This window comes from Oncorhynchus mykiss, chromosome 21, assembly GCF_057628025.1.
Source record: "Oncorhynchus mykiss isolate SJ-2025 chromosome 21, ASM5762802v1, whole genome shotgun sequence".
Lineage (NCBI taxonomy): Eukaryota > Metazoa > Chordata > Actinopteri > Salmoniformes > Salmonidae > Oncorhynchus > Oncorhynchus mykiss.
Window position 1 is genome coordinate 9,469,583 of NC_143042.1, and position 72,089 is coordinate 9,541,671.

Genomic DNA, 72,089 nt, shown 5'->3' on the forward strand with positions numbered 1-72,089 from the left:
TAACAGTGACTCCAGTAGTTTCAGCTCCTTGTCCATTATATTTACCACTACATGACTTAAATTACCACTATTGAATCCACTGCATAGATGTAGACTGTGTGTTTATTTACCCATCCAGTGTGTTCTGATGGCTGGGTGTTTAAAGACTGGTCCAAAGAACCCTTCTCTATCCACACCCCTGATACTTCACCCCACCCCCTCCTGCCTCTTTCTCATAGCTAAAGGTAGGAACACTAGTTCTGAAGACACACCTGGGAATGCATTTGCCAAACCCTTTCCCCCTAACCCAGTCTGAAGTAGCATGTTGTATTTAGCAGCCTTTGGAAATGGTCATCCAATCCCCAACCAAGCCTACATCTCAAATCAAATCAAATGTGTTGGTCGTGTACACATATTTAGCAGATGTTAATGTGGGTTTAGCGAAATGCTTGTGACACCAAGCCAGTGTTGTACCATATTGGACCCCTTATCTACGAGCATTAAATATCAGATACCAGATTGATGATATAGGCTCGGTACCTGATATCATCAATGAACAGATTTGAAACAGATGCTCCTTTAGCTCAGTGCATGGGGTTGTGGGCTAGCTTGTGCATTGCATTCCATTTAAGCACATTTTGACTGACACGGCTCACAGCCTTCCTCCTTGCCAGCTCTTCAAGCCTGGCCATGATTAGAGCAGCCCAGGCAGATTCCACACCTCCCAGAAAGTGCTGACTATGGGTCACAGCATCTCACAGCACGTACGGCTTCATAAGGGATTAATGCAACTCACATATGAATGATGCTGTTGATTTAGCTAGCGTCATTAACACTGGAGTCTGTTCCAAGTCTGGTTTCTGCTGACATTGGAGAAATCACTGGTTCAATAGGCAGAATGAATGAAGACTGTGGAATATGTCTCTGTTGTCTTCATCATACAAAATGTATTAGCGAGGTTTAAAACAAAAATGTATGTTAGCAATCATTGTAAAATGCAAAAAGCAGTAAGTGCAAAAACAAAATGATTGACTTAAAATGTGGATTATCTTTCAAACAACATACATGATTAGATAGAATACAAGTTGCGTTAATAAAAATGCAGGCATTCCTTGAACGTGATTCAATGTAATCAAACAGTGTGCGGTTCTTGCAGAGCAATGGCCTCTGGAGGACTAGACAGGAGGAATGCATAAAACATGGCCAACCGATGTTCTGTAGTAGGAGCACAAACTAATATTTATCACATGTGGCCCGAGTTCCCAAAAGCTCGCAGGACGCTTCGCTGTACAGCGCCAAAGCACTCTCTTGTCTCTCTGGTTCACCGAATCCGTCCTCCCATGGTTACACCTCTCCTACTACCTCCAACCCAGATGTTGTGAATCCCTCAAAACAACCCACATTCCTCTTCCTATCCCTCCTGAAGAGGAAATAGGCCACTGATTAATGTCTTGTTGTTGGACCGTCGACCACAGGGATGCTTGTTACTGTCGAGCACGGTCTGGGAGGCGAGGTCTTCTATTCATTCCAGTCTCCTATCTGGTTTTGGCCTATTATTGGAGAAATGTGATGAGGACCAGTAATGACTACTGTAACTGTATAACAGGCATAACTGTGTTCTTCTGTAGATCTATAGTGAAAGGTCATGATCACATGCTGTAGGCTATAGGTTGAGCAAACATTGATACAGGTCATGTTTATTTTTGTAAACTTAAGACTTCATTTTGGTAACCATGACATCTCATTATGAGACACAGGGAAAATATCGATATGTCTGAAAGCACTTTTTGTTACAGAGTTTGGCACTCTGAAGCTCTGGCGATACTATAAACTCATTTTATAATTCCAAATGGTTCTGGGAGTGTTGAGTCTGCCTCTTTGGCAGAGAGACTGCTGTCTGGCTACTGGCTCTGTTTCGACCCAGCAAATCAAAAACAGACTCGACTTGAGAGCAGATTGTGCACCCAACACATTTGTACTCATACTATAGTAAAGGAGTGTTACAGAGTAATGACTACTTAAGATGAGACATTTTTATTTGCATTATAGTGTAGCGTGTTTCGAGACAAAGTGAAGTGTCCATAGAATTATGGAACAACATTGTATCAGTCACACATATACACAGTTACAGTACTAACAAGCGTTAATGCTGCTTTCCAAGCATAAAGCAACAAGATATCCAATAAAGCTTACTGTACTTACTGACTTATTAATCTGTTATTACATATGTTATTCCACTACAGCTAGAGAGGTATAAAGCCTGTGTAATATCTGCAAGACTGGGAGCTTAGCAGTGGTTCCCATGGAAAGTTAGCGTGGGGGGGGTCATTGGTAGAGGGAATGGCCAACAGCGCCATATCCGATAAACACTTTTAGAGGCCTTCCTATTGTCCGCAGAGACAAAAGGTTGGCAGTAGAATGGCCTTACTGAAGAGCTCAGTGACTTTCAACGTGGCACCGTCATAGGATGCCAACAAGTCAGTCGTCATAATTTCTGCCCCGGGCAACTGTAAGTGCTGTTATTATGAAGTGGAAACGTCCAGGAGCAACAACTGCTCAGCCGCAAAGTGGTAGGTCACAAGCTCACAGAACGGGACCGCCAAGTGCTGAAGCGTGTAGCGCGTAAAAATCGTCTGTCCTCAGTTGCAACACTCACTACCAAGCAGTGGAAAAACCTTCTCTGGAGTGATGAATCATGCTTCACCCTCTGGCAGTCCGACAGACAAATCTGGGTTTGGCAGATGCCAGGATAACTCTACCTGCCCGAATGCGTAGTGTCAACTTGAAAGTTTGGTGTAGGAGAAATAATGGTCTGGGGCTAATTTTCATGGTTTGGCCTAGGCTCTTAGTTCCAGTGAAGGGAAATCTTAATGCTACAGCATACAATGACATTCTAGATGATTCTGTGCTTCCAACTTTGTGGCAACAGTTTGGGAAGGCCCATGCCCCTGTACACAAAGCAAGGTCCATCCAGAAATGGTTTGACAAGATCGGTGTGGAAGAACTTGACTGGCCTGCACAAAGCCCTGACGTCAACCCCATCAAACACCTTTGGAATGAATTGGAACGCAGACTGCGAGCCAGGCCTAATCACCCAACATCAGTGTGCGACCTTACTAATGCTCTTGTGGCTGAATGGAAGCAAGTCCCCACAGCAATGTTCCAACATCTAGTGGAAAGCATTCCCAGAGGAGTGAAGGCTGTTATAGCAGCAAAGGGGGGACCAACTCCATATTAATGCCCATTATTTATTTTTACAGATTGCCTGTAAAAGAAAGGCTGATTAAAAAACGAACTTGTTTATAGTGGTCGGAAGTTGCCAGTAGTATGTCCCAAGAGGTTTGTGCGGAGCTGAGAGATCCGGGAATTGATTGATTGCTTTCTTCTGAGATGTTTCTTTGAGCGAGTGCTTTAATCAGATCCATTGTGAGTTTTAATGGGTGTTCTATCCCTACATCATAAACTCCTGCGATTGCAACACAGCAGATGTCATATATATGTATGAATATAAGTGTACAACTTTTGCACCCGTTGTCAAACTGAGAAAGCTTTTCTGACTTTGTGGTTGTGTTATTTCGTGGAAATCATTAATTTCCTGGTTGCTAAAATTCTACATTATTCCCTCAATTTCAGTTTTTGTGAGAAAAGAAGCACTGAGCTGTGTTGGGAATCATTGTACCATCTAAATTGCTGTGAAATATATTTTTGCCCACTCTGGTCTACCAAAACTGCTGTTTGAAGTTGGTGGTGCACCAGCTTCAAACAGCTGTAAAAACAATATTTTTTGTTATTGAAAAGATATTTCACAGTGATTTAGATTTAGACAAAGATTCCCTACACTATTCAAATTGACAGAACAGTTCACTAGATAACACAGTCACAAAGTCAGAACGGCTTTCACAGTTTGACAACAGATGCTGCTTCTGCGGGAGAAATCAACAGGCAAATATCACAGCCAATCACAACACTGGTGGGTAAGTAATACTGTGAAACACTATCATTGCACTGCTAGCGCCAGATATATTATTGACATTTTCTGAAATTACAATGTAAAAATTCTAATAAATCCTGTGTAACACCTTTAATTGAGGCATGAGCTATTTGTAAGCTAGCTCAAGGAGAGGTGCATTTAAAGTAATACTTCCCCAAATTCATTCCCTCACAAACAATGCCTCAGCTAGCACCTCTCTAGCCAAGCAGCTGTGTTATCCTCCTCGTTTTTCTCCTCGTTATTAGAGGGTGTGGGGTAAGCTTGGCCAATCGAGAAGTAGTGTTCCCCCCTCGTTCACTTCGAAAGCCTGTTGCCATGGCGAGTTGAAGTTCCGTCGTACATTGAATGGGCAAGTTAATACCACAACAGCACTCGCTCGAAGCGAGTGTTTCCGTTGCCTGCGTGTTTCAACGCTGTGTGGGGCCAGAGATTGAGAGAGGAGAGGCAGAATGCCAGGCTGGTCTCTCTGAAAGGCCCTTTGTGTAAAAACCTAATGCACAACTGACAAACACTTTCCTTGCGTATGAATACAGATTGTGAATCTATACTTGAAGTTAAGTGGCTAGTAAGTCAAGGTAACAGTGGCCTCCATTTCACAGTGATATTTATTATTGAAGCTTTTTTGTGGTCAAGTCCATCGTTCTATATTCATGTATGTGAACATACAAGAATATTTAAATGATGTTTATTCAAGACGTACTGTAGACGACGTCAGCATGTCTTCCATTCTCTATTGTTACTTAGTTGTCGATACAATTCATCTCTCACCAAGATAACAACACCATCCATTTTACAAGGATATTCATCAATGAAACTTTCGCTGGGTCAAGTTCCCGGGTCTGTCGTTATGTGTGTATGAACATCCAGGACAATTAATGCGTTTTAATGGGAACGGCATGGCCTTCAAAACCTAGACATTCCAGTGAACAGCTTTCACTAGGCCACTAATGACATAGCTGGTGCGTTTTATTTCACCATAATGGTTTATCAGACTGTGAATTCGGCACTCTCGCCTCCTCGTCCGTGAAAAGTAGCCATCGATGCCAGCAGTTAGTGCACTGCCAGGGACAGTGTGTGTGTGTGTGCTTATGCTTGTCTGTGTGTGTACACGACTCAGGAGGTTTACTCTAGTTACAAACCCAATGGGACGGGATTCCTCCGGGGTGATTAGCATACAAATGCTGTGCCGCGCAGCGCCACTCCGATTGGCCCGAAAAAAGGTCACTTCCCACAGTACTTTTGGCTCGGAACTTGATTGTTCTCTTTTTTCGATGGACTGCCGTTGCTGTTACAGCTCCTGCCATTAGCTTGCAGAGTCCGTCTTTTGTCCCTCTCTTCCCCGGTGAGTTTCTGAAGTCTGTTTAGCCCGTCACAGTAGACTTTCTCTGGGTCTAGAGATGAGTCTGACAGAGCTCCTCTGCACTACTCCTGTTATAATGCTTAACAAGTCCAAGATGGGATTTCTGAAAGAAGCTTCTGTTGCACTCACAATTGTAAGTCGCTCTGCATAAGAGCTTTTGCTGAATGACTAAAATGTCAAATGTAAATGTGTCACCCAGATGCAGTCATTCAAAGACTACCACTCTTTACTGGCAGTGTAAACCTGGCCACATCAGGCGTTTCTTTTATTCACTCTGAATGAAACGTCATGTCACTCCCGTTAGCTACTGAGAGCCTGTTACGTAGTTGACCACGAAATGTCAGAGGTCACTAAGCCTCAGCCAATCCCCGGAAGGGCCCTTGTTCTGTAAAGACATGCAACAGATTATCGTAATGTCAGTTAATCATCGTTGCGCTGTCAGTGCTGTAACCATACCATCTGAGAAACACAGCATCCACATTCATCATACCCCAAACACCCTATAAAGTTCTGCTGAAAGAGGACATATCTTACTTCCTGTGTGATATGTATCCCTTATCACAGTTATATCACACCCATTTAGTGATTTTTGAGGTGTGATATGGGTCTGTGTTTCACCGCAGGTCCTTCAGGGCACGCAGGTGTCCGGATATCAAGCTAACTGGGTCTAAATAACATAATTGACGCCCAAAAGAGGCTGGGTTGGTATGCTTCACACATGTCCTCACATACCTGAATTAATAACGAATGATTCATAACTTGATTTGAAGACACGCCAGACTCAGGAAGCATGCCATCCAGGACTAATGTACACAACCACCAATCTTGGAACTGTTACTGATGGGCTAAAGTAGATGTATTCACAAAGATCCAGACTACTGTCAGGTTTGGAGTGATGGTGGGTGTCATTGACAAGTATTAATTTAAATGATTCACTTAAAGATCAAAGCGATTAATTAAAACAATTGTTACAGAGAAAAAGTTCCTGTTTCGACAGGTAGTCTTCACAAAGCCAATCCTTCTACCCTGTTTTAATAACCCATCCAGCCTCCATTTTGAACTCCACCTCATTCTTGCCTAAGATTGTTTCCCACCATCAGACAGTAGCCTCTCAAGAGACATCACAATCATCTTTAATAGATATTATTTTAATAGTATCTTGTCATATTTCTTCTGTGGTAAATGTTTTGACCCAGAGAGGGTAACCATGTTGCAGTGAGTCAGTTTCCAGCCCTGCTTTGTTCTAATCAAGAGGGCTGGGATGAGGATTGAGACTGAAGGGAGTCTGGGCTTGAGGAAGGCAACAGCCTCGCAGTGTCATGGCAAGCTGGCGTGGAAACAGTGTAATTTTATACGGGAAGAGGGTGGGACAGGGACAAAGAAGGGAAGAAGCGGGAAAAAGACGAGGGAGGGAGGGAGGGTAACGAGGGAGAGATTGAGAGACAGAAAGATAATAGGAAGGGGAAGGGAGAAATGTGAGAGATGGAGGGAGAATGCTGAGTAATGGAAAGAGAGGTGGAGACTGTGTTCATTTAGCCCTGAGTGCTTTTCCAAACCCTTTAGAGCTATGTTTAGGCCTATCTGTGTGCTGTGGAGCGAGGACAAGCCGACCTCGGGCAAAACCGTAGCTGCCTGGTCTCACACACACACACACACACACACACACACACACACACACACACACACACAGAAAGTAGATAATGGAACATTGAAGTTGACACCTGAGAGGATTAGGGATCTCTACTGTCCAACCAAACGTCCCCATTCCTCTCCACTCCACGCCCCTTTTCACACAAGGTATGATCTCAGTGTTTGTATTCGTGGCCCTCTACCCCGAGGCTTCATCCAAGACCTCCACACAGTGCCAAAGACCCACCCTTCTTTTTCTCTGTCTGACTCCCTTGTCCCCTCCTCCCCCTAGATATGATTACATGCATAGAGAAAGAATTAATAGAACTGGAGTCCCCATTCAAGTCAATGATTCCTCTGTTCTATTCATTCTATTTCTATGCATTTAATCCTATCCAATAGGCGAAATCCAGAAAGATCACTTTTGAAAAACTGGCCCTGTATTTCAGTTGAACCTTTCCTGACCCTACAAAAAAGTAAGAAACTCGACCAGAATCTGAATCAAAGACTGTACAATGACAACCATTTAACAAGTCGTTTAACTCAACAAGTAAAAATACCTTTTCAATGTTACCTGCTTTTGTATTTTGAGAATGGGTGTTTTTAGGGTTCAGTTTGTTGGGTTGGTTTCTGAGTGATTTAAGACAGTCGTACTGATACCTTGGTCATGACCAATGTCTATGTGGGTGGTCCTTCGTTCCTTAGCTTGGAGAAGGATAACTGAGATGGGATGTGGTTTGAATGCTGTACTTCCCATTAGAGACAAAGTCTTACTAGCTAAAGTTCAGCCATTTTACCAGATCCCTTTGATCTGAGCCGTGGGAGTGGGAGTGGGAGTGGGAGTGAGAGAGAGAGAGAGAGAGAGAGAGAGTGAGAGAGAGAGAGAGAGAGAGAGAGAGAGAGAGAGAGAGAGAGAGAGAGAGAGAGAGAGAGAGAGAGAGAGAGAGAGAGAGAGAGAGAGAGAGAATCTGATGCTAGCATACTTTGGGTGGAGGCTGAATGCAGGAAGGGCACAGCAGTCCTTTGTAGATGTTCCTAGTTCTATCATTCATCAGATCTGCTCTTTCTACCCTCTACACAATCATTCATCAACAACCATATGCCCACACTCTGAGATCTCTGCAGCATGTGTTGTTGAAATAATTCAACGTTCTTGAGATAATTCATGGCTGTTGATACAGTGTACTTCTCAGAGTGGGAGTCTGGATACGTCACCATTTATGCTTTATGGAGCTAGTAGAATTCATTGACTCTGGTAATCGTTGGTCTATATACCATGAACCCTATGGCTTTAGATCAGTAGCTAGCATGAACTTTGCAATGCTTTGCCTGTCCCCAGGCATTAAAGGGGCAATACACAGTTGAAACAATAAGGCTATATAGTGTTTGTTTACATTGACTTTGTTTACAAACATTTGAGTTAAACAAGCTTATATTTTGGGTTCTGATGAGGTACAACAGTTGAACTAAGGTCAATGAGGCCTTTCTAAGTTATGTTCTTCAAGAATCAATAGGTGCATATCATTCATTTATAAGTCCTTGTTAAATGTACAGTATGCCTCCTTCAATGCATCCTTCTAGCTTTTCCCCGCCACACAGCGTCCATGACTGGACGGGTGGAAGCAATGTTTCCTCCAATTATCTTTAACTGATCCAGTTCCATCATTTCTGTCATGGGTGAATAGGAGTGGAAGGTAGGAGTCAGGTGCAGAGAGCAGAGGGTTCAAGAAAAACAAGCTATTTATTCCGGCACAAACGGTCATGCCCAAACACAGGGCAGAAAACACTGACCAACCCAAAACACAGGGTAAACCGGTCCGGAGCACAAAACCACAGCCAACACTAAACGTGAACACAAAATAATCCTGCACAAACTAGAGCGGGCCTAACAAGCTTAAATAGGCTAGAAAATAAAGAAAACACAAATAGGAACAGGTGCAACTAATAAGACTAAACTAACAGAAAAGGAAAAAGGGATCGGTGGCGACTAGTAGGCCGGTGACGACGACCGCCGAGCACCGTCCGAACAGGCAGGAGAGACACATGAAATGAGGGGTTAATACGATAATAAGTAGGAAGTTGTAACATATAACACACCTCGACTTTAAATGGCCCCACACACTGCGGCCCCAGCTTCCGGCAGAGGGGCAGGTTTTGGGTCGAGAGCCAGACCCGGTCCCCCGGTGCGAACACGGGTGGCTCACTGCGGTGCTGGTCAACGCTCTTCTTCTGTCATCCACCAGCCAGTCTCAACAATTCCTGGACGGCTCTCCAGGTGTTCCTTGAGCGCTGCACCCATTGCTCCACCGCAGGAGCTTCGGTCTGGCTCTGATGCCATGGGGCCAGGACCGGCTGGTAGCCCAACACACACTGGAAGGGAGACATGTTAGTCGAGGAGTGGCGAAGGGAGTTCTGAGTGAGCTCTGCCCATGGAATATACCTCGCCCACTCACCAGGCCGTTCCCGGCAATACAAACGCAGAAACCTACCCACATCCTGGTTTACTCGCTCCACCTGCCCATTACTCTCAGGGTGGAAACCTGAGGTCAAGCTGACCGAGACCCCCAGCCTCTCCATAAACGCCCTCCAAACTCTGGACGTGAACTGGGGACCCCGATCAGAAACGATGTCCTCAGGCACCCCGTAGTGCCGGAAGACATGGGTAAACAGAGCCTCCGCAGTCTGCAGGGCCGTAGGAAGACCGGGCAACGGGATGAGACGGCAGGACTTAGAAAACCGATCCACAACAACCAGGATCATAGTACTTCCCTGGGACGGGGGAAGGTCTGTGAGGAAGTCCACCAACAAGTGTGACCACGGCTGTTGCGGAACGGGGAGGGGCTGTAACTTCCCTCTAGGCAGGTGTCGGGGAGCCTTGCTCTGAGCACACACCGAGCAGGAGGAGGCATAAAACCTCACATCCTTTGCCAACGTGGGCCACCAGTATCTCCCTCTAAGACTCCGCACTGTCCTCTCGATGCCAGGATGACCCGAGGAGGGTAGAGTATGGGCCCAACGAATTAACCTATCACGGACACCCCGCGGCACGAACTGAGCCCCTGCTGGACACTGAGGGGGTGCAAGCTCCAACCGTGATGCCCTCTCAATCTCCGCGTCCACCTCCCATACCACCGGTGCCATGAGACATGAAGGAGGTCGGCTCGATGGACCGCTCCTCGGTATCATATAGGCGGGACAGTGCGTCGGCCTTCGTGTTTTGGGAGCCTGGCCGGTATGAGATGGTGAAACGGAACCGGGTAAAGAACATGGCCCATCTAGCCTGATGCGGATTCAGTCTCCTCGCTGCCCGGATATACTCGAGATTACGTCAGTCCAGATGAGGAAAGGGTGCTTAGCCCCCTCAAGCCAATGTCTCCACACCTTCAGAGCCTATGACTACGTCATAGTAACGCTCCGCCGGACCGAGCTTCTTCTGAAAAAAAGCGCACGGGTGGAGCTTTGGTGGCGCGCCCGAGCGCTTTGACAGCACGGCTCCTACCCCAGCCTCGGACGAGTCCATCTCCACTATGAATGCTAAAGAGGGGTCCGGATGCGCCAACACGGGCGCTTTGGTGAACAGCTCCTACAGACGACTGAAAGCTCTGCCCGCCTCTGCTGACCAGCGCCAGCGCGCCGGTCCTCCCTTCAGCAGTGAGGTAATGGGAGCAGCCACCTGACCAAAACCCCAGATAAACCTCCGGTAGTAATTGGCAAACCCTAAAAACCGAACTCGGTCACACTCTATCACCACCCCAGAGGTGGAAATGCGATAACCCAGGAAGGAAATGGCTTGTTTGGAGAACATACATTTCTCAGCCTTGACGTAATGGCCAGATGTAGTACTAAATACGGTCTTCCACTCATCTCCCCCCCAGATACGCACCAGGTTATACGCACTCCTAAGATCCAGTTTAGTGAAGAAACGCGCCCAGTGAAATGATTCCACCGCCGTGGCGATGAGAGGTAGTGGGTGACTAAACCCCACTGGGATTTAATGTAGACCTCTATAATCAATGCACAGACACAGACCTCCCTCCTTCTTCACAAAAAAAGAAGCTTGAGGAGACGGGTGATGTGGAGGGCCGAATGTACCCCTGTCCCAGAGATTCAGTGATGTATGTCTCCATAGCCACTGTCTCCTCCTGGGACAACGGGTACACGTGACTCCTAGGAAGTGCAGCTTTCTCTAGGAGGTTTATCTCGCAGTCCCCTCGTCGATGGGGTGGTAATTGGGTCGCCTTCTTCTTACAGAAGCGATAGCCAAATTGGCATATTCAGAGGGAATGCGCACAGTGGAAACCTGGTCTGGACTCTCCACTGTAGTCGCACCTACGGAAATTCCTATACACCTGCCTGAACACTCCTCTGACCATCCTCGAAGAGCCCCCTGTCTCCATGAAATCACCGGGTTGTGATGAGCTAGCCAGGGAATCCCCAGCACCACTGGAAACGCAGGTGACTCGATAAGGAAGAGACTAATCCGCTCCCTATGATCCCCCTCCGTGGCCTCCCTGACCAGCCCTGACCCTAATGGTCGGCTATCTAAGGAGTGCACGGGGAAAGGTTGGTCTAACAACACCAGGGGAATCCCTAGCCTTAGCGCAATCCACGAAGTTCCCAGCTGCGCCTGAATCGACTAGCGCCTTATGCTGTAGAGAGGGAGAGAACCCAGGAAAAGAAGTTAGAAAAAATATATGACCGACAGGAAGCTCTGGGTGAGTCTGGTGCTGACTCACCTGGGTGAACGAGTAGGGCTCCGCCTGCCCTCCCGACTCCCAGACGAGCACCTCCAGCCCCGATCGGCAGTGTGTCCTCGCCGACCACAACTGGTGCAGGAGGAAACTCCTCCTCCGGTCCCCCTCGATGCAGCCCCACCTAACTCCATGGGGATTGGAGCAGGAGGGCCTGGAGGTGGAATCGACAGGGCCCGTTCTGGACGCCTGCGTGCAACTAATAAGACTAAACTAACAGAAAAGGAAAAAGGGATCGGTGGCGACTAGTAGGCCGGTGAAGACGACCGCCGAGCACCGCCTCGAACAGGCAGGGGAGCCAACTTCGGCGGGAGTCGTGGCAATTTCTGTAATGATGCTTGCGAAAATGTTCCATGAACCAAAGCTGTATAAAGCATTATGAATTTGCAGTGCCATATCTATCACACCCATAACGCATTCATAACAGCTGTAGGCTGTTTACAACAACCTGCATGTCTTTAAATGCATTCATTATGTCTTAGTCATATTTCTCTGTGTACTCATCTCTGTACTGTAGAAAGTATTCTTGAAAGCTCTCCCTCTGTCTTGCAGTCTTTGTTGTATGTGAAACCCAAGTGTAACTATGCAGAGCCAGCTCAAGCGACACAGAGCTCTAAAGTGCTCAGCTCTGACTGCACCTCACAGGTCTGGGGCAGTAATCTGAACTATTTAAAGAGTATTACATCCTTCACATTAGCCTTTGGACTAAAATAACACACACAACCCTGAGCCCAGCCGGAGGGGGAAATTATAGACCTAAAGTAGATGTGACACATGGAGGGTAAACCAGGGGATGGGGAGAACTAAGAACTAAGATCCCCCTCCTCTTCCTCCTAATTGGAACGGTCCCCTTGTCCCTTTTGGTTAAGTGTAAATTAGTAAACCGACCCAATCAAGAGATGGGGGTGAAGGCAGAGGGGGGACTGAATGCTTGTGCGGGATTTAACAAAGGCAGAGGGGTAGTCGGCTGTGTTAAATTAGTTTGAATTTCACCAAAGTAAAGAGAGAGGGAGAGGGAGAAAAATGGAAGAAAGAACATTAGTGAGAGAAAGGCAGAGAGTAGCTGGCGTTTTTGAACTGAGCTCTGGAGGACCTATCATTACCAGATGGTACTGAATGGGAGCCTGCCAGCCTAGTCACTGCTTATTGCCTTAACTCTGCCCTCCATTTCTCTCTCTCCCTCCTTTCTTCCCTCCACTCTCCTCTTCTTGTCTCCATCGCTCTGTGACTGTTCATTTTTTAATTCTCTTTTCTCTCCCTCTATTTCCAGCTGTTTTTGCATCGCTCTCTCTCTCTCTCTCTCTCTCTCTCTCTCTCTCTCTCTTTTGCTGGGGGAAGATCTCTCCACCAAGTGTCTCAATTTAACAGAGCTCCCTCCCTCTCTCTCTTCCTCTCTCAGCCCCTTCCTCCTCCCCTTCGGCCGTGACAGAGCACACCTGCTTGGTCTTGGCTGCGCGCGCTCTCAGTGCAATTATCGCTCGGCCCCTTGCAGCACAGTGCAGAAGGCTCACAGTGATTCAGCCTATAGCCCCAACTGGATATTTGGAAGGAAGACCATCTGACCTCGGCGCACTCTAACTCTCTCGCTCGCTCTCCCACGATTCTAAAGAGCACAGGTAGGATAACACACTGGTAGATAGAGGGGATGGATCTTGGGGGGGAAACTTGGGAAAGACTGGATTATAGGCCTGGGGAGTGTGGGAAGAGAGGGGGATTGTGAGGGGAGTTGTTAAAAGGGATTTGGGGTTATTGTGTTTCGGGGGTCCCAAACGTGCAGACTTGGTTAGTAAAATGGTGATGCCGTGCTTGTGGTTTGAGGTTTTCTAATGGCTTGGTAGGTTCTGTGATGTGGATGCTCTTTTGATGTTCCTTCATTCCTTAACTCTGTGTGCAGTGGTTTGGTGGTTGAACTGGTCATGAACGGTTGTTCATTTCAATGCTTTTGCACATACATTCAATTAGAATGTACGACATGAGTCATACCAGGCATATCATGAAAGTGATGCGTTTGTGCATGATATTGCAAACTTGTTTTCTGTGTGTGTGTGTGTGTGTGTGTGTGTGTGTGTGTGTGTGTGTGTGTGTGTGTGTGTGTGTGTGTGTGTGTGTGTGTGTGTGTGTGTGTGTGTGTGTGTGTGTGTGTGTGTGTGTGTGTGTGTGTGTGTGTGTGTGTGTGTGTGTGTGTGTGTGCTCGCTCCCTCTAAACTGGATGCGTGGCCAGGTCTTAGTCTCACAACAGGACTGGCTTAGGGAGGAGAGACCATAGCTAATCATTCCCATACCAGACCATGTGATAGCCTACAGAATGATGAAGACAGCACCAGCTATAGGGAGGGGGTGTGGTGCTACTGTTGATGCTAGCACTTCACTCCCATGCCAATGTATGAGAAAACCCTACCCTATTTATCCAAAAGAGGATACCATGTTATCTTTCCTTGACTTTATTGGTTTATCCCTTGGCTAGCGGATTTTAGTTTTTTACCCCTCAAGGCACTTGAGCAAGTGAGCTGTTTTGTCAGTTAGTTGGCTTGTGGTTGTACATGTGGTTTTCCCTTACATCAAACTGTCCAGTGTGTTTGTTTATGGCTTTACATGCATTCAGAGGTGTTGTGGGCAGAGGAATAGAGCGAAGGAGAAGAGGTTTCTTTGATGTGAAGTCCCTGGAGAGTTTTCTCTCCTCTCTTGTCAGTAACTGGCCCTGGTGGAAAACCCATTAAGTTTACCAGTGTCCTTTTCTTCAGTTGTAGCACTTTAATGCATTGCTTTCTCTCTTTTGTACTCTCCCTCTGGCACTTGGAGATCCTACAAGCGAAATAAAAACACAACAACAACAACAAGGATTTCTTTGTATTGCCTCAAGCCATGACATTTCACTTGCAGCAGTTCAAGCCAGAATGAACCCATCCAGGGCATTTTAGACTGAAACAAATCGATCTGAAATGGTTTATTTGACTTGTTGTACTGCTGTTCTGTTTCACATCAACGTTAACGCACCGTTTTGGCCCACCTCGTGACCACTCTGCTTTGATGGAAGCGCTGCAGACCCAAATCGCCCGGGGCAACCAAAATTAAAGGGAGGACCTGCTTTGAAGTTGAAGAAAGGGGGAAAGAAAAAGCAGTACCTGGCAACCCAAAGCCTTATTAATCAGTACAGCTTCCTCTATCACAGAGAGATCTGACTGATGGCTTCCCTGCAAGACACCACAAAACTCCCAGCTAATAGCCAACATCCTCCAACACAGAGGGAGGTTTTTTTTACGGGGCTGAACTGGTGTTGGAGAACAGAGTGGAGAGGAAGGGATTATGAGTTGGAGAACAGAGTGGAGAGGAAGGGATTATGAGTTGGAGAACAGAGTGGAGAGGAAGGGATTATGAGTTGGAGAACAGAGTGGAGAGGAAGGGATTATGAGTTGGAGAACAGAGTGGAGAGGAAGGGAATATGAGTTGGAGAGGAAGGGAATATGAGTTGGAGAACAGAGTGGAGAGGAAGGGATTATGAGTTGGAGAACAGAGTGGAGAGGAAGGGATTATGAGTTGGAGAACAGAGTGGAGAGGAAGGGATTATGAGTTGGAGAACAGAGTGGAGAGGAAGGGATTATGAGTTGGAGAACAGAGTGGAGAGGAAGGGATTATGAGTTGGAGAACAGAGTGGAGAGGAAGGGATTATGAGTTGGAGAACAGAGTGGAGAGGAAGGGATTATGAGTTGGAGAACAGAGTGGAGAGGAAGGGATTATGAGTTGGAGAACAGAGTGGAGAGGAAGGGATTATGAGTTGGAGAACAGAGTGGAGAGGAAGGGATTATGAGTTGGAGAACAGAGTGGAGAGGAAGGGATTATGAGTTGGAGGATGGACAGGACTTGTTTTCCTAGTCCACCCCTAGTGCTCTCCACAACCTCAACCTAAACATGTTGTGGCATGTTGATGTAGTCGTTGATGTTGAAGTCTCGTTTGTTGGGACTAACTTGTACGGTATAGTTTGGGTAGCTCTGTATTAGAAAAGTAAGACATGGGTCTTTAGAGGCGAGGCCCAGGGTTGAGCCCAGGGGCCACATTTTCCCGTCTGTCCAGGTCGAGAGAGAACAATAAACTGAAAGATGGACGTTAGCCACAAATGATTTTTTCCCTCATTGGAATAATATAAAGTTCCATTCTCCAGTAGTGCTCTTTCCAAAAAGGAAATGGGACTGCCAAAGGGTTAAAGAAGAAATGTCTTAATCTATGGGAGATGAAGGGAGAGGGACAAGAGAGAGAAAAGGAGTAGATGTTCACATCTGTTCAATACAGGCTGTAGATAATACAAGCTGTAGATAATACAGGCTGTAGATAATACAGGCTGTAGATAATACAGGCTGTAGATAATACAGGCTGTAGATAATACAGGCTGTAGATAATACAAGCTGTAGATAATACAGGCTGTAGATAATACAAGCTGTAGATAATACAAGCATGGATATATAAATGTCAGCCATACAATACTTCACAATGAAAGGTTCAAACGCGGTGTAAACATTCACTGGCTTTCTCCTACAATGGTCCAAAACAGCACAGACGCTTCAGGGCTTTCTGCGGTCTGTCAACGATATATGTGTTTTTATGACCCAAATTCTGAATGTCTTTGGAGTTCTCCCAAATCCCAAAGAAATGCAATGCTCGCAGACGTTGGTCTTGCAACGGATCCAGAGAGAGTTTCTGGGTTTGACGTGGGGAAGTCACTCTGTTAGGGAACTATTGTGACCACTGAAGGGGTTAGTGGTGCAGGCATTTCCTGTTGACAAAGCGCTGGTATAATATCTGTGTGCCCAATCTGCCCACCATTAGACATAGAAGTTATTTCTTGGATGGATCTCCGTTTTTCTCCCCATATAGATAAACTCTCTTGAACTCAGATGCCTTTGGAAATGTCTTTAGGGAAAAAACAATGACAAATGGAGACCCGTTAGTAGGATTTCAATATGGAGGCAGACGAATCACGCAGACAGAGTCTTGAGCTCTTGAGGACTGGAAATTGTTAAAACTGTCTGGGTATCTGCATCTGGTTGGGGAGGGGTTGACACGTTGAGTTGTTGATGGGTTTAAAGGGGGCACACATGTTTCAGACATCTCATAGCCTTGTAAATACCTCCCATGGATTCATTACTGACAGGCCCTCTGGAGGCAGAAGCCTGAGAACCTGGTCAAGGAGAGTTGGAGTAGAATGGAGTCATGGAGGGTTGAGGTAGTGGTAGGGGGTAGGAGGATTTGAATTGTTGTCTTGAGATCTGTCTCCTGTCAGTCACTCAGATTCGCAAATGCTGCACAAATTTGGAAAGGTATGAGCATGGGTTGATGACCTACATACTGTACATGTGGCATGGATGGAATACAGCTGAATGGTGTCCAAGAGAGAGAGAGAGACAGAGGGAGAGAGAGACAGAGGGAGAGAGAGACAGAGGGAGAGAGAGACAGAGAGAGAGAGAGACAGAGAGAGAGAGAGAGAGAGAGAGAGAGAGAGAGAGAGAGAGAGAGAGAGAGAGAGAGAGAGAGAGAGAGAGAGAGAGAGAGAGAGAGAGAGAGAGAGAGAGAGAGAGAGAGAGAGGGAGAGAGAGAATAATGAGACAGATATGTTACATGGTGTCTCTACTGTAATCTGCTTCCTGCCTGAGACTTGTCAGAAGTGTGTCCAGATTTTTGCAGAAAGTGGAGAGGGAGGGAAGATGAGAGGGAGGGAGGGGGGTTGACAAGGCTGCTGCAACGAAAGGAAGTGTCAACCCCCACCCCTCCGCTCAGAGAGAATGATCAGACTTGCTCTGACAAAACACAGCCCTCAGGCCTTACAGAGAATGAGAGGAGGAAGATGAGGAGGAGGAGGAGGAGGAATGAAAGGGTGTCTTTTGACTGCTCCTACCTTTCCACCTTTCGATTATTGAACACAGGCAGTCAGACACACACACACACACACACACACACACACATAGTATGAAGACACATACACACACACACATAGTATGAAGACTTCCTTTTACACATTTTATCGAGGACACAAACTTTGAAGGCTGGAGAATAACCACTAAAACTCTGTAGATTCAATTGGACCCCGTAATATGTGCCAGTTTATAGTTGACCATCAAATCTTCTCCGGATAGACGTCATTGTGTCGCTATTTACGTGTTTGTTGTCAATGGTATCGCTAATCAATCTGGTTCTAGTAATCACGGTGATGTTGACTAACGTCCACTAATTGTCACCTCATTAAAAGACAAATAATTGATAGGTTAGGTCCACTAGAGTGCATATGAACAGTATCTGGCCCTGTTGCCTTTGCTACTGTAACAGGCAGACCAAAAGATGGCTCTGACGTGATTTGGTGGGGGGGGGGGGCATCAGAGGAACAGCACGAATGGTGAGAGAGTTCAACAAACGTGCGAATGTGCAAAAGCATCTTGGTGGGCATTGCCCAGTACATCAACGAGACGAACTCAACATGAGTGGTAAACCACACTGTAATGTACGACACTATACCGCCCATTCAAGTTCCCTAAGCCATCAAACAATATCCAGTACAATAATTCATATCGATGTCAAATACATGTTTTACTCTGCAGTATACACTAGTAAAATAACCACGATCATATCAAATCACATTTTATTCATCACATGCTTCGTAAACAACAGGTGTAGACTAACAGTGAAATGCTTACTTGTGGGCCCTTCCCAACATTGCAGAGGGAAAGAAAATAGAGAAATTATAGAAAAGTAATCAAATGTATTAATAAAAGTAATAATAAATACACAATGAGTAACGATAACTTGGCTACATACACGAGGTACCATTACCAAGTGGATGTGCAGGGGTACGAGGTAATTGACGTAGATATGGACATGTAACTAGGAATAAAGTGACAGATAATCAACAGTAGCAGAGACAAAAAAGGAACTGCAAAAAGGGTCAACGCAGACAGTTCGGGTAGCTATTTTGTTAGCTATTTAACCAACTATATCCAATGGTCCTTAGATCCCTGACAACTGCTTCCCGGAGACGTTACCCTACAGCAGGGTCAACTACAACGCTGTGTGGTCTAGATACCTAGACACGGACTGAACCCATGTAAGGCCTTCACTCACACACTTTGCATTGTGCACCTCAGCCCTCTCAAAGCCTTTCATATACAGCTGTCAACAAACAGTGTAAAGTCGTTAGAAGTACACTGAGAACTCATTCAAAAGATCCGCCTAAACAAAACATCAGAGAGAGAGAGAGAGAGAGAGAGAGAGAGAGAGAGAGAGAGAGAGAGAGAGAGAGAGAGAGAGAGAGAGAGAGAGAGAGAGAGAGAGAGAGAGAGAGAGAGAGAGAGAGAGAGAGAGAGAGAGAGAGAGAGAGAGAGAGAGAGAGAGAGAGAGAGAAAAAAAAGGCCTTGCTGGCCCAATAGGCATTGCCAAGCAGTTGTCTGAAGATGGGAGATTGATGGGATAGAGGACCAGTCAAAGTGCTGACGGTGGCAGGTTTTTTAAAATGGTTTAGCAGAGGATCGGCTCTGTCGTGTCGTGGCGTGCCGTGGACAAAGCCCTCTAGGTTCACACACAGACTTGCACTTCGAAGCATGTTTTTTTAGGGCCGTCTGTGATCTAACCAATGGATGCTCCAGATGCACCATGGGGGCCTCGCCAGATCAGTTCTTTATGCTTGTGAAGCTGTACCTCCACCCTCTCTCCTCTCCCCTCCTCTCTCCTGGATATCTTTCAGGAAACTACTGATGAAAGAGCCAATGCCTGGGGGTCGGTGGGACGTCTAATGGGATGTGTCTGCCTGCACAGATTCAACCAAACTGTGATGAACTGCCTATTGCATTGCTGGGTCTCGTGGCATCGCTCAGCCTCTCTAGAATACAGATTATTTAGAGAAAGGAAATGCATTCATTGCAGTTAGGCTACTGCACCTTACTACTAAATGGACTGGAATCAAGATCTTGATTGGCATGGTTTGCATGATTTGCATGGTTTGCATGGTTTGCATGGTTTGCATGGTTTGCAAGCTTCCAACGTTTCCTTATTCACATTTGTCTCACAATTGTGTCAAATCCTTATCGTACTATGCCTGTACACATGAAATAAACTAACCTAGACATGCATGTCAGTTTTGATCATTACTAGCACCACATTGGATGTGGCGTTGTTGGGTTAGCATATTACCAACCAATCAGCAGGCCGTATTATACAGTTGTTGCTGATGTTCCAGTATAGGAGTTCATTAGCGGTCTTATAGTGTTTAATAAAAACATGACTGACAGATCTCCCTCTTCAAGGAGATTGGTATCTCTTCCCTCCTGCCCTGCTTTGTTTTAATACGCCTCAGGAATGTTTATTATCACCTAGAAATGGGAGGACACACAGGAGGCTGCTTTTAATGTGAATTCCTCTGTGTGTGCGTGTGTACGTGTGTGTGCCTGCCTGCATGTACCTCCAGCAATGGCTAATGTCCAAACACTGAGGAGATCAGGATCAATGCTTAGGGGTCAAGGACTATACGGGTCGTTCCACCAATTCAGTGCCTTCTCAGTGTAACTTTTTTTTTTAAACGTGTGATTTCATCTTAAATCAGCCATAAATCCCCTTGTGACAGGGGGAATGGAAGTGTGTCGTGTGCAACAGGGAGTGGCAATCATAAAACAAAATCAATTGTTGTAACATTTCTAGCCTGTCTATCTATGGGTAACAGGGTCGACATGTCAAAATGCAGAATTTTTGCACTTTAGCAAGTCTTTATCCATATAAAAAAATGGATTTATTGAATTTTGATTTAATAGAACAGGCTTTTAAAATTCACTATTTTCGTGGAATGACCCTTATGCAAATCAGTACAGCATTCCTTCCTACTATCTCTTTGGTTTCCTTCTCTCAGACCAATGGAGGTTTAAAAAGACTAACCATCTTGGCAAGACAACTAACAGGCATTATGGATTCCCCTAGTCAGTATGACTTATAGATAAGTTAAACTTATCTAAGAGCCAAGATTTGCCCTGTTCAAAGAGATTGGACCAACATGTTCTTGTGCTCTACAGTTCAGCTAAGATTGGATCTGTTTTATCTCAGAGTTTCAACACATTTCCGCATGGCACATGTTTCCAACTCAGTGGCCTTGTGGTTAGAGTCCACCCTGAGATTGGAAGGTTGTGAGTTCAATCCCTGGCTGAGTCATAACAAAGACTAAAAACAGGACCTGATTTGTCTCGCTTGACACTCAGCGTTAAGGAGATAGATTGGAGGTAAGGCCCTGTGATAGACTAGCATCCTGTCCAGGGAGTGTACTTGTACATTAAGCTGCCTCATGTTACAGAAACAGGAGAATGGCTCCTGCCCTATGAGTTGTTCCAGCTCGAATAAGCCAAGGCTCGTGCAAGGCTACTTAATAACATGTTTCCATAGGTTACGGCTCAGTCCTCCATGGAAAATAGAAGTCAAAGTCACAGAGTTACAATAAAATCCAATTGAATCTTAGTTTTTTTCGTCCACCCATATTACGATGAGCAGAGGCAAATGCCACACAGTTGGAATCCATTCCATTTCAATCCATCAACCCATCCATTTTTTCATCATTTTTTTTTCATGAGATTGATCCCAACGGTGATACAGTATGCTCGGAGAACTCTGTTCCCATTGAGTGCTGTAATGTAGCTCTGTCTGTATGTGTGATGGCTGTAGTGTGGGTTAGACCTATAATTACCCTGGATGTTCAGAGAGAGCCGCCGTAAGGCCTGATCCTGTTCCCATTGACCTGACGCCACCCTAAGAACCGGACGCACACACACACACACACACACGCACACACACACACACCCGCGCACACACACGCACACGCACACACACACGCACACGCACACAGTCACAGTCACCTACCCAGCAATCTGTCTGTCATGCAAAGGTCCAGCAGACTCTTTCTCTCTTTGGTCCCAAAGTAATTGAAGGGCCGGTGTGTAACCACAAACATCATGAGCTGAATAATAACACTGACCCTGAATCAGTTGGAGAGAACTGAAAGTACAGTACAGTAATCGGGCTGTGTTTGTCTGGGCTTGGAGTACTGGGTCAGTTTGACTGGACAGAGTGTGTTTTGTGGAACTGGACTGGCCAGAAGGCTTGAGTGGGTCAAAAATGAACTGGAATGGATGACCGTTGCGGTCATGACTTGTCGGTCAGAGAAGAAGACTGGAAGACTTCTCACAGCATATGGCTGGTTTCCTGTAGTCTTAGAGGGCCTTGAAAAGGAGAGAGATAAACAAGGAAAACAGTATAAGTACAAATGACTTTCCTTTATACAGTAATCAGTCATTGGTTTGACAAGATGTTTTTCACAAATCGTTACCATATATTGTTAATATGTATGCATACTTACTGTTTCTGCCCTGTGAAAGTGCACATACACTTGGTACAGCCTTGGTGGTCCTCCATTTTACAGATTGATACATTTCCCAATGTTCTTGGCTTTGCCCTGACCTCTCCTCTTTCACCTTTCTTAGGTAAATAGGCCATTCTCCCCCTGCTGACCTGTACAAACCTAAACAACTCCAGGTGCTTGGTCTTTCTGCCTATAGCCTCCTACCTCTGACCTTTACCCTTTCTCCTTTGCCCTCTCACCCTGTCACCCCCACACATCACCTCACAACCCTTTACTTGAAATGAAAGGTTGGCCTCTTTCTATCCTTGACCTCTTAGGGAAGGGATCACTGCCGCCACCTCACTTTGGAACCCAGGTGCTTGAGTTGGTGAGCAAGCTGAAGGAGAGAGGAGAGTCAGCAACGCTTGGAGGACAATGGAATACAATAAAAAAGCTTCTTTATTGCTAAAAGTAGAACACCTTAACCTCTCACCTCTGCCCCCATCCTTTACCACCCACCAATACCCATGCACCCCTCTACAGTAGTTCTAACCTCTAAGCCACAACCTTTTCCCTCCCCCCTAGGCTCCAGGACAAAGGCACCATGAGGTCAGCCTGTCTCTCCCTGCTCCTGGTCACAGCGTGCTGGTCACTTCCCTTCCGCCAGTCGGGCTTCCTGGACTTCATGATGGAGGATGAGGCGGGCTCTGGCTTGCCAGAGGTGCCCATCGAGCCCAGCGTGGACATCCCCACCATGCCCGAAGGACCCAAGTGCCCCTTCCGCTGCCAGTGCCACCTGCGCGTGGTGCAGTGCTCCGACTTAGGTGAGACACTCTCCCAATAAATTATATTTAATATCATAACAGTATGTACTTCTGTGATTCAATGTGTTTTCATGAGCTGAGGTCAATTTGTCAGTGTAATACAGACAACATGTTGCATCAGCTCTTCTCTCCCTCTCTCGTCTAACTGAGGCAGTCCCTTAGTTTACAAGATACATCTTCCTGGTTCCCAAAGAGGTGTTCCCTCCATCTGGGGACCTCAGAGAAATGTTCAAAGAGTGTCTGGCGTTTGATCTACCCATCATCAGCTCTTGGCCTAAAAGAATATCGCCCCAGCCTGACCACTTTAAACGCTCTCAGATGCAGCGAATTTCATGCTCTTCTGCGACGATGACATAGTTTTGCCGGGACTTTGGCCTTTGTCTAATTTTCCTAATTGTTTTTGCAGACGCAGGGATATAAAAGGTTAGCGGGGCTTGGGAAAGTCTCGAACTCACCCCGGTTTAACAAGCCCAATGTTTTTTTCTCCATCAGATCGCTCCTTTCTCCATCCCCTCCGGAGGCAAACGAACTCTGCCACGAATTAGCCTGGCGCTCTGTTTCCACACAGTTAAAATGATTTACTTGATCCTCTTAATTGTTTGTTAGATTATCCTGTTTATTTGCTTCATTCGCCCTTATGCTTTGGCCTGACTACTGCTCTGCCAAGGGAAGTCACTGACCCAGTTGTTTGGCTGTAGCTTATGTAGCTTGTATAACTCCTCTTCTCTATGAGTTTGGTTGGTTTTGGGGCTTTACTCTTGTTTTAAAAGGGAGGAGCAGGGGAGGAATACTGGAGACAGACAAAGACAGAGTGAGAGGTACAGATGGACTGGGATGTATACACAGAGAGGAGAGAGAGAAGAAAGAAAGAAACAGACAGAAAGAGACAGAGACCTGTGAAAGAGAAGGAGGGAGAGGGACAGAGAAAGAGAGGAGGGAAATCAAAGAAACCGTGAGTTTCAGTGGAGGAAGAGAAAGACACAGACTGACCCACGCAGCCAGGCAGACAGACAGACAGAACAACTACGACAGACAGATGGAGAGACTGATGATCAGGAAAGGGCTGGTTCCATTACCTCACTGGGTCCTGATAGCGCTGAACGTCTCCCAGGAGCCCCAGAGTTGGATCCTCATCTCCGGCACCGGCCCCTCTGGCCTGGAGACTGCATCTGTTCCCCAGACCTGCTGGCACACACACAGGCCTGGGAGGGGAGGGGGCTGGATTGGATTGGTTTTCTTTCCATCCAATGTCACCCCCTTTTACAGTTAGAAAACTGGATGATAAAGGAAAAGTTAGCACAAGGCCTTTTTTCTGCAGGTGTCCAGCTGGCGGTGCGTGCTGCAGTTATCAAATGTGTATGTGCAGAGATGAAGCGGGAAGTAGTGCAGAGGCTAGTAGTCTAGACATTCACCAGACGTAGTTACAGTACATTTATTTTAAAAGTGCTTTTGGCAATTCCTCGACAGGCATTGTGGTGTACAGGGTTGGGCAGGTTACTTTCTAAATGTAATCCATTACAGTTACTAATTACTTCTCCAAAATTGTAATCAGTAACGTAACTTTTGAATTACCCAAATTCAGTAACGTAATCTGATTACATTCTGTTACTTTTAGATGACTTTCCCCTTAAGAGGCATTAGAAGAAGACAACAATGTATGTTACCAATTGAACGACATCTGTTGCAGGATAAATCAGTGTTAAAGTTTACATAACAGGCCATATATGGATATTACATTTCATTTTATGGGTTGGTTATGTTGACATCTTCTAACCCATCGCTTTCTGCCACATATAATAATATGATTCAATTATATCTTTACATTGAAAACTAAAGTCCATCAGAATTCCAGTCATTCCAATAAATGTCATACCCCTTGATCGTTAAGAATAGGACTTGGATAGTATAGATTAGCCAAATTATTTTACCTGAGCATAACCCTAAAACTAAGGACTTATTAGCGAGCCCTACTCTGTTGTTTATGATTTAGTTGTCATTGAGAACTAATTGGGCTCGTTGATTCGAGTTGAAAAATAAATGCTGCGTTCATGGAATGGCATGCTTTGAGCACTACTGAAAAGTGCTATTTACGGGTGAAAAATGAATGCCATATGCTGCATTTTTAGCTATAGGCCTATTGTTTACCTTTTTGTTGATGACACTTTGATATCTTAATAACATGCAGCTGTTTAAAGGGTAAATCCACAGATGAAACAATAGGAAAACGTCTGCCCCGCCTCTGTTTTGGTTAAAAGCTGAGGGATGAGCCTGGAGTGATATAACCACTCTTAGATTAATACCAAAAAAACGTTTTAACCATGTTATGAGGCTATACAGTGTTTGTTTACATTTTTAATGTTTACAAACATTGGAGTAAAACAAGCGTATATTCTGGATTCTCATGGAGTGTGACAGTTGAACTAAGCTCATGAGGCATTTATAAGTTATATTCTTCAAGAATAAATGGACATACTGTATATATAATTTATAAGTCCACAAATGGATGTAGAAACTCCAGACTGCCCCTTTAAGTATATCAAAAGTGTGCAAGTTTGAGCATGTGTCAATTAGGCCTATGGATTTATACATTTTTTTCAGCATGAATTAGATTGAGCAATAAAAGCCATATATTGGGGCAGCAGCATAGCCTAGTGGTTAGAGCGTTGGACTAGTAACAGAAAGGTTGCAAGTTCAAGTCCCTGAGCCGACAAAGTACAAATCTGCCATTCTGCCCCTGAACAAGGCAGTTAACCCACTGTTCCTAGGCTGTCATTGATAATAAGAATGAGTTTTTAACTGACTTTCCTAGTTAAATAAAGGTAAAATAAAAAATGGATTCCATAAGCATGGATCTGCACTATGCAGCTGTTGCAAGAACACATGTTTCACTGGTTTCAAAAACAATGATTGATAGACAGCTTAAACTTCTTGAATTGAAACATTATTGGGTTCAAATACACATTTAGATTTGTGAACAGCCATCCACAACAACCACAATCCGTAAGGTGCAAATAGCTAAATGAGAGAGCAGCAGTGTGATTCACATCAATGCGCTGTGTAGATATCAATAATAAGTGATATCCATATCGCCGTAGACTACACCACTGCTGTCATCCTTACCTCCAAGCGTTTATTCAAGTTGGATAATCTTTGGATGCCGACAGCAGTCGCACCATTGGAAGACATAGCTTGGATTGTAGCCTACAAAAGCCTATTCCTGCTCTTTTCCCTCATTCCATCAAACACATTTGGTGTGTCATCATAGTGGTCTCTGACTGTGCTCAGGTGGAACAAATTTAAACGTGCTCCTTTTTTCAATGCTGATTTAAAATGTCATTGGGAAAACAGAGAAGTGTCAAATACTTATTTTTTCAAACACCCTTTCTGAATTAAAAAGTAATCCTCAAAGTAATCATCTATTTTTTCAAAAGTATCTGTAATCTGATTGCTATATTTTTGCTGGTAACATAACGGATTACGGTTAACGTTTTTTTTGTAATCCCTTACATGTAACAGATTACATGTAATCTGCTACTCCCCAACCCTGGTGGTGTACTATCAAAACAGGTTCCTTTCTTTCTGAGTTAGGAAATTAGGTTTAATGAACACAAGACTCTTCATAAAAAAATGCTCGGTTTCATTAAGGTTTAGATTAAAAACAGGCTGATGTTACAGTCGTCAATGGGATATAATTTTTTTTTTATTTGTATTTATTTTTTTTCACCTTTATTTAACCAGGTAGGCTAGTTGAGAACAAGTTCTCATTTACAACTGTGACCTGGCCAAGATAAGGCATAGCAGTATGAGCAGACAACACAGAGTTACACATGGAGTAAACAATTAACAAGTCAATAACACAGTAGAAAACAAAGGGGGAGTCTATATACAATGTGTGCAAAAGGCATGAGGAGGTAGGCGAATAATTACAATTTTGCAGATTAACACTGGAGTGATAAATGATCAGATGGTCATGTACAGGTAGAGATATTGGTGTGCAAAAGAGCAGAAAAGTAAATAAATAAAAACAGTTGCCTTGAACTGTCCTATCTAGGAGAGTTTGATTTAATGTGTCAACAGGTGCTGTGCATGACAGAAGCCCTTCTTTTTCCCAATGAACTGAGTCATTACTAGTGTTGCTGACAGACGTAGCTACACTGTGCTGCTGTGAATGGACAACGTAATGGAAAACTCACGCTCAACTCAGGGACAATCAGACCCATAATGACTGAACAGACCTTCCCCTCACAAGGAGAGAAAGGATTGCAGGGCTGGAAATTTTTAAACGTTGCAATTAATTATTGGATGTGCTGAAAGCATGAGGGCGAGAGGCCAGGTCAATCATATGCTTGATATCACATTCATTTGGCTTTTATTGAAATTGCTACAATAAAGGGACTATGTTGGCATTCAGCTCCTATTTTTCTAGTCTGCCACTTGTCAAGAGGTCATGTTACCGTGCCAGTATCTCAACAAGAACAGAGCGTACTATCTCAACCTCTGGTTTCTCTCACTTACTTATGTATCAGCCAAGCCGACTTTCTTAAATGAAAACATAATCTGCAGAGCACTGAGACGATCTGACCAGCCATTTTATTTGTGACATTGCTATGGAAAAGTTTGAACAAAAACATGTTTTTGTTTTTAGATGTTCTTACTTTTAATGGAAGATTCAAATCAAATCAAATCCAATTGTATGAGTCACATGTGCCGAATACAACCTTACAGTGAAATGCTTACTTACGAGCCCCTAACTGACAGTGCCGTTTCAAAAAATAAGGATACGAATAAGAGATAAAAGTAACAGGCAATTAAAGCAGTAAAAAATAACAATGTATACAGGGGGGTGCCGGTACAGAGTCAATGTGAGAGGGGCACCGGTTAGTTGAGGTACTATGTACATGTAGGTAGATTTAATTAAAGTGACTATGCATAGATGACAACAGAGAGTGCCAGTGGTGTGGAGACAGGAGGGAGTGTGGGGGGGCAATGTGAATAGTCTGGGTAGCCATTTGACTAGATGTTCAGGAGTCTTATGGCTTGGGGGTAGAAGCTGTTTAGAAGACTCTTGGACCTAGACTTGGCACTCCAGTACTGCTTGCCGTGTGGTAGCAGAGCGAACAGTCTATGACTGGGGTGGCTGGGGTCTTTGGCAATTTTTAGGGCCTTCCTCTGACACCGCCTGGTATAGAGGTCCTGGATGGCAGGAAGCTTGGCCCAAGTGATGTCCTGGGCCGTTCGCACTACCCTCTGTAGTGCCTTGCGGTCTGAGGCCAAGCAGTTGCCATACCAGGCAGTGATGCAGCTGTAGAACCTTTTGAGGGTCTGAGGACCCATGCCAAATCTTTTCAGTGTCCTGAGGGGAATAGGTTTTGTCGTGCCCTCTTCACAACTGTCATGGTGTACTTGGACCATGTTAGTTTGTTGGTGATGTGGACACCAAGGAACCTCTCAACCTGCTCCACTGCAGCCCCGTCGATGAGAATGGGGGTGTGCTCAGTCCTCTTTTACCTGGAGTCCACAATCATCTCCTTTGTCTTGATCACGTTGAGGGAGAGGTTGTTGTCCTGGCACCACACGACCAGGTCTCTGACCTCCTCCCTATAGGATGTCTCGTTGTTGTCGGTGTTAAGGCCTACCACTGTTGTATCATTGGCAAATGTAATGATGGCGTTTGATTCATGCCTGGCCGTGCAGTCATGAGTGAACAGGGAGTACAGGAGGGGGCTGAGCATGCACCCTTGAGGGGCACTGTTGAAGATCAGCGTGGCGGATGTGTTGTTACTTACCCTTACTTACCCAGGCACTTACCCAGGCACTTACCCAGGCAGGTTACCTTAGTGTTCTTGGGCACAGGCACTATGGTGGTCTGCTTAAAGCATGTTGGTGTTACAGACTCGGACAGGGAGGGGTTGAAAATGTCAGTGAAGACACTTGCCAGTTGGTCAGTGCATGCTCGCAGTACACGTCCTGGTAATCCGTCTGGCCATGCGGCCTTGTGAATGTTGACCTGTCTAAAGGTCTTACTCACATCGGCTGCAGAGAGCATGATCACACAGTCTTCCGGTACAGCTGGTGCTCTCATGCATGTTTCAGTATTATTTGCCTCGAAACGAGCATAGAAGTAGTTTAGCTCATCCGGTAAGCTGTGCTTCCCTTTGTAGTCTGTAATGTTTTGCCCTTTGTTATTAAAGGTTGGGACCAGTGAGTGTGACCATAGGCACTATAAATACATCCATAACACATAGCTGGCTCATAGCAGAAGTCTGTTGTCTGCTATTCAGTCTTTCTTTTCAAATCCTTCCAGAGGACAAAAACCCTGAGACTAAACATCTCAACCAGACTTTCCTGCGACCTGACTCTCAGTAACTGACCTCTCATCCCTGTCCCCCTCTCCTACACGTAGACACACTCTCTCCAAACTGTTTACCGTACCAACCACGTCAGCTCTGACTGACAGAATGAGAGAGAGAGAGAGAGAGAGAGAGAGAGAGAGAGAGAGAGAGAGAGAGAGAGAGAGAGAGAGAGAAGAATAACAAAAGATGGATTGAGGTAGAGAGAGGAGATGGAAATGTAACGAGAGGGGAGAGAGAGAAGGTGATGGATGGAAAAGGGGAGCGAGTAGATGAGAAAGAGACGTGATGGAAGGGTGAAGGGATATGAGAGAAGGACATGAGGAGTGAGAGAAGATATTAAGTGGGAGATGGAGAGAGGGAGCACAGTGGTGATATGCCGCACAGTGAGAGCCTACAGACAGCTGTGTGGAGGATTGTGGGGCTTGGGCAGGGTAGGAGAAACTGATAGAAAAGCCATCTGAGCTGAAGAGAATGTTTGTGTAAGTGGGGCGTGCTCAAAGCTTTTAAGCCAAAGTGTGTCTGCATATGTGGAGTTTAAAAGACACAGCATTTAAGCCCTGAATAACTAAACAGTTTATTCCAGAGACAACCGCTGTCCTCTAGAATGGAAACCAGCCATGTGAACCTTGACCCTTAGACATTGTGTTGTTTAGATGACTTGTGGTAGCTCTCTGTATTCGCCCTCTATTTAAAAACAATACCCATAGAATAGAACAGAACAGAACAGAACAGAACAGAACAGAATAGAATAGAGTAGAATATGCAATAATAGAATAAAATGGAATGGAATAGAACACAAGAGAATACAATGGAATGGAATTGAATAGAATAGAAGACAATAGAATAGAAAATAATAGAATAGAATAGAACACAATAGAATAGAATAGGATGGAATAGAATATAACAGAACAGAATATAATAGAAAAGTTAAAATAGAACAGAATAGAACAGAATCATATTACACAAAAATACATAATTTACCCAATACATCTACATAGTGTATACATCACCCCAGCTCATATTTCCCTCAGTGTTCTCCCTCAGAACATATGGTTCTGGTTTACCAGTCATATAGACAGGTGACATTTACTGTCTCAGTGCCAAATAATGCAATGTACTCTCCAACCCAAACTGCATGCAATGAGGTCAGTGTCCAGGTATGTGGACACTTGAAATTGACGGAAATTCATTTTGAGTCCCATTTCCGCACTGTGTGCCATAGATTGTTTCAATGCTAACTCATGGGGTATCTGGTATCACTCATGTCTGGACTATTACCATGAAACACATCATACGTTGGTTCTTTGGGGTTATTCACTGTTGACATGCTAAACATTTGGACATTTCCGACTTGCTAACTGGTTGAACTCGGCACCGTTAGCAAGTCTGAAATGTCCTAGTTTCCTTGTTCCGACTAGCACGTGAACGCGCCATAATCTCTCGACCACACTCTACTGCAAACTTAATTTCCCATTAGCTAGCAGGCACAGCTGCAGCACAGCTCAAGAAGTCTTCTGTCACCTGGACAAACATACCATAGACATGGCCAAGCGTTCACACACACACTCCTTGTCATGCCTCATCATGCACACAAATGCTTATGGCAGGGTTGGGCCAAACCTAATTTCATTCAACATCATTAACTCTGAAATTGAATGTAAAATACAATGAAATAAAAAAAATGAGTAAATTAATTAATTAAAATCACATGAAACTAGCTTCAACGGACTGGCCTAGAAGTATCTCTCCTCTCCTTCCTGTTTTGTCTCGGTCTGTGAGTATCTCTACTCTCCTTCCTCTTCTTCTGCAGGGCTGAAGAGTGTTCCAGATGAGATCCCTGCAGACAGCACCCTGCTGGACCTGCAGAACAACAAGATCACTGAGATCAAGGAGAATGACTTCAAGACTCTGAAGGGACTCCAAGTAAGAGTTTACCACTCAATATGTCCCCTCCACTAAACACTCAATATGTCCCCTCCACTAAACACTCAATATGTCCACTAAACACCCAATGTGTCCACTAAACATGTCCCCTCCACTAAACACTCAATATGTCCACTAAACACTCCATTTGTCCACTAAACACTCAATATGTCCACTAGGCACTCAATATGTCCACTAAACACTTAACATGTCCACTAAACACTTAAAACTGTATGTCCACTAAACACTCAATATGTCCACTAAAAACTCAATATGTCCACTAAACACTTAAAACTGTATGTCCACTAAACACTCAATATGTCCACTTAATACTGTATGTCCACTAAACACTTAATATGTCCACTAAACACTCAATATGTCCACTAAACACTCAATATGTCCACTAAACACTCAATATGTCCACTAAACACTCAATATGTCCACTAAACACTTAATACTGTATGTCCACTAAACACTCAATATGTCCACTAAACACTTAATACTGTATATCCACTAAACACTCAATATGTCCACTAAACATTTAATACTGTATGTCCACTAAACACTCAATATGTCCACTAAACACTCAATATGTCCACTAAACACTCAATATGTCCACTAAACACTTGCAACTGTATGTCCACTAAACACTCAATATGTCCACTAAACACGTAATACTGTATGTCCACTACACACTCAATATGTCCACTAAACACTTAATACAGTATGTCCATTACACACTCAATATGTCCACTAAACACTCAATATGTCCACTAAACACTCAATATGTCCACTAAACACTTAATACTGTATGTCCACTAAACACTTAATACTGTATATCCACTAAACACTCAATATGTCCACTAAACATTTAATACTGTATGTCCACTAAACACTCAATATGTCCACTAAACACTCAATATGTCCACTAAACACTCAATATGTCCACTAAACACTTGCAACTGTATGTCCACTAAACACTCAATATGTCCACTAAACACGTAATACTGTATGTCCACTACACACTCAATATGTCCACTAAACACTTAATACAGTATGTCCATTACACACTCAATATGTCCACTAAACACTCAATTTGTCCACTAAACACTCAATATGTCCACTAAACATACAAATTGTCCACTTTGTTGCAGCTTTTCACCAAATACTGATTGGCCCCTTACTTTTTGCATTTTCCAAAAAACATTGATTCACAATTCGCCATGTTGTATCAATTCTTCTAGGGAGTGCAATGTTGACATCCCTTCAAAGTATACACCAGAGTGAGTGTAGAAACCTGAATGTCTTGGGTAGGAGAGAGCTAACGGGAAAACACTGAAGCTGAACTTGAAGCCGGGTTTTGTTGGATGACATCCTAACGGGCTTGTTACACATGCAAAAGTATCGGCTGGAGCGAAGCAGTGGAAATCTGATTTATCTCTGGACTTTCTTGAGACAAGAGGGAGCTTAAGTGTGTGTGTGTGTGTGTGTGTGTTCCACGTGTATACTTTTTTTTTGGAAAGTTGATTTCCTGATCATATTCCAAACCACTAACATGTTTAACTAACATGTTTAACTCGAATCAAAGATCCTAAAAATAGTCTACCAAAGGAAACAGCACTGTAAACATTTGTTTTAACCACAGGAATCCAGGTACCAATGTTCCCCAGGTGCCATGGAAACGATTCTCCTCTGGGCCATCGCGTGACCTCTCTCTACACGTGTATAGCTTTCTGACCTGTAATAAATAGCCTACCTCTGTCAAACGGCCCACACTGTTTCCACCCCCGTACATTAGTTGTTCTCTCCAGGGGGAATTTGCTGCATTCTCTGCATTCTCCATTCTTCCACCCCCGTCTGCAGCCTTGAGTATGGAACGGTCCACTAGAGACACAGCAATTTCTCTTGCGAAATTTCTCAGAAATTGCCTCCAATCACAACAACCCTGGCGCCTGTGCTCTTTAAGACTAGGTGCAAGGGTGTGTTGGGATTACTGTACAGACGTTAAAAAAACAATCTCACATTTCAGTTACCTTGGATACGTTCAATTGAGTCAGTCCATACTTGGGAAATGTAATCAAACCGTCTGCAATAGGTCGAAAACATCGTATTTTGTTGATGTCAAGCGTTTAAGATATAATGAAAAGTCTGCCTTCAATTACACACATAAAATACACCCACGGGAAGTTGTAGCCACATTAAAGTAGCCAGTGACAGAACACATTTCAGAGTAACACGTCATTGCTAATGATATATAATAATGTTTGTTTTACCTTTATTTAACTAGGCAAGTCAGTTAAGAACAAATTCTTATCTTCAATGACGGCCTAGGAACAGTGTTCAGGGGCAGAACGACAGATTTGTATTTCGTCAGCTCGGGGATTTGAACTTGTAACCTTTCAGTTACTAGTCCAACGCTCTAACCACTAGGCTACCCTATTGCAATAATGTAGCTAGCTATCGCAAATAGAAAAAGCAGTTTCCCATTTGTACATTAGCATGGATATCTACATAGTAATTAGCATTGCCACAAACATACAAATTCTAATTAGCATAAACATACCAATTCTAATTAGCAAAACATACACATTAGCATTAGCTTAAATATAACAGGGATTGTTCTCTCTCTCTCTCTCTCCAATCTCCCCAGACCCTGATCCTGGTGAACAACCAGATCACCACAATCCACCCCAAGGCCTTCATTCCCCTGGGCAAGCTGCAGCGCCTCTACCTCTCCAAGAACCACCTCAAGGAAATGCCCGCCAACATGCCCAAGAGCCTGCAGGAGCTTCGCATCCACGAGAACAAGATCACTAAGATCAAGAAGGCCTCCTTCGAGGGCATGGCCCAGGTCATCGTCATGGGTATTGACCAGACCTGGGTTCAAATACTATTAGAAATCTTTCAGATATTTTGTGCCCTTGCTTTAGCCTGCCTGTATTGCCTTAATGACAAGTCTGTTTTCTTCTGTTGGGTGCATAATGAACTCAACCCATCCCTTGTTCTGTACTCAAATTCCATAAGATAGAACTAGTCTAATCCTTAACACACATATTGTATACAGTACACACAGTCACTTGAACATGTTTTCTTAATTGACTGCATAGTAGCAATAGGACAGGAGCAAGATAACAGTTTTTCAGCTAAAACGTAAACGTAAAACATTACAGTCAGAGACTTTCTCTGTTTTCTTTTCTGTCTCCTCCTCCGATTGTCTACCTCTCTATTTATCTTCCTCTCTGTCAATCTCTCTATTTATCTTCCTCTCTGTCTATCTCTCTATTTATCTTCCTCTCTGACTATCTCTCTATTTATCTTCCTCTCTGTCAATCTCTCTATGCATCTTCCTCTCTGTCTATCTCTCTATTTATCTTCCTCTCTGTCTATCTCTCTATTTATCTTCTTCTCTGTCTATCTCTCTATTTATCTTCCTCTCTGTCTATCTCTCTTTATCTTCCTCTCTGTCTATCTCTCTATTTATCTTCCTCTCTGTCTATCTCTCTATTTATCTTCCTCTCTGTCTATCTCTCTATTTATCTTCCTCTCTGTCTATCTCTCTATTTATCTTCCTCTTTGTCTATCTCTTTATCTTCCTCTCTGTCTATCTCTCTATCTTCCTCTCTGTCTATCTCTCTATTTATCTTCCTCTCTGTCTATCTCTCTTTATCTTCCTCTCTGTCTATCTCTCTATTTATCTTCCTCTCTGTCTATCTCTCTATTTATCTTCCTCTCTGTCTATCTCTCTATTTATCTTCCTCTCTGTCTATCTCTCTATGCATCTTCCTCTCTGTCTATCTCTCTATTTATCTTCCTCTCTGTCTATCTCTCTATTTATCTTCCTCTCTGTCTATCTCTCTATTTATCTTCCTCTCTGTCTATCTCTCTATTTATCTTCCTCTCTGTCTATCTCTCTATTTATCTTCCTCTCTGTCTATCTCTCTATTTATCTTCCTCTCTGTCTATCTCTCTATTTATCTTCCTCTCTGTCTCTCTCTATTTATCTTCCTCTTTGTCTATCTCTCTATCTTCCTCTCTGTCTATCTCTCTATCTTCCTCTCTGTCTATCTCTCTTTATCTTCCTCTCTGTATATCTCTCTATGCATCTTCCTCTCTGTCTATCTCTCTATTTATCTTCCTCTCTGTCTATCTCTATTTATCTTCCTCTCTGACTATCTCTCTATTTATCTTCCTCTCTGTCTATCTCTCTATTTATCTTCCTCTCTGTCTATCTCTCTATTTATCTTCCTCTCTGACTATCTCTCTATTTATCTTCCTCTCTGTCTATCTCTCTCTTTATTTCTCTTAATACTCCATCTCCCTTAATTCTCTCTCTGTCTCTCTGTCTGTCTCTCTCTCCCTCCTTCTCTTTCTAGAGCTCGGCTCCAACCCCCTGAAGAGTGCAGGGGTTGAGGCTGGGGCGTTCGGGGCCCTGAAGAAGGTCTCATACATCCGCATTGCAGACACCAACCTGACAGAGATCCCCAAAGGTACTGCCCTCTCTGGTCACCCCATCACAAATCATCCTTCCTTCCAGTCCCTTGAAGGGATCATAGGAAATCTAACACAAGGCTAGGTATGAGATCCATTACATAGCTTTCACCTATCCAGCCATGTCAGATCATTTCACTGGGAGGATCCAACTAAAGAATATGGAAAATAACATGTCACTTCAATAAAGGATGGCTGTAAGGATTTTGACCACACTACAACAACAAAAGATGTATTCAACATACTGTAGAATTCTAAGGCAACCAGCTGCAATGGGATTGTGAAAATGTTTGCTGAGCATACTCACAACAATAGTTGGTGTGTGAACATTTTGTTGAGCAAACTCACAACAATAGTTGGTGTGTGAACATTTTGCTGAGCATACTCACAACAATAGTTGGTGTGTGAACATTTTGCTGAGCATACTCACAACAATAGTTGGTGTGTGAACATTTTGTTGAGCATACTCACAACAATAGTTGGTGTGTGAACATTTTGTTGAGCAAACTCACAACAATAGTTGGTGTGTGAACATTTTGTTGAGCATACTCACAACAATAGTTGGTGTGTGAACATTTTGTTGAGCAAACTCACAACAATAGTTGGTGTGTGAACATTTTGTTGAGCAAACTCACAACAATAGTTGGTGTGTGAACATTTTGTTGAGCATACTCACAACAATAGTTGGTGTGTGAACATTTTGTTGAGCAAACTCACAACAATAGTTGGTGTGTGAACATTTTGTTGAGCATACTCACAACAATAGTTGGTGTGTGAACATTTTGTTGAGCAAACTCACAACAATAGTTGGTGTGTGAACATTTTGTTGAGCAAACTCACAACAATAGTTGGTGTGTGAACATTTTGTTGAGCATACTCACAACAATAGTTGGTGTGTGAACATTTTGTTGAGCATACTCACAATTGCAACTTGATGCCTTTCAATTGTACGTTGAATCAACATCTTTTTTTTTTTTTACAGTGCAGGGCCTGAATCTCTATTTTCAACCAGGACTGGTTTGAATACTTCACAGCTCAATAGCTCCAGCTAAAACAAAGGAATTCAAGTTAACAGCGAGGATCTCTTACTCAATCGACCACAGCCAAAATCATCAATCATCTAGCACTGCAAGAATGCACATTTGGATTCATAGGCTCCACTGAACAATGGTTACAGTGTGGAACCAAGACAGGAAAACTAAAACAGCATATTAATTCAAAGGCGTGTAAGATGAATGTTATCTGGTCTATTGTGGGAATCTGGCAACCAGTTCAGATGGAATAGTACTCAGAGAGAGATCCTCTAATCGAATGCTTTAATAGGAATAGAAGGGATGAAGGATAGGCCTCTGGATGTTAGAGGCTGCGTCTGAGTTTGCATCCTATTCACTATAGTGCACTATTACCTAGTCAAAAGTAGTGCACTAGGGATTAGGGTGCCATTTCAGATGCATTAGACTTAGTATGGATTCAGAGTCCTACTGGCATACTGTACGTAGACATTAACCACTTACCTTCCCCTCACCATTACTGCTGTGGTTTCCCCGGTTGTTTGTCCTCTCGTCACTGTCTCTCTCCTGTGGGTTGCCAGGTCTGCCCTCCTCCCTCTCCGAGCTCCACCTGGACAGCAACAAGATCACCAAGGTGCAGGCTGACAACCTGAAGGGCCTCAAGAACCTGGCTAAGTAAAGATGTTTCAACACTTCTACTCAATGTTTCAAAAACATTTTTTTTTTTTCAAAAATGCTCTTGACGAGGACAAAGCATGCTTACAGTATTCTTCTTCACTGGATTTGATGAGTGGGTCAACACTCATAAGTAGTCCTGTAGTGGGATATTGGGTCATCTCTAGACAACAGTGCCCCGCACACACACACACACGCACACACGCACGCACGCACGCACACACACACACACACACACACACACACACACGTATGTATTTCAAACCTCAGCAACAATCCTGGGTTAGTTCAGTTATATAAGGAGTATTTGAATTGATGCGGTGCTCTTGGCATTAATGCCACTAGTGTTTTTTGTACCACATCGTCTCATTCACTGGAGCAGCATGTCCAAAACTCCCAGTCTGCCCTGTACTCTGCTGCTAGTACTGTCTCTCTCTGTGTATCTCTCTGTGTCTCTCTCTCTGTGTGTCTCTCTGTGTCTCTCTCTGTGTGTCCCTCTGTGTCTCTCTCTGTGTCTCTCGCTGTGTCTCTCGCTGTGTCTCTCTCTGTGTCTCTCTCTGTGTCTCTCTCTGTGTCTCTCTCTGTATGTCTCTCTCTGTGTCTCTCTCTGTATGTCTCTCTCTGTGTCTCTCTCTGTGTCTCTCTCTGTATGTCTCTCTCTGTGTATCTCTCTGTGTATCTCTCTGTGTCTCTCTCTGTGTGTCTCTCTGTGTCTCTCTGTCTCTCTCTCTGTCTCTCTCTGTGTCTCTCTCAGTGTCTCTCTCTGTGTCTCTCTCTGTGTTTCTCTCTGTGTCACTCCCTGTGTGTCTCTCTGTCTCTATCTCTCTCTCTCTCTCTCTCTCTCTCTGTCTCTCTCTCTCTTTCTCTCTCTCTCTCTCTCTCTCTCTCTCTCTCTCTGCCTTCGTCACCACTCAGTAGTCCACTCTGCTCAACTCTGAGTGAGTTCTGCAATTAGAGTCCACTGCTGTATTTGTGGAAAGTAGCCAGGGCTTGAGAAAGAGCTATACATCATTACCAGATCTAAACCAACCAGACAGACTCACTCAGAGAACCCAACCTCTGGTTCTCTCTCACTCCTTGTGGCTGTGCCTGTCAGAGCTCTGTCACTCTCCGCTTCGAGGGTAGGAAAAGACTCATGCCAAAGTAGGGAGACTAAACAACAGAAAAATACTTTCAAGCAGTACAAGGCAGTTTATTTTGGAAGAGCTACAGGATTCACTGAAAATATTATTTTCTATTTTCCGGATTGGCAACACGTTCGCGAGCAAGTATTTCATTTTGTCTACGAAGTTGGTCCCTTGGCAAAAGTAGAGTCGCTTTCTCATTTGCTAGTCTACATTCTGCCCATGGTTTTCATTGGCAGAAAACCAGTTTGTGTCTTTCCCATTGGATGTTTTTTTTCTCTCATTTGTTTTTATACATTCTGTACGTTGGGACTTGTAGGGACAGCTCAGGGCTTCATGCCCTCTTTTATCGCTCTTCTTCTGTACCTCTGTCTCATTGGCTCTTTTACATACCATGCCTCTTTCCCATTGGCTCTGACACATTCTGTGTCTCTCCCCATTGGCTGGTTTGTCTCCTAGGCTGGGACTAAGCTACAATGAGATCAGCCAGGTGGAGAACGGTTCTCTGGCCATGGTTCCTCACCTCAGAGAGCTTCACCTGGACAACAATGCCCTGACCACCGTGCCTGCAGGCCTGCCTGACCACAAGTACATCCAGGTGGGTTCCACCGAACACACAGGTGTCCCGCCACACCTGGGAGAATGGGTAGAGGCTTCATGTCCATGAATGTTCCACCTCACACAGGGTTTTCTCAGGAGGGTGTAACCATTACAGATCAATCTCATGATAAATAAATATTAATAAGTTGATTAACACAGAAATGATTTTCTGCCATTCAACAAAAGGACTTGTGTTATCTTCAAACATGACCTTTCTATATATACAATGTTCATTTCCAGACATCCTTCCCTCTAACCACTCATTGTGGTTGATATGTTCCCAGGTGATCTACCTCCACAGCAACAAGATAGGGGTGGTGGGCACCCAGGACTTCTGCCCACCAGGCTACAATACCAAGAAGGCCATGTACTCTGGCATCAGCCTGTTCTCCAACCCCGTCCCTTACTGGGAGGTGCAGCCCATCACCTTCCGCTGTGTGTTCGACCGCTCTGCCATCCAGCTGGGCAACTACAGGAAGAAGTAGAGAAAAAGTAGACCACCCCCAGAGAGAAGGAGAGAGTGTGTGTGTGTGTGTGTGTGTGTGTGTGTGTGTGTGTGTGTGTGTGTGTGTGTGTGTGTGTGTGTGTGTGTGTGTGTGTGTGTGTGTGTGTGTGTGTGTGTGAACCGCAGCCCCCCATCTACCCCACAACACTGATCGGCAACTTTATCCCCATTTTAAAACCATAACGGACATCCAATACAGTTTTAACAGTTACAGTACATAATGTTTTCATGAGCAAAGACAGAACAGTTACAAAACTCAGTACCAAACCTTCCATAGATGGCTTATTAATAAGTCAAACCAGCTCTGTATGCAAACAGTTCATTTATTATAGTCCATGTGTCCTTTGTACACTTCATATTCTACAACAGTAATCACTGGCATTTTTCTGTAACAGGTCTTCCATACACAATAAACCGTCAACTCATGAAATACTGTAACACTACCTCATGGTAGTTATCTGTCAAAAAGCTCAACTTAAAGGGGATGTCACCCACTTTTCAACCTCATTTTCATTATCTCCATTACAATACCATTGTCTACATATGTGAAAAAGTCCCATTTCTATGTTTTGTAGAAAACAAATGTGAAGTTAAAAAGATATACCAAATGACATCATCAAGAAAATACCATCCCTCTGGCTAGAAACTCGTTGCAGGTTTTGAAAATCACTGTTTTTAAAAAAACTTTTACGCCTACCCTGTGATGTCACAGAGAAGCATTTTTTAAGGACCTTTCTTCTTATCTTTGTACCCACAGATCATAGACTAAACAACGTGTCGTTTTCACACATGTAGACACTGATATGGTGCTGGAGATAATGAATATGAGGTTGAAAAGGGGAGGAACTGCCCTTTAACAGAAGTCTGTGCAATGGTTTCGAAGTGTGTGCCCTCAGATTGCATGACTGAAATGTTATTTTGTGTGTGAAAGAAACTTTATGAAAGACAACAAAATATTTTCAACAACAAAAAATATCTATGACCACTTTGAAAAAATGTACACGTTTAACCCTTTAATACCTCACACATGTCAACTGGTTGAGATTGGCCGAAAAATCTGAATTTGACCGGTGTAGACATGTTGTGTGCAACAAGCCTTTACGTGCATAAATCTGTGACAATTACAGAAGGCAAGCTGACCTGCAGAGCGGGCAGCCAAGGGTTAACTCCTGTCTTAATATCATTAACACCAGCTAGGAGACTAGAATGTACTAGAGTATATTACCTGTGTAGTAGCTAGCGTTCAAAGTGTACCTTTACAATATGTCGTACTATTTGAAAGAATTCCCCATTTTCTTTCTTTCACATTGTAGTCGATTGCCATGTCTCCTGCTTGCTTCGCTGTTGAACTTTTGTTGTTTTTACGAAATGTTCCGACAGTTTAAAGATTTCTGATTCTCCGTAAAGCATTTATTTCGTCTTCTACACATTCCATTCCCCCATCTGTCATGTAACATCAGCTCATACAACCAAGATGAAAATAGCTCTTAAAGATGTAGAATAAACAATATATACGTTCCGAACCAGAAGCCATGCCCAAAGATCTATACGCATGCTTTTATTCTTTTGACTTGAAGCACGGTTGTGGGTTCTGGAATGCCATGTTAATGCCTGTTTTGTTTCTCTTCTTTTTTTCTCTGCCTTTCTTTTTTTCGTTTTTTTTTTAAAGTCTGACGAGAATTGGAGGCTTGCAGGCGGACTGTCATGCCTTCAGTGCCCATGTTAGTGTGAATGTTTGTATGTATAGACGCTGTATATAAATGCTGTATAAAAAAAACTCTCATTGCTTAAAAGCACAAGCACTTACAGTAGTTCAGACTTAATATATCAACAATAAAGATGTTCCTCTCTTTTTTTTCTGAGCGGGGGCTCCGCCTAAGGCGTCCTGAACCAAATAAAAATACCAATTAAAAAGCAGCATTTTTCTGGGGGTGTCGCCATCAGAGGTCATAACCCTTGGTATGTCCACGTTGTGTGTGTCGTTGTCATAGAGTTGGAAAGAGGGCCCACCTCCTATCTTTGACATTATTGCTTCTGTGACAGCAAAGGTTTTGTGGCAAGTGTGCCCTCTAACCAACTCTATGGTCGGTGTGTGGATGGCGCTACTTGCCCTGTCACTAGATGAAGCTGTAATATCTATGGAACAGTCAAACGGGTGTAGACTTCACAGTGATGGACAGAGTTTCCAGGTGAACAAGATCGTGAGGAGGAACAGGTGTGACACCGGAGAAAGCAGGTGTGAAAATATTCACACTGTAATATTCTACAGTCACACACCAAACACAGTTCTGGAGAGACTCTTAGAACTCTCTTAAAAGTTGAAAGGCCCTCATAACAAGCAAGCATAAGCGATTTCGTGAAAAATAACAACTATATCCATAAGGTGAAATATCAAGGCTTTAGGAGATTAATGGGCTATCAAGACTGACTTGAATGGTGTATTTATAAGGGACAATGTTTTCTGTAGTTGCCAGAACAATTGTTGTGCTGGCTCTCTGTTGAGAAGTTCAGGGAGGGGACTGGACATCTGAAAAAAAAACAGGATCCAAGGTAAACAGTAAGAGTGATGTAATGTAGATATACAGAATAATATTATATCAACAACAAGCTGAAGGCAACAGTAGTGTTAAAACTCACATTGCTTCAGTGAATATGAGCTACATTTATGGATTTTATATTAAATATCTAAATGTGACAACTAATCAAGTAAAATGTAAATTGCCTATGGTTGTGGTTGAATAGTCTTGGGTATCAAGATACATTGTAAATACTGTATATTGTTTAATAGCTGACAGATTTGATACGAGGCCAATGACACCCAGATAACTGTGGTAAAAAAAAGATTTATCCCCCAAAACATGTCTGCTCTATAGGGGATATCTTCAGTCTTTTTCATGAATCATACTCCCGCCACAGGCAGCATGCCCTGGACCTCGCAACAGGCAGCATGCCCTGGACCTCGCAACAGGCAGCATGCCCTGGACCTCGCAACAGGCAGCATGCCCTGGACCTCGCAACAGGCAGCATGCCCTGGACCTCGCAACAGGCAGCATGCCCTGGACCTCGCAACAGGCAGCATGCCCTGGACCTCGCAACAGGCAGCATGCCCTGGACCTCGCAACAGGCAGCATGCCCTGGACCTCGCAACAGGCAGCATGCCCTGGACCTCGCAACAGGCAGCATGCCCTGGACCTCGCAACAGGCAGCATGCCCTGGACCTCGCAACAGGCAGCATGCCCTGGACCTCGCAACAGGCAGCATGCCCTGGACCTCGCAACAGGCAGCATGCCCTGGACCTCGCAACAGGCAGCATGCCCTGAACCTCGCAACAGGCAGCATGCCCTGAACCTCGCAACAGGCAGCATGCCCTGGACCTCGCAACAGGCAGCATGCCCTGGACCTCGCAACAGGCAGCATGCCCTGGACCTCGCAACAGGCAGCATGCCCTGGACCTCGCAACAGGCAGCATGCCCTGGACCTCGCAACAGGCAGCATGCCCTGGACCTCGCAACAGGCAGCATGCCCTGGACCTCGCAACAGGCAGCATGCCCTGGACCTCGCAACAGGCAGCATGCCCTGGACCTCGCAACAGGCAGCATGCCCTGGACCTCGCAACAGGCAGCATGCCCTGGACCTCGCAACAGGCAGCATGCCCTGAACCTCGCAACAGGCAGCATGCCCTGAACCTCGCAACAGGCAGCATGCCCTGGACCTCGCAACAGGCAGCATGCCCTGGACCTCGCAACAGGCAGCATGCCCTGGACCTCGCAACAGGCAGCATGCCCTGGACCTCGCAACAGGCAGCATGCCCTGGACCTCGCAACAGGCAGCATGCCCTGGACCTCGCAACAGGCAGCATGCCCTGGACCTCGCAACAGGCAGCATGCCCTGGACCTCGCAACAGGCAGCATGCCCTGGACCTCGCAACAGGCAGCATGCCCTGGACCTCGCAACAGGCAGCATGCCCTGGACCTCGCAACAGGCAGCATGCCCTGGACCTCGCAACAGGCAGCATGCCCTGGACCTCGCAACAGGCAGCATGCCCTGGACCTCGCAACAGGCAGCATGCCCTGGACCTCGCAACAGGCAGCATGCCCTGGACCTCGCAACAGGCAGCATGCCCTGGACCTCGCAACAGGCAGCATGCCCTGGACCTCGCAACAGGCAGCATGCCCTGGACCTCGCAACAGGCAGCATGCCCTGGACCTCGCAACAGGCAGCATGCCCTGGACCTCGCAACAGGCAGCATGCCCTGGACCTCGCAACAGGCAGCATGCCCTGGACCTCGCAACAGGCAGCATGCCCTGGACTACTGGAAGGTTGTGTTAACAACAAAGATATACACTTTAAAACAAGTTTGTTCCCTTGACTCGTTAAAAAAATATAGTATATTATATTTATATTATATATTATATTTTTTAGATACAGTATATTTACTGTAATAGTAATGATATCATTCATGGTGTAAGATATGTCTGTAAAGCCTCCATGATTCCTTCCAGATTTGGGTCACTTACACACACTGAGATACCAGACAATACACATATTGCATATTGACAGGGAGATATTTATACAGCAGTGTTTCCCAAACCTGTCTCCCAACTGGTCAACTTATTTTCAAACCTAGATTAAAATCAGGTGCGCTCAGCCTGGCCTCAGAGCCATACGAAACATACTGTAATGAAACAGCAGCGACCTTTGAGCCCGAGGTCCGGCGCGCTATCGACTGTGCCGCAAAAGCATGCTCATGTGGCAGGGTCGATTTCCTCGCTTAAAAACCCAGGGTCGATACAATACTATACATATAGGCGAGTTGGTTGTTTAGCAACCGATTTCCTCGCTTACAAACCCAGGGTCGATACAATACTATACATATAGGCGAGTTGGTTGTTTAGCAACAAAACCAACGCGTGCGCAACTATGGGGCAAAAATAGATTGTTGACAACATGTCAATTATATTTAGTCTCCAAATGTTTATTGAAAAAGTAAATTTGCACAATGAGTAAATTTGCACAAGTAAATTTGCACAATGAGCACTTGTTGTCTCTTAAATACGTTGTTACAGTTGTTGGTTAGCTAGCTAGTGAATTTTAACCATATTAGCATTGACATGAAATCAGTCAAAACACCTCAAAACAAGACGTGGTGTCAAGAACAAGATTAAAGTAGGTGAAACGAGCCACCTATGATTCCCCACATGGCAGCTTGTCATTTTTGCTAGCTTTCTGATCGTTCAGAATCATAACAAAGCACGACTTCCGACCACTTCGATGTGCGTGCATCATTTTCGTGACATTGTCAGCCAACACGTCTATTTCTGAGCACCTCTAAGACATATGATATGTACTAATGGTCTAGTTACTTCAGACAGAAAGTATGGAGGTTGGTCGGGGAGGAAGGGTGTGCTTAAACCATCTAGCAGAAGGTTGAATGTTCAAGTCACGTCGGGGACAACTGTAGCATTTTAGCAGGATTGGGTATGTTACTTTCTAAATGTAATCCGTTAGTTACTAGTTACCAGTCCAAAATTGTGAATAGTAATGTAACTTTTGGATTACCCAAACTCAGTCAAATAATCTGACTGTTACTTTTAGATTACAGTTTCTTTTGGATTACTTTCCCCTTAAGAAGCATTAGAAGAAGACAAAAGGGATCCATCAAATGCATTTGGTGTGTCATCATAGTAGTCTCTGACCTTCAAAGTATCTGGAATCCTATTATTGATTAGAATATTTTTGCTGGTAACGTAACTGATTACAGTTTGTTTGTAATCAAATGGCATGTAACTGACTACGTAATCAGTTACTCCCAAACGTTGCATTTTAGTTGAACCCTTCCCTTAACCCTTATTCTAACCTTAACCCAATTCACCTCACCTGGAATATATCAGATAGTATTCTGGTGATATGTACCTCTTGTCACAGTGGGGCCTGTTATTTCATGTGAAATACACAGTAATACTAAATGCTCTACAGAATGCTTTTCTCTAACAGAAGAAAAGGTTGGTGCCAAATAAGCCTATTCTACCAGAACACAAATTGCACTGTCCATCATTTCTAGAGAGATTTATGATTTGAATGACTTGCTGTATGATCAAACAAGGTCTTCAATTAAATAACTGTCCATAACATAAGGATTACCAGAGAGCTATTTGACAGGGCTGGAGCCCCAACCAGTAAGGTGATTGGTGGACGTTATAAGGAAGGTGAAGCATGTAGATCCATGACAGGAATGCATCAGTGTTGGAGCCTCTGGCAGTGGCACACACACATCTGTTAGTCACACTGCAGCGTCATGGGTCTCCTGCCCCTCTCTGTCGCCCCCATGTGGTGGGTATTGTCTTCTCTCCATCGCTCTCTCTGTCGACCCCCTCTTGCACACACACACACACTCTCTCTCAGTGTATGTGTGTGTGTGTGTGTGTGTGTGTGTGTGTGTGTGTGTGTGTGTGTGTGTGTGTGTGTGTGTGTGTGTGTGTGTGTGTGTGTGTGTGTGTGTGTGATAGAGAGTGTATGCGTGAGAGAGAGTGAGTGTGTGTGCATGTGGGTGTATACATAATGCACACACGGGTTGGCAGGTACATGCATGTGTGTGTTATGGCTTGCATCATGTGCATATGTGTGTGTGTGTGTGTGAGAGACAGGCAGGAGAAGGTGCATGCATGACAGTATGAATGTCTCTATCCATGTGTCAGAGTGAAACCATGTCAGAGTGAGACAACAGTATGTGTGAGTGAGACTACAGTATGTGTGAGTGAGACTACAGTAGGTGTGAGTGAGACTACAGTATGTGTGAGTGAGACTACAGTATGTGTGAGTGAGACTACAGTAGGTGTGAGTGAGACTACAGTATGTGTGAGTGAGACTACAGTATGTGTGAGTGAGACTACAGTAGGTGTGAGTGAGACTACAGTATGTGTGAGTGAGACTACAGTAGGTGTGAGTGAGACTACAGTATGTGTGAGTGAGACTACAGTAGGTGTGAGTGAGACTACAGTATGTGTGAGTGAGACTACAGTACGTGTGAGTGAGACTACAGTATGTGTGAGTGAGACTAGAGTAGGCGTGAGTGAGACTAGAGTAGGTGTGAGTGAGACTACCGTATGTGTGTGAGTGAGATATGCCTTTCTGCCCTTGAGCAAAGCAGTAACCAGCAACAACAACTCCTCCCCGGCAACAACGTGGATTAAGGCACCCCCCCCTGCACCTCCCTGATTCAGAGGGGTTGGGTTAAATGCAGAAGACACATATTGGTTGAATGCGTTCAGTTGATTCCAGCACTCAATATTCATTAGCCTGTACAAACATCATAGGTTTAAATGGATTTGTGAATGTACTGTAGCTCTTATTAGAGTAGGGTTCAATCCAACCCTATCTTTGACTCTATGGTATAATATATATATATATATATATATACTGTATATATATAGCATAGCTGTGTAAAATATATACAGTATATTCATGCTTATTACCCACCTGTGCTGGGCCAATCAAACAAAAAAACATCACTCTGCAAATGGAGGGTGACATTATTGTCAAGCAAAAGAGCCCAGATCTGTGCAAAAAATACCATTAAACAATCTCTGCATCATGATTATTTAAAGTAAGTCAACTGCATGTGATGCATTTGCGAGTAGCAGTTTTTGGAACACACACTGAATTATGTGCCTTCCTGTCTATTTGAAATGTTAGCCATCAAACAGGCAGTGTCAATACAGGGCTAAAATCGAATCACACTACACCGGCTCGGACGCTTGACAGATGTGGCAGGGTTTGCAAACTATCACGGATTACAAAAGGGAAACCCAGCCGTGGGATGCCCAGCGACGCGATCCTACCAGAAGAGCTAAATGTCTTCAATGCTCGCAAGCAACACTGAACCATGCATATGAGAGCACCAGTTGTTCCGGAAGACTGTGTGATCTTGCTCTTAATAGCCAATGTGAGTAAGACCTTTAAACAGGTTAACATTCACAAAGCCACAGGGCCAGATGGAATACCAGGATGCATACTCAGAGCATGCTTGCAAGTGTCTTCACTGACATTTTACATTTTCAAGTTTTAATGTCATGTGCACAAGTACAGTGAAATGCTTTTCTTGCAAGCTCTAAACCCAACAATCCAGTAAAAATAACAAAAAATACGAAATCATCTATCCTTGACCCGGTCTGTAATACCAACTTGTTTCAAGCTGACTACCACAGACCACTATAGGCCCCGTGCCCAAGACCGCCAAAGTAACCTGCCTAAATTACTATCGCCCCGTGGTTCTCACATCTATAGCTTTGAAAGGCTGGTCATGGCTCACATCAACACCATCACCCCAGACACCCTGGACCCACTCCATACCGCCCCAACAGATCCACAGATGACGCAATCTTTATTGCACTCCACACTGCCCTCACCCACCTGGACAAAAGGAATATATTTTAAGAATTATGTTCATTGTTCAGCTCAGCATTCAACACCATAGTCCCCTCCAAGCTCATCACCAAGCTCAGGACAATGGGGTTGAACACCTCCCTCTGCAACTGGATCCTGGACTTCAAATATGCCTACCGGTAGCCAGTGATATAATGTTCCAAAAAATAGGTGGGTTAACTCTGATTGCCGGTAATGGTGAAAAAAGTAACTCTCCCCATGCTTTCAGTGTCTTTTGTTTTTGGTGGGTAAACAGCATTTACCCTCCACTGGGCTTACACCCCTGCCGGTAGCCTACCCTCTCAGCCAAGGCCATTTTAAACACAGGAACACACGCAGAATAGCTAGTCTACATTGAATATAATACATGAGTTCAATTAAATCATGTTTTACACCCTAGTTCATGAGTTGTCCATATTTAATGAGTTAAATGCTTGGAGTTTTCACAGATCGTGTGACATAAAACACAACCTTTCTTTCTTTACATTAATGCCATTTATGACAGTGTTACTTGTCATTACTATCAGGAATCAAGGTAAGACACAAAATCAAATCAAATCAAATTGTATTTGTCACATACACATGGTTAGCAGATGTTAATGCGAGTGTAGCGAAATGCTTGTGCTTCTAGTTCCGACAATGCAGTAATAACCAACAAGTAATCTAGCTAACAATTCCAAAACTACTACCTTATAGACACAAGTGTAAGGGGATAAAGAATATGTACATCAAGATATATGAATGAGTGATGGTACAGAGCGGCATAGGCAAGATACAGTAGATGGTATTGAGTGCAGTATATACATATGAGATGAGTATGTAAACAAAGTGGCATAGTTAAAGTGGCTAGTGATACATGTATTACATAAAGATGCAGTAGATGATATAGAGTACAGTATATACATATACATATGAGATGAATAATGCAGGGTATGTAAACATTATATTAGGTAGCATTGTTTAAAGTGGCTAGTGATATATTTTACATCATTTCCCATCAATTCCCATTATTAAAGTGGCTGGAGTTGAGTCAGTGTGTTGGCAGCAGCCACTCAATGTTAGTGGAGGCTGTTTAACAGTCTGATGGCCTTGAGATAGAAGCTGTTTTTCAGTCTCTCGGTCCCAGCTTTGATGCACCTGTACTGACCTCGCCTTCTGGATGATAGCGGGGTGAACAGGCAGTGGCTCGGGTGGTTGTGCAGACTGTGTGACGGCAGGCAGGTATCGGGTCAGGACAGGCAAGGGTCAAAAACCAGGAGGACGAGAGAAAAAGAAGCTGGGAAAAGACAGGACATGACAGGACGACCGCTGGTAAGCTTGACAGACAAGACCAACTGGCAACAGACAAACACAAAACACAGTTATAAGTACACAGGGGATAATGGGGAAGATGGGCGACACCTGGAGGGGGGTGGAGACAACCACAAAGACAGGTGAAACAGATCAGGGCGTGACAATTACTAAGCGTTTACCAATTGAATTAGAAAATGTAACTTAAACCCTGTACGAATCATGGATCTTGGAGATCTCGTAAAATGCACTGTAAGTCTAACTATGCTTACGTAACATTTAATGATTTTTCTCTGTGGAAACAGTTCTCATGGGCACACGAATCCACAATAATGTCAGACTATGCCATTGCAAAATGTAATGCTTCTAACCCAAAGAGTCAACCATAGGCCTACTGTCATTAACATATACTTGTTGGATGGATTGGATGTGCATTGGTGTCTAGGTGTAGGATAGTTGTCTAGCGGTATTGTCGATCATCATCAGCTGATCCAGGAAAGAAAACAAATGTTGATAGAAAGTAATAAAGCTGTATAAATGGTCTGGTACTTCTGTCCCCGGACGGCACAGAGAAGAACAGTACCCACGCGCATCTGAAAAACAAAACAATGAGCGCTCTAAACAACTAACTGACAAAAACAAACAATGATAAATCAACAGATTAAACTAATGCACTGGAATAAAGGATATTTTTAATCAGGGACGCATGGCAAATAAATGGCGAAAATGAGGAAGTACAAAGGAAAATCTATGCATAAACAATACTGCCACATATAAATAAATGGTTTAAACCATGACAGAGAGGTAGGGGTGTTTGAGTTGAAGATTTTCATATTTACCACTAAATTATTTAGAGAACCCCCACCAAAGTTCAAATTTTGTTGCATTTAGGGGAGCTAACATCTCATTCAGGGGAGCTGAGCCCCCCCTTGTCCCCCATAATTCACACGTTACTGGTACTCTCTGTATATAGCCATGTATTTTTACTAGTTGTTGTTGTTCATTATTTACTGTATTTATTCCCTGTTACTATTTTATCACATTTATCTTTATCTTTAACTCTGCATTTCATGTTAGTCGACACCTGAAGCTTGACAAATAAAATGTGATTTTGATTTGAAATCCTAGAAACCAAATGCTCTGTGCGCGTGTGTCTGTGTTTGTGCGGATACTCAAGTGTGTGTGTTGTATAAATGGGCTTAACCAGCTTAGTCTATCTTACATTAAGTGGATCTATTGGTTGCCCTTTTAATGCTTCGGTCAGCTCTGGTCAATGGTCCTGCTGCACATGTAATACCTCATGCAGTGTGTGAGTGCCAGGATTGGCTGATCTGGCCAGGGATGAGCCAGTCTGTTATAAGACAAATTAAACACAGAGTGCGAACAAAAAGTGTGTGTGTGTGTGTGTGTGTGTATGTGTGCGTGCGTGCGTGCGTGCGCGTGGGCCTGCATGACATCCCATTTTCTCCCTGTAGACATAAGGGGTGTGTATACAGTTTGGGATGGCTCAAGAGGCGTGTGTGTGTGTGTTTGTGTCATCCAATGATAGCTCAGAGTATGGTTTAGCATGAGATCGTTATTAAAATCAGAACCTGGTTAACAAGCTGTTGGTTTCCCAGGAACGTACCAGTGTATTTCCTATAGTTGACGTATCATTTTGTGTGTGTGTCTGTGTGTGTCTGTGTGTGTCTGTGCGCGTGTGCGAGAGTGTGTGTCTGTGTGCATGTGCGAGAGTGTGCGTGTGTGCGAGAGTGTGCGTGTGTGCGAGAGTGTGCGTGTGTGCGAGAGTGTGCGTGTGTGCGAGAGTGTGCGCGTGTGCGTGTGTGCTACATTCACATATGAAAGTGTTAAATCTGGAACGTCTGGAAAATTTGAACATTCCAATAGAAAGAACAGAATGGAGTTTGTTATTTCTGGATTGGCTGTATAAAGTTGTGATGCATTGTTTAACTGAGCTGACATTATGTTCTGTATACATGTTAAAATGGTTAATGAAACCATATGCTGTACCTAATGGCTAGACATCAATAAACCTACAGAAATAGAGGGATTTAGCTCATTAGCTAAATAAGATGGCATAATACCAAATGGTATAAATACCTATTTCATTGTGTTGGAGCAGAGTTTTGCAGTCCATCTAAATGTATAGATGTAATTCAGGAGTTGCTGAGAAAGCAAAAAGATACTTCCAATTTTTCCATCAATGAAACAGCCATCGTTTGACTTGTTTACATATATTGTAATAGTTAATTGGGAAGAACTGTGGGTTACTGGTTTGGGAAGAAAATGGGACTGGAGACAGAGGTTGTATTCTGTACCGAAACAGCTTTTGATGACATAACGTTCCAGTGCCATCCGTTAGAGACTTAGAACGTGGCCAGTATTAACACCAGAAAAGGAAAAACAATGTTACTGGAATATAAATGGGGAAAATAGTCCTGAGAGCCAAGACCCATCATTTTCAAACCATTGGCTCAGTTCTGAGACGTGGAGAGGATGTGAGAGCATCAGGGTTGACGTCATCAAAGCGAACAGAGGAAGCAAGGTGACTGGGAAGAATATCTGTTTTCCAAACTTTTGAGTGTTTGAATAGGGATGGGAATCTTTCCAAAGGAAAGTGCAGCAATAACAGGACTGAAACGTCAACACATCATCTTCAAGACATAAACACTCTGTACAGGGTGATGATGACGTGGTAAACCAACCCACAAGGACAGGACTGGACAATGGAAAGCGCTAAGAAACATTCCACTGGGCAAAAATGTCAATATCAATGTTGGTTCAACGTCATTTCATTGAAATTACCTGGAAACAACGTTGATTCAACCAGTGGGATTACATTGTTTTCTGGGGGATTCAAAACAGTATATATTTCCACCTTTTGTCAATGTTTTGCCCTTTGAGAGAGGATTGAAACAATAAATTGGCTTGTACAACGCCAGAATGTTGTCAGCTAAGGGAACGTATTTGGATAAACGTAACACATTTAACCAGTCAGCCCCAAAGTAGATCAGTATATCTAATGACTGTGTTAACTGATCGTTAACAGGTAATACATTCTTGACCCCTAATTAATCATTCTAATAGCTTAGTGAGAATAAACAGCACCACCTCTTTAGGGGGTCTGTCTCCGGTTACTAAACTTGCAGTAGCAAGATGCAGAGAGGAGGTGGTAGAGGTGACCGTCTAATTGAGAGACCAGATCGACATGCAAAAGTCATGTGTAAAGGCCACCACTAGTGCAGGGTGGAGGACATGAATTCAGATGTCTGAACTGGTATTCATGTCTACTACAGAATGTGTCAGAGTTAGAATCAAAGCTGCCAAAATGGATGCCCATTCCAAAATAAACCTGCATTACGTAGACCTGCAACAGGCGTGCATTCAATGAGTAATTAGCTCTCCATTGGTTTAATAATAACTGTCCAGCTAACCGTGTAACTTTCCCTTCCTTCTAAGCTCAGCACACCCCAAGTCCACTACAGTATCATCAAATCAAATCAAATTGTATTGATCACATACACATGGTTAGCAGATGTTAATGCGAGTGTAGCGAAATGATTGTGCTTCTAGTTCCGACAGTGCAGTAATATCTATCAAGTAATCTAACAAATTCACAATGACTACCTTAAACAAACAAATGTAAAGAGATGGAATAAGAATATGTACATATAAATATATGGATGAGCGATGGCCGTACGGCATAGGCAGGATGCAATAGATGGTATAAAATACACTATATACATATGAGATGAGTAACGTAGGATATGTAAAGATTATTAAAGTGGCATTACTTAAAGTGGTCTATTAAAGTGGTCAGTGATTTGAGTCTGTATGTTGGCAGCAGCCTCTCTATGTTAGTGATGGCTTTTTAACAGTCTGATGGCCTTGAGATAGAAGCTGTTTTCAGTCTGGAGGGCAGGTAGCTTGCCCCTGGTGATGCATTGTGCAGACCACACTACCCTCTGGAGAGCCTTGCGGTTGAGGGCGGTGCAGTTGTCGTACCAGGCGGTGATACAGCCCAACAGGATGCTCTCGATTGTGTATCTGTAAAAGTTGGTGAGGAATTTAGATGACAGGCCAAATTTCTTCAGCCTCCTGAGGTTGAAGAGGCACTGTTGCACATTCTTCACCACGCTGTCTGTGTGGGTGGACCAATTCAGTTTGTCTTTGACGGAACTTAAAACTTTCCACCTTCTCCACTACTGTCCAGTCGATGTGGATAGGGGGGTGCTCCCTCTGCTGTTTCCTGAAGTCCACGATCATCTCCTTTGTTTTGTTGACGTTGAGTGAGAGGTTATTTTCCTGACACCACCCTCTGAGGGCCCTCACCTCACTACCACTGTATTGTCGTCTGCAAACTTGATGATTGAGTTGGAGGCGTGCATGGCCATACAGTCATGGGTGAACAGGGAGTACAGGAGAGGACTGAGAACGCACCCTTGTAGGGCCCCAGTGTTGAGGATCAGCGGAGTGGAGATGTTGTTTCAGACCTTCACCACCTGGGGGCGGCCCGTCAGAAAGTCCAGTAGGACGAATGTTCATTGTCAAATTAATAATAGGTTTTTCTAGCCATAAACTTCCCAGTCGGCCACAGTGGTTTTGTTTCCAAGAAAACCATGTTGTGAGTAATAAGAATGTTCATTGTTAAATGAATCATGGGTTTTTGCAGCAATAGGCTACACAGCTGGTTCCTTTGGAAACACTCGAAAAAGAAGTACACACATACAACGAGAGCAGATACAAATTAATTGCTTTATCTAATTATGACAAATGTTAAGAATAGTTTGAGCAATGTAATAAAGTAATGACTATTCAAATAAGTTACCTTACGTTAAGTTGACTGACAATTTGTTAGCTACGCTGTCCTTACGAACCACATAGCATTTCATTACAGCAGTATGTACCGGTATGTCAAACTTGCCAGTATATTAACTATAGGCTATCTAACTTCCCAGCGTTTATTGACTTGATTATTCCAGTCATTCTTAGCTTTGCTAAATGGTATAGTCGTTGTGCGTTCTCAATGGATGTTCGTGTGCTTTCGTAAATTCGGTCTGGCTATCTACTCCGATTTCAGAGCACTCTCTTGAGTGTACCAGATTGCAGAGTAATGAATTTACGAGCACTCAACACCCATTGAAAATGGCCGGTGTCAACTAAACGTAAGCAAAAAAATAATAATTAAATTGTTGCCAGAGAGCGAACCGCTCTGAATTTACAAACGGACAATCTGACAACGCTCTGAATTTACAAGCTCACTCTGGCACTCCACATTGAATTTAAGAATACACCCGAAGTTGCAAAATGTCTAACTAGTCATTTGTTATGCTAACTAGCTAGCAAGAGGTTGCATAGCAACAGCATCAACTTCCGGTAGACAGGCGAAGAGCTAGTACGCTCAAATGAAAGCATACTGTTCATTTATAGTATACTAAAATGAACTAATAGTATATAGTGTGTAGTATATACTCATGAAGTTTGTAGTATACAGTATGTTAGTATGGGTATTCGAACACAGCTATGGTTTCCACTAGTAACCACAGCCACAAAGTCAAAATTGGCTATATCGTATAAATATTTGAAAATAAAAATGACTTATTTGGTCTTAATTTAAGGTTAGGGTTAGGCATAAGGTTATCAGTGTGGTTAAGGTTAGGTTTAAAATCACATTTGAATAAGATATTTCTTAGAAATGGGTGGGGTTTATGACTTTGTGTCTGTGGTAACTAGTGGCGACTGAAAGACGTGTGTGGAGACACATGGGACTGTGACCAATTGAATCCAGACGACAGACCTGCAGTGATGCAAGAGTTGAACATAAACAAAGAAAGGTGAAATTGGGAAACCATTACAATTTCAGTCTTCTTCAGCAATTTCAACAAAATCTTCTAGAAGAGCCATTGTCTTGAAACGTGTACTGTAGATACAGTGCAGTCTGCAGACGGATAGTTGGATATGGAAGGAGATGAAGAGCACTTTGAAGTGTGTGAAGATAAATGGAGGGAGGAGGAGAAGGAGGGGGTCTGACGGCACTTGAGTGATTTACAGTGGGGACCAGAGGAGGTTGGCGGGAGGAGCTATAGGAGGACTGGCTCATCGTGATGGCTGGAATGGAATGAATTGAACAGAGTCAAACATGTGGTTTCCATATATTTGATGTGTTTGATACGGGTTCAATGAGGCCGTCCTCCCATATCTTCTCCCACCAGCCTCCTCTGCTGGGGACATATGGAATTCATTGGACTCACATCTGCCTCACCTTACTTTCCTCTATTATGGTACCATATGTTTACCATGAAGAAGCAGATGAGGTTAGGGTTTAGGGGCTAGGCACTCTCCACGGGCTCGGAAGAAAGCGGATGTTTACGGTTTTCAGGATTACGGTATTTTCAACCTAACTTCCGTTTCCCCTGAAAAACGGATGTGGGGACTCGGGAGTCTTCTTACACCTGCTATGTTAGGTTAAGGGCTAGGGGTCAGTTTGGGATTCAGCATAGGCTGTTTTATAATCCATTTCTGGTCCACTAAGACCTTGTCACTTTTTCCGAGACCCTATTTAAGGTTTCATGCTGCAGCATAACAATTGGCAGCTGGCTCTGGCTGCAGACAGAGTTTTTCCACACACCTTCTTTACCATTCCAGGAACCTTTCGTTTGAACTTGTATCCACTTCGCTTTTTTGTTAGTAGGGGAAAGGAAGAAAGGGAGGTGGTTGTTTGGTGGAAAGGGAGGAAAAATGACAGATATATATGATGCCATGTGTCCTTTGTGATACTTCGCATCCTCATTCACGCATGAGGCGGACCTCGCATCCCAGACTGCACTGGTGCACCTGTGACTGGTTAGGCAGAGCCCGTAATGCTCAGATTCCATGCCTTAAAAACTCATGTCGATGTCATCGTCTTTATATACTACAGTGTGACTCCAGTTTGGGCAGCTGCCTTCTGTCAATCCGGGAGCACAGTCATCTGAAGAACCAGAAGCTTTCCCACCCCTTTCCCTCGCTCTCTCTTTCTCTCACTCTCTTTATCTCCCCCTCCCTCTCCCCTTCTCCCTCGTTCTCCTCCCTCTCTCCAGAGACATCTGGCTTTTGAGCAACCACAGTCTTCTTACCTGCTGACCTTCTATCCCACACGCAGAGGGAGAGAGAGAGAGAGAGGAGAGAAAGGTAAGAGGAATGGGCTCTTGTCATTTCCTGAAGGATTCCTGCTCGGTTGTCCCTAGGTATTTGGTCTTTCCATGCTGGGATTGATAGCCATCCCAGTCCCAGCTAAACTTTGGGGGAGGATTGTGTGTGATACAGGGTTAACTAGTTGTCACTTGACAAGAGAAAGGAGTGGAGAGATTTTTGTACTTCGAAGTTATCTGATGCTTTTCATGTTGCGTTGGACAGTGTGTTGTTCTTATATTGCACCATGGCATGAATGCATTTATAACATGAATACACTGTATTGATGCACAGTATTGTTAGTCAAAGTCTTGTTAGTCAAAGGCATTAATGTGTTTGCATTTGCAGTACGGTATTATCATGTGATGACATATCATACTTTAAATCAACACATTGAGTTAAATCATCTTAAAAGTGTCAATATGTTGTGATGATGTTTATTTTGCCTTTATTTGTTGACATTATAAAGTGTGTGTTCACTGAAAAACCTGCATTGTTGGTTTATAGATAGTTTTTTACAGTAGGGATCTGCCTCTTTTTTAAAAGAGATTTGCAGTTCACTGGTATTACCAGATTGCTGCTTTTAGGGTGATTCATGAATAGTTTTGGTCAATTGAGCTTTTTCAATAGATGTTTTTTCTCTCTCAGGGAACCCAAGTGGCCTGAGATGAATGTTTCTAACTTGGAATCTGTAACAAGTCCATTCTTTACCAGTTTATGTCGTCTATCATGCAATCGAAATGTCATGTATTTAACTGTTCAAATAGAGTTTGTTCTCTGTAGATTTTAAAATCAAAGTACCACTCAGGATAATAGTCGGTAAGACTATGTATGAAATGTTTAAGATGTGGTAGACAAACTTTTGCTGACTTTCTCCCCATTTCACTTTACGTTTTTTTCTTTGTTTCCCTTTCTCCCTCTGTCTGTTTTCTTCTCCCCAGTACAGTTATGTTTCCCCTCCGTGTCCCCATCTTTGCCGTGCTGGTCAGCCTGACCGTGGGCCAGTACGATGACTACGACTACCAGCCGGCCTCCCAGTATGGCCCGTCCAGCGGCAACTGTGCCCAGGAATGCGAGTGCCCCATCAACTTCCCCACTGCCATGTACTGTGACTCCCGCAACCTTAAGTTTGTGCCCATTGTGCCCTCAGGCATCAAGTACCTGTACCTGCAGAACAACCTGATCGAGGAGATCAAGGCTGGGGTCTTCGACAATGTCACGGCTGAACTCCGTTGGCTGGTCCTGGACCATAACCAGATCACCAATGAGAAGGTGGCCAAGGGAACCATCGACAAGCTGACCGGACTTCATAAGATCTTGTTCAGCTTCAACAAACTGACGGAAGCTGTGATCCCTCCCTCCAAGTCCTTGGACGAGCTGAAGATGATGAACAACCAGCTGTCCAAGTTCCCTGCAGGGAGTCTGGCCGGCATGCAGAACCTGACCTCGGTCCACCTCCAGAACAACGAGCTGACCTCTAAAGCTCTTAACGGGGTCTTCAAGGGCCTCAACAAGCTGGTGGCCATAGACTTGACCCACAACAAGCTGAAGAAGCTGCCCTCAGGCATGCCCAGTTCGCTGGAGACCTTCTATGGCGATCACAATGACATCAGCAGCATTGCCGCCGGGGACCTCAAAGAGCTGCCCAAGCTGGCGTACCTGAGGTTGGCCTACAATCAGATGACGGATGCAGGGATTCCGGCGGGCGTGTTCAATGTGACAAGCCTGATCGAGCTGGATCTGTCCTACAACAAGCTGCAGTCCATCCCTGAGATCAACGAACAGCTGGAGCATCTCTATCTGCAGGCCAACGAAATCAACAGTGAGTGATTTGTGTTTCCTCTTTTTTTCATTCTCTTTTCTCTTCTCTCTTTCTCTTCTCTCCCTTCTCTCTATTTTCTTTTCTCTTTCAACATTCTCTTTCCGTTCTCTTTCTCTATTTCGACATTGCAATCACAAATAAATCTAAATCAGTCATATCCATCCTCAAGTCTTTACTGCCTCCCAGCAAGTGTCAGGCAATCAGAGTAGGATGTGTACATACAATAGGAAATGTTGAATCATGTCAGTTCACCAAAACCCTTCCCACCCTTCCAGAGTTCAACCTGGAGAATATTTGCAAGTTCTCTGGCCCTCTGAACTACTCCAGACTGAAGCACCTGCGTCTGGATGGGAACAACATTACACATGCCGACCTACCCCATGACTCCTCCAACTGCCTGCGCCAAGCCTCTGACATCATCTTCGACTAAGGACCCTCCCCTCATCCGCAAGACTCCCTCTGTGACCCTCCCCCGGCACCACGACCCACCCTAAACTAATCCTTCAAACCCCAATAGGCACAATGTGGTTATATTCCAATATCTACAATAGCATTCTACTCAGAGTATATGGCCAATATGTTTCTTTATTCTAAGTGGAATGCTAGTGTGGATAATGAACCCGAGCGACAGTGTTTGCAACAACCCTAAATACGTATCCTCCCCCTACCGGCGAAATCGAGGTCACCTCTGTCAACTCATCGGTAGTCCTTTCTGTAAACACAGACTATGAAATAACAAACCAACAAAGGTTAGAAACCCCGGAGAGACCTTTATTTTGCAGTGCATCATGGTATTCTCATGACAACTATAGAGTATATTGTCCGTAGCAAATGGCTGGCTCTGTACCAATAGTTTTGTCCAAATTTGCTGCAAATCAAACAATCGGCTGCAATATAATGTAATGGTGCCTCGTAAAAAGCACTTGAACTGTACTTGTCTGTACTTGTTTCAAACAATAGGTGCCTTTTCTTGTGAAAAAGAGACAATATAGGAACATAGGGATTCCTGAATGAAGTGCTTTTAATGAAAATGCAGCTCACACACTTCAAACATTCCAAAAGTAGTGGCACATGTTGTTTTCAGACAAGTACATTGAGGAATATGGGAATAAATCTCACTTGCAAATAAATGCATTGCCCATTCCTCTTTTGTATGTTTGTCATGATGTTTTTTTAAAGGTTTCTTGTATTTAGTCAGTACACTCCCAGAATCACATTGCTGTGCAAAAGACCTGCAGGTAAGGAATAAAAGTATCTAAGAGATCTGTGTTGTGTACTCTGGTGTAATGTCTACTGGGGAAACATTGAACAGTGGAACACTTTTGGAACCAAATTAAAACTCATATGTCATATGTCAAAAGCTGTGGCATATTCCCCACCTTTCTGTATGAACGTTGGGGGGAAAGTTATTAACCATCCTTATCGACAAGATTAAAAGGCTTGACACTGAATAGCTCTGCTGAAGTAATTTACTGTTTTTTTAATGAGTTATCATGTAGTTAAATAAGAGTCAATCGCCCGTTCATTGCAGATCACCGTTGTTATGCCGACATTTATACAACATTTGCATTGCTTGCATGCATCTCATGGTAACTCTGTATGATAATAAAAGCTAGCATTTTACATTTTTTGTCCATTCATGGTTACCTTGTTTGCCATGTGTGCTTTTGCCCGTATAGCTTTATCAGAATAACAACAGTTTGTTGTGACGCTAACTTTATCTTGCTCTGTTGTGGCAACGTTGGTGGAATGTCATGTGCTATTTGGGCAGAGTATATCCCGATTTATTTTCATTATGGCTTTTGACTCAGTAATCGCTGGTGAATTTACTGTGAGGACATAACATACATTTGAATAAACTACATTTCCAATACTCATGTGTGGTAAATGTTTGTTTTAAACCTATAATACTCAGTCGTAAATTCAGCAGAAGATTTTTTTAAATGACTACATGTACCATATACTGTTTCCTGCAGTATGACAACATACACAAAACACGTGACACAAGAAGAATGAAATCTCTCTAGTCTCTTACCCCTCAGGCCCTACACTGATACAATAATGTTGCTTCTTACTTTAAGCTTTCCTGAGTGGTTTGTGTTTTAGGGGTTAATGTGTTGTGTTTGGGCCTGCACCAGGATGGTTGGCAACTCTCTTCCTGCAGGAAATGGGTCTTCTCCCAGTGTCATGCTGTGTCTCTGCACATGAATATCAAGTGGAAAATTCTGATCTGTTCCATATTCTCCTTGGATGTGTGGGTGGGTGGGTGGGTGGTTGGGATGGTTTGGTGGGTTTGGTGGAAGGGAGGGTGGATGTAGTGCCAGTGCAGGCATGTAGGTATGTAGATCCTATGGTCCTGGAGGGCTGCAGGGGTTGCAGGGTTTGACTGGGGCCCAGAGCTGATGGCTCAGTTGAGGTAGCTGTAACTATCCACACGGTTAGCTTTGATGTAATGATGTGTGGTAAACAGGTTTTTGGTGTTCCTTACATGGTGATTTGACAGAAGGATGCCTGTTACTTAATCAACAGTAAGTAACGCCAAACAGGTCAAGCAGCCACTTGGGTGATGTTTGGCGGCCATTTTGTGCCAGAACACTCAATGCTTTGGGAGTCATTTGTGCAGTGTGCACCACCTCCAACACAGGATCATAACTAAAGTATGGCCCAGTGGTGATTTTCCATCAGAACGACATAAACACGTAAGCCAGTGCCTACGTGTTCCAACAGGTCTACACGTAGGCACGGGTTGTTTTTGCAGATGGTTTTGCAGATGTTGACAACCTCTCTGAAGTGTCCAGGGTGGGTGGGACTGGGGGAGTCCATTTGGGATAAGGAGAGGGGATTTCAGGGAAGAGCTGATGGATGAGCAGAACCAGTGGACTAATGCGTTTCTCACATTGTACCAATCTGTAATCCCATACACTCCTCATCTTTTTCAAAGACCAGACATGGAAAATTCCTGGCGCAGACAGTCCACAGACAAATACACTGTCCAGAGTGAGGAACGTTGGACTAATTTGGTGAAGCAATTCTTCCAGTTTAAATGCCGAGGCTGAGAAATCACGAAAGTGCCGGTGTTTGAGGGAGGGATACTTTAAAACATTTACTCCCTCACGTGGAGATATGCATCTGTTGGTTTTCTTGTGTAGTTTTATACTGAAGACATTTCTGTTTTAATGTTTAGTAGGAGTGAACTGTTAGCATGCTGGCTATGTAAAGTCGTATTTGGGATGGGATCTGTGCTGGGATCAGTGGTGTCGGCTAACTCGTGCATGCCCAATTAGAGCAGACACTTTCTACAGGCTCCAGGTCAACTAATTAGCTAAACGTCTTTAGTGAGTATCACTGAACGGGTTGCCAGACGTTAAATTTTTCCAGCCTGTTACTCGTAATAAGATCCCGCAGTTATAGTCCATCACACCTTGCAATTGCTCCTCTTGCACAAATAATATCGTTGAGAGGGGTATATTATATTTGACACAGTGGTTTTCTTTCACTCTAAGCTGAGTGCTATTCTGCCGGTGCTTCTATATGTCTAGTCACTCTAGAATATTCCTGGATATTCTTTGACCTAAACAAGAGACCTACCTCAAATTAAATTTTAACCAATTGAAGCATGAGCGGCAGGATTTATAAAACCCCTAAATGACCTAGATGACATGTATCATATTAGTCTTTACAATATTGCTCACATCTTACTGTGTTTTTGCACAACCATTCTTACTGATCCCAAATCCAATATAATTTCCTCCTCTTCCTCCTCGCCATTCCTCCGCCGGAGAATAGCTTGGAGCTCTTGCTGCCATGTCTAGACAATAAAGCCCTTCATAAAGTCATGGCCCGCACTTCCTCTTCCCTGCATTTGGAAATGTTTCATGAAAGTTTAATCAGCTGCCTGGCCAGGACGTTCGGCTCAAAGGCCCATCCTAGTCACCTTATCCAGCTGTTCTCACTATGCGCTTTCCTCTGTTAAATGTTTTTGTCTCCCCTCTCTCCCTCCCTCCTTTCTCTATTTTCTCTGTCTGAATAGTAAATTCCTGGGATCATCAACTAGATTCAACCCTAGGATGATTTTTTTCTTGAGCGGATGGTCATGATTACTAATCATTTGCAGACTGCAAATTGATTGCAAGAAGCCCAAACAGATATAATATTTGACTAAAACAAAATCATTTAAAATATTGCTTACATTTGTATACAATCCGTACTATGCATGAGAATACTTGGGAAGAGATTTCCTAGTGTTTTTATATTCTTATATCCAACAATGAAAATCATTTTTGCTCAGAAAACTTTGGGGCAAGTTTTCTCCCTACTCTCTTTCCCATATCCTTTATTCTCTTGCCCCTCTCTATTCTCCATCTCCCCATTTCGTTCTCCCTCCAGGATCCAGATGTCCCCGCTCTGCTCCTGTCCTCCCTGGGCCTGCCCTGTTTATCACACACAGAGAGAGAGAGAGAGAGAGAGAGAGAGAGAGAGAGAGAGAGAGAGAGAGAGAGAGAGAGAAAGAGAGAGAGAGAAAGAGAGAGAGAGAGAACGGAATACATAAACAGAGGCCCTGAAGGGATGAAGGGAGAGTAGCGAGAGAGGTAGAGTGCTGCAGTGTTAACCCTGTCAATGTTCTTTGTGTGTGTGCATGTTGCTCTGTTTGTGTCACTAAGTACCTGTGGGTGTTAGTACTCAGTAGCCTTACATTCTTGGTTATCAAGGTGCCTGAATGATTCCCTAAGCTCCACTCAGTCCTGGACTGACACTATGATAAACATAACCTATGAAGAGGTCATGTGCATTGCTATGGCGAGAATGATTGGGTACAAGTCGACGTTCCAGCTAGGGCCGGGACAATACCAGTATCACCATCATTTTTTCCATTATAAAAATTAAAACACAAAGCAGAACAAACTATTTGGTCCTTTAAAAACCTGCTGTGCTGGTGAAAAGTAGCCAATGAACACTTCCGAAAGGACAATCCCCACAAACCCATACCCCCACCCTTACCCGCACACACACACACACACACACACACACACACACACACACACACACACACACACACACACACACACACACACACACACACACACACACACACACACACACACCCATACTCACCCACACACACCCCCACCCTCACCCCTACCCCCCCTCACCCACACACACCCCCCACCCTCACCCATACCCCCCACCCACCCTCACACACACTCCCCCACCCTCACCCCTACCCCCACTCTTACCCCCCCACCCTCACCCTCACACACACACCCTCTCTCTGCTCCACCAGTGGATGTCAAAGGTACAGCCTTGAGGAAATAATATTAAAAACAATACAGAATCTAATAGGGCTTTCTCTCTCTCTCTCTCCTCCTTGGTCGCAGGGAGCAACTGAGACTGTTAGAGCACTGTGGACCAGCACCAGAGAAGAGTACTGGAGGACCAGACAACCACTACTACCCCTGAGCCAAGCATCACCTGGCCATACACTACCAACAAACACCGTTTGGAGAAGCAGGTATTGTTTTTCCTGAAGAGGGGTGAAAGGCTAAAAGGGGTGTGGATGGGTCATCCTTTTCGGTTCTTTTCTTTTGGGGGGGCATTATTTACATCTGGAGAGACTGATATGAGAAGTATTCTGGTCTTTACCTTTGATCTTGTGCCGCGTGCCAGTTTCTGTTCCAAAAACGAACAATGCGTTCAAGAGATCAAGCTGTATTTTGTGCAGTGTGCTGCAGTCTTGCAGGGGGTGTGCCATTCAATTACAATTAGAACAGGTTTTTGGCACAAGTGTACTCGCAGATGGTTTCTTAGTTAAATGTCTCCCTTGAAAAGTATGTTTCGAAGTTTGTTAGTGGAAAGAAATAATGCAGTAACAGATTGATAATGACAGCAGTGGAAGAGTTTATAGAAATGTTTGTGGTCATACACACATCCTTAAAAACGTAGGTGCTGGGCTAAAGAATTAAACTTGAAAAGAACGAAGGCCTGCATAATGAATATGCTCCCAATTTAGATACTATTGTAAAATCTGCAGAGATAAAAACTGCATCATGTTTGATATTCCAATGCCAGACCTAGTTCTGCTTTCCAGAGCCTTGTAGTCTTATGTTGACACAGGGCTTGTTTAACACAGCTGTAACTGAGCTGAATGTCCTCTGATCAATGCTGGAGAGAATTCCATTTCATTTCAGCGCAGTCATCAAGTAGAGCTGAACCCAACTGAAGCCCGTTCAAACTCAGTCCTTTAACTAATTAACATAGCTGGCTTTGACTGGAAACCTCTTCCAGGAAATTGACAATATCATACTCCTCCACATGTTTCCTTTCAGGTTGTCAAACAGGGAAGTGGCCAACATTTGTTTTCAACCCTGTTTTGTTCCATTCTGCAACATAATGAGAAGCCCTGAGTCACAAGTTAATAATACAGTGAGGTTATGAACACTTGGTTGTCGCTTTGCCATTAAATCAATAGTAATGTAGTTATACCAATGAAAATCCTAATGGATGGATTCCCTTGTGGTGCATATCTGCACTCTAATTTTTCATTTGATTAGAGACATCTGATTCCCATCAAGACGAGGTAAAAACATGACTGAAGTATTGCCAAGTTACTGTGGTTAGTTTGCAGTGCAGAACACTTCATTAATTGTTATTGTTTGTCCATTTCATGCACATTTCTCATGACCAGTTTTACTATATAGTTACTGCTGATGTCTAAGTGCCTCTAAAGAGAAACAGATGATCTTTTAAATTAAATTTAACCGTTATTTTATCATGTAAGTTGACTGAGAACACGTTCTCGTGTACAGCAACGACCTGGGGAATTGCTACAGGGGAGAGGAGGGGGATGAATGAGCCAATTGGAAGCTGGGGATGATGTGTAGGTGTGGCAACTCTGGCAATGACCACACCTTTCTCCATCTTTATTGATATACCAGCTCTGCTAGACTGATACCACTATAGAGTGGTGGGCGTATGCTGAGGGTGCCTTTTCAACAGCAAAGTGTTTTGTGATGGAGATGGAGATGGAGGTCAAACAGATGCTGAGATGCTGTATATGCCAAACCAGAAACTCACATATTTTCATTATGAGTGGACATGACGTAAACAATATGCATCACTGATTTGCAACTTCTAGGTTTTGAAAACAGCTGAGTCTTTTTAGGAGTTTTCTATTTTTGAGTGAAAGCAACATGGTGTCTGTTCCCATTGAGGTAAAATAACCTGTGAGGAGATATGCACCGTGATTGATGCACAGTCACTGTTCATTAAGGGGTTAGAGTGTTTCTACCTCTCGCATTGTGTTGAGGAGTGACTGTATTGTGTACTAGCAGCTTGCCAGACACGAGACGATCCCTATTGGTCTCTCGCGGCACATCTTGGATCAAGGCTAGCTCCAACCTGGACAAGCCAATCAGATGGGATTATCCCAAGGTATTAGGTGGGCCTATGGCAGCTTCAAAGGAAATGAGAATGAGCAAAACCAAATGACCTACCCATCCCAGCTAGCCCAACCCCAGTGCTAACTTGAGAACACTTTGCCAACCCAGTCTACACCTTTTAAATCCCCTTATTGTCACTCTAACCCCACCCCATTAAGTCTCATGTCTGGACAGACCGATGTGTACTTAATTGTACTGGGTTTGATGTCTTTTAAGGTCAGAGTCTGATTGTGTCCGATTGTGCTGGAAGATTGTTGGGTGGGTCCGCATCAGAAAGGATTTAAACAAATCTGAATCATTAGCAAAAGCCAATTTGTTCCCACAGTGTATAATTTGTTTGCAGTTCTCTGAATTCCAATTCAGAGAACTGTCAGAAAGAACACCAAGGACTGAAAGACATTGTCAAAGCCATACGTTGTGAGTGGGATTATCCTATGTTGTGAATTGGCCCAAAAGAGGGCCATCAGCACATCCCTTATCATGCCAACACAAGGAGACACTGTGACCATATTTCTCCTGGGTTTTTATGGCCAAGTCACTATTATGAGGAACACATGGATTGCTATTTCACCATTCCGCACAGAAAAATGAGGAGACTTGTTTCTTTCAAACAGAGTTGAGTTGTTCCATTCAGACATCGCTGCCTGATTAGCGCTAAGTACATTAGAGATCTCAGCAGAACATTTACCTGAAGGACATAAACAGAGAGATGGTGCCAAATGCCAACTATGGGAGAACGGGGAGTGGACAGAAGGGTTAGGGTGGTTTCATAGTGAGTTATAGGCCCGTATTAGCCTGATTTTGAAGTGGGCCAAGTCTCACGGCCTCAGCTACCACACCGTCGCAGGCTTAACAGGGAAAAAATCACCACATGGATTATGACCTCTGATTACAGGCCTCTGATTGGCCGAGAGGAACTACAGTGTGACTGTCAATGAAGGGTTCCCACCAACTGAATGAAGACACCGATGGTACAAATACAGGGGAGGTGAGCGGTGTTTCTCTGAGTTTGGGACTACAGTTGCTACCACATTTCTTGAGCAAGGCAGAAACAGGGCGCAAAGACAGACTTTGGAAAATCACTTGAACTCAAAGGTACGTATGGTTCTAGGGGACGATTAAATTGGGTTTCCAGTTTGAGGAAAAGTAGGTATAGATGGGACTTTGCTTGCAAACTAATGGTCACAAAGACAATGTGAGTTGAGTTCTGGGAGGTGAAAGTTGAGGCACATTGATTGGCTGGACCTTTATTTGGCGATTTCCTGCGTTAATTTGTACTATACAGTAGGTAATTGCACTGAAAAACCAGAGCTTGTGAATGGCTTTGAGGCTTTGAACGAGTGAGGCTCTGGAGAGATTCCAGTTATGGTCTTTACGGCAGTTTGCTTAACAGGAATTTCCCATTTGACAAATGTGATAAGTAAAAGTAACTTTTCCTGACCTTGGCCAAACTAAATACTAGCAGCTATAATTATGGTCAGGTGGAAAGTTTAACCCAACAGTTGGGTCTCTACGGTTAGAGGCATGGACACATTGTGTTCCATAGATCTTTGGCCCCATACAGTGAGATACGAGATGCCAGGGGCCCCAAGACCAGGTGAGCGGGCCACGTCTTTGAAGTGGGCCCAGCCATGGCATAACCAGGCCTGTTGAAAATGAGTTCCAGACCAACGTGGGGAGCACACACCAAGAATTTAAACCAGCACCAGATGACAGTTGAGAGGAATCAAGCATTCTGGGACAGGATGGGTGGATGTGCTATTGCAGAGTTTAGATGCCTCTGAGTTATTGTCTGCCTCTGTCAATCTCTTTGTCACTTTGGCTTCCTGTCTCGCTATCATCCCCAGTTCCTCTTTTCTCCATGTTTTTCCTCTTCTATGTAGGTTAATTCCACTTTCTCTGTCATGATTGTGTGGAGAATGTAACTGCTTTTATATGCATCTGTGTACTGTATGTATAAATGTTTATATGGCATTCCACGGCTCGGTGTGTTGGTGGGTACTTTAATTCATTACCAATGTCAGGTGTAACAGATTGTGCTTCATCCACAACAGAGTCAGGTGGATTTGGTTTGCTCTGTGTTTTACTCCTAAAGGAGCACCCAACCTCAGGCCAACCTCTATTGCCTCCTGCATGTGCCGATTTGACAGATTAGCATCCAATCAGAAGTATTCGTGTAAGGCCATTAGCTGACCTGGCAGTGCGTCCTGCCCTTAAGAAAGCTTATAATCTCCCATGGACCCAGTGGACAGCTGGCCTGACCACATGATGTGCCAACGCTCATTAACTTCATGTAAACTCGATTGCTAATGACCTTGCTTCAATGCAGGAGATTGTAAGCTAGCATTGATGGAAGGCCTGGCAGTTTTTTCAATAAGGGACTAAATTAACGAGACACCTGGAATCGTTGTTGTTTACATATGAATGAACTTAAAGCAGCTTGATGAACACTTGCACACTTAATGCACCATGTCCAAATAAGCTCATCTGTACTTGAAAGCACTTAATCTAAAATAAGGTGAGAGGAAACGAGACTCGCCTAAAAAAAAAAAACAGGATATGTCACAATGAAGTGCTAACCCCTAGTCCTCAATCCGGTCCATGTTGAGTTATCTTGGAACATGCAGAGATCATCATCTGTGTATTTGGGTCGGTGTGTTTGTTCAACCATGTTCTTGATCTTGTCTTCAGGGTTTGTGTCTGTGCCTGTATCTGTGTCTGTGTTTTGCATAAGAGTCAGTCTCATCTCATGTGTTTTCTCTCTCCTCTACCCCAGGCTGAGTGTTAAGATGGCGCTTCTCCTGGCCTTTTCCTCCGTCCTCCTTCTGGTCGGTCCCGCTCTGGCCCAGAGCCCTGACATGTCCTACGGCGACTATATGGCCCAGTTACAGGCCTGTCCCAAAGAGTGCCGCTGCCCGCCCAGCTTCCCCAACGCCGTCTACTGCGACAACAAGGCTCTGAAGCGCATCCCCACCATCCCCCCACACACCTGGTATCTCTACCTGCAGAACAACCTCATCGACGTACTGTCAACAGATGCTCTCCGCAACGCCACGCAGCTGCGCTGGATCAACCTCAACCGCAACCGCATCACCAGCGAGGGCATGGAGGAGGGTGCCCTGGCCGCCATGCTCCGCCTGGTCCACCTCTACATGGACGACAACCTGCTGAGCTCCGTCCCAGCCAACCTGCCCTCCAGCCTGGAGCAGCTGCGCCTCTCCCGCAACCGCATCTCCAAGATCCCCGCCGGGGTGTTCTCAGGTCTGGATCGGATGACACTGCTGGAACTGCAGGGGAACAAGCTCCAGGATGACGCAGTGACCGAGGTGAGCCTCAAGGGCCTGAGCAACCTGGTCCAGATCAACCTGGCCAAGAACCAGCTTACCACCATGCCCCTGGGCCTCCCCATCACCATCACCCAGCTCTTCCTGGACAACAACGCCATTGAGAAGATCCCCGCTGACTACTTCAAGGGTCTACCCAAGGTGGCCTTCCTCAGGCTCAACCGCAACAAGCTGGGAAACGGCGGGCTGTCTAAGAACGTGTTCAACATGTCCAGCATCCTGGACCTGCAGTTGTCCCATAACCAGCTAACTCAGGTTCCTATGATCCCCTCAGGCCTGGAACACCTCCACCTGGACCACAACCAGATTAAGAGTATGTTTTTGACACTGTTCTAGTTTCATTGATACATTGACTGATTGCCTGGATGGTTAACTGATGATTGGTTTAAAATCCAGATAATTATATTATTGTAATCAGTGGAAAATGTTTTTGATGAGTTGTATGGCTGTTTTGCTAAGATGGTGTATTTGCAATTGCAGGTGTGAATGGATCTGATATCTGCCCTGTGTCGGCTGATGCTCTGGAGGGCTATGTCACTGAGACCGCTCCTAAACTCCGCTACCTCCGTCTCGATGGCAATGAGGTCAAGCCACCAATACCCAGAGACCTCATGATGTGCTTCCGTCTCCTCAGGTCCATCGTCATATAAGAAACACACTTCCACCAGCCAATCGCATCTAGTTATAGTCTCCCGGATCCAAGGGCAGATGATTACTAATGAATGGAAGTGACTATGCTAATCTATATGGATTTTTGATCTGTGGACTACACATTTGCATACTTATGTTGAGAACTACATATTAGACGCCAGGGTTGGGGTCAAACCAAACTCTGTCAATTTAAGAATTAATGCAATGAATTGGTCAATAGAAAATAATGGGCCATTTTCAGTTGTTGAATTGAGTCTCCTGAATTGGTAGAATGGGAATGGAATTGACCTCAACCTTGTTGGGTGAAGGTCACCTGACAATCTGTAGATAGTGTGATTGGACTGCACTACTGTCTTTTGACCACTAGTTGTGCCTTATGTTCGTCCTGTAGTCACAAGTGCTTAATGCAACAGTGCAGTATGTCTGAGTTGCTGAATGTGCTGTTTCAATACAGCACACATTGATCTGAAAGTGGTAGAAAACCTTGAAATTGTGTTTTTCCAAAAAAGACAATAATTTACTATGGCAATGTGATTGGGACAAGATAAGAGGAATAATGTTTATAACCGTATGTATTTAAGGCATGTTGAATCTTCTGATGACTCATTGTCCCCATTCTCTTTATTTGAATGGAAGATCATCTTTTGTGAATACCAAAATAATACTTTTTAAACATTGTATACTGCTCCTCTCTGACAGAATAACTTGAATTGATGATATCAGACTTGAAACCAAATGAAATGCAAATTATTTTATTTTCAAGTTCTCTGTGAATATGAATATGTTGAGCTAACTTTAGACACATGCTATTCCACACAAACATGCAATTGTTTGCTCTTTTACATTTAGCTCATTTATTTAATTGTCTGTTTTTCACTGAATTCACTGAGTTCTTGATCACTGTCTCAAATGTGAAGTTCCATTTTGTACTCAATGGGTCAACCTATTTGCAGTCATCTTACGTATTTCGGAAATACCAAAGCAATTTTGGAATGCTTACATTTTGTTAAGTTGTGAATTCCTTATACAGTCAATAATAGAAATAAAACATTTTTCTGGAAAAACATTAAACGAAGGAAGAAATATGTTGCATTAATCACCTTCCCTTCTATAGACACACTCACAAACACACAGACAGACACACACATACAGACACACACAGACAGAGAGAGACTCAATCACACTCACACAGAGACCTAGAAACCACACATTCTTTGAGTGCACATTTGCGGTAGTCTCTATGACTTACTGCTTAATAGTTGGAGCGCTAAGATCTCCCAGAATGCACTCCCAAGCCGCTGGCTTGGTAATGATATGATGAAGGTGTTGTCACTTTATGATCTCTCTCAGGACACATTTCCACCATTCTGCTATAGCCAATGTTTGGTGACCGATGGAATCGACAGTACAGTCAGAGTACTATTCTTGCAGGAATACCACAACAGTGGCAAACACACTCAGTAATGCAACAACGTGCAAGAATTGACAGGGATTGTTATTGTTGGCCAGAAGCAAGCATTCCTCATGTCAGTTGTGATCAATCACTCTCGCTTCATATCGCCTTCTTCAGAACTTTCTCTCCCTCTCTAAATCTCTCTTTCCTTTTCATGGTTGGTGTTTTAGCTGGTAACAGTCTCAGATTACAATATGAATTAATTAACCAATCAATTAAACCAATCCCTTCTCAGAATCATTCTGGGGTTAGTAAAATCAGAACTCCACCTGACCATAACTATACACTGAGTGTACAAAACATTATGAACAACTGCACTTTCCATGACATAGACTGACCAGGTAAATCCAGGTGAAAGCTATGATCCCTTATTGATGTCACCTGTTATTAAATTCACTTCAATCAGTGTAAATGAAGGGGAGGAGACAGGTTAAAGAAGGATTTTCAAGCCTTGTATTGTATTGTGTGTGTGTGCCATTCAGAGGGTGAATGGGCAAGACAAAATATTTAAGTGCCTTTAAACGGGTTATGGTAGTAGGTGCGAGGCGCACCAATTTGAGTGTGTCAAGAACTGCAATGCTGCTGGTCATTTTTACGCTCAACCGCATCAAGAATGGTCCACCACCCAAAGGACATCCAGCCAACTTGACACAACTGTGGGAAGCATTGGAGTCAACATGGACCAGCATCCCTGTGGAATACGTTCAACACCCTGACAAATTGAGGCTGTTTTGAGGGCAAAGGGGGGTGAAACTCAATATTAGGAAGGTGTTCCTAATGTTTTGTACACTTAGTGTATGTCACCATTCCTGGTAGCAGATGTAGCACGATTCCCAACGATTCCCAATGATTCTAAACGATTCCAAACGATTCCCAGCATTCCAGCATAGTTCAATTTCTCTCACTCAGCAAAAACTCCTGTTACTTGGGGAGAAAGAAAG

The 72,089-nt window shown here is 43.9% G+C and overlaps 3 protein-coding genes across 5 annotated transcripts; all 3 read left to right on the forward strand.

Moving 5' to 3' along the window:
- The first annotated feature begins 12,595 nt into the window (after positions 1-12,595).
- LOC100301653 (decorin) lies at positions 12,596-41,475 on the forward strand. Of its 2 annotated transcripts, XM_036956482.2 has the most exons (8): positions 12,596-13,326; positions 22,645-22,883; positions 31,047-31,159; positions 33,810-34,023; positions 35,533-35,646; positions 37,239-37,332; positions 38,916-39,054; positions 39,341-41,475. In XM_036956482.2, exons 2-8 carry the CDS (start codon positions 22,664-22,666, stop codon positions 39,539-39,541), a joined length of 1,095 nt encoding a protein of 364 aa, XP_036812377.1. In that variant the 5' UTR covers positions 12,596-13,326; positions 22,645-22,663; the 3' UTR covers positions 39,542-41,475. The 2 variants fall into 2 exon arrangements, with proteins under 2 accessions (XP_036812377.1, NP_001153958.1); NM_001160486.1 differs by lacking the exon at positions 12,596-13,326 and having other exon boundaries at positions 22,664-22,883; positions 39,341-39,541.
- A 15,914-nt stretch (positions 41,476-57,389) lies between these two features.
- LOC110499892 (lumican) lies at positions 57,390-60,137 on the forward strand. Its single transcript, XM_021576949.3, has 2 exons — positions 57,390-58,264; positions 58,540-60,137. The coding sequence occupies exons 1-2, from the start codon at positions 57,391-57,393 to the stop codon at positions 58,692-58,694; spliced, it is 1,029 nt and encodes a 342-aa protein (XP_021432624.2). The 5' UTR covers position 57,390; the 3' UTR covers positions 58,695-60,137.
- A 3,135-nt stretch (positions 60,138-63,272) lies between these two features.
- LOC110499893 (keratocan-like) lies at positions 63,273-70,766 on the forward strand. Of its 2 annotated transcripts, XM_036957151.2 has the most exons (4): positions 63,273-63,557; positions 63,640-63,773; positions 68,477-69,357; positions 69,525-70,766. In XM_036957151.2, exons 1-4 carry the CDS (start codon positions 63,549-63,551, stop codon positions 69,692-69,694), a joined length of 1,194 nt encoding a protein of 397 aa, XP_036813046.2. In that variant the 5' UTR covers positions 63,273-63,548; the 3' UTR covers positions 69,695-70,766. The 2 variants fall into 2 exon arrangements, with proteins under 2 accessions (XP_036813046.2, XP_021432625.2); XM_021576950.3 differs by lacking the exons at positions 63,273-63,557; positions 63,640-63,773 and adding an exon at positions 66,292-66,795.
- The last annotated feature ends 1,323 nt before the right edge of the window (positions 70,767-72,089 follow it).

Excerpts from the sequence above, each read along its gene's own strand:
- LOC100301653 (XM_036956482.2), top strand. The coding sequence starts at position 22,664 with ATGAGGTCAGCCTGTCTCTCCCTGCTCCTGGTCACAGCGTGCTGGTCA. Across the intron at positions 34,024-35,532 it reads GGCCCAGGTCATCGTCATGG|AGCTCGGCTCCAACCCCCTG; the intron begins GTATTGACCAGA and ends TTCTCTTTCTAG. Across the intron at positions 39,055-39,340 it reads CTGACCACAAGTACATCCAG|GTGATCTACCTCCACAGCAA; the intron begins GTGGGTTCCACC and ends ATATGTTCCCAG.
- LOC110499893 (XM_036957151.2), top strand. Across the intron at positions 63,774-68,476 it reads AACACCGTTTGGAGAAGCAG|GCTGAGTGTTAAGATGGCGC; the intron begins GTATTGTTTTTC and ends CCTCTACCCCAG. Across the intron at positions 69,358-69,524 it reads GGACCACAACCAGATTAAGA|GTGTGAATGGATCTGATATC; the intron begins GTATGTTTTTGA and ends TTGCAATTGCAG.
- LOC110499892 (XM_021576949.3), top strand. The coding sequence starts at position 57,391 with ATGTTTCCCCTCCGTGTCCCCATCTTTGCCGTGCTGGTCAGCCTGACC. Across the intron at positions 58,265-58,539 it reads GCAGGCCAACGAAATCAACA|AGTTCAACCTGGAGAATATT; the intron begins GTGAGTGATTTG and ends CCACCCTTCCAG.